Consider the following 72089-nt stretch of genomic DNA (forward strand, 5'->3'; position numbering starts at 1 on the left):
TCCATCGATTCTTTTTCATCTTCGTCACTCTGGGATGTTGGGGGACTCTCTTTTGACTCAACCACAACCTTTGTCTTTACATTCCTTGGATAAACCTTGGACTTTTTTTACCCACATTTTCTCCCTCAACTTACTTTAAATGATCACCAAGAGTCTTACTACTCCTAGTGACTATTTCCAATACTTGAGCTTTATATTTTGGGTTTATAATAATATCACTAGGAAGGACCCCTTTTGGTCTAGCATTCAATTGAGTGGAGATTTGCCTGATTTGCATTTCCAATTATTTGATAGAAGCGGAGTGGGACACAATTTTTTGGTTGAGTTGCGATAAATCTCCTTTCAATTCATGAATTATTTTGTCTGTTCCCTCTACGTTAATTAAAATTTTTGTTAAATCAACTTTGATTTTATATTTATCAGGGTCGATAATGCTAACTTTTTTCTTCTTTGCACAGTCATAAGGAGGCATATAACAATCATAGTCACGGTACTTATCCCTATAATCATGGTCATGATCTCTATCTCTTTAACTCCAACCTTAATTCCCACCTTGCCTATGATAGGAGAGGTGGGAACCCCCTAAATAATTTTCCAAATACTGAATCTCCTCATCAAGCTTCTTGGATTGTTCATTATCATTAGTATGGATGCCACAGTATTCACCACTTTGTGGGTAGACCCATCACATGTTTTGTCAAAATCTCTAATTGAGTCATTATTTTTGCCATATTATCCTCTCTCTTCTGATCCCTCTTTTATTGTTCCTGATCAATAACGTAGGTAGAGGTTATCCTATTTGTACCTCAGCATCACAAGTGTGCTACCCTCAATTTTTCTTGGTAATTTCCTCAAGCAAATTTATGGCCACTTGATAAGACAACTTCATTGTCTACAATAATTTTTTTTAGCGGATCAAGAGCCCGATAGAACATTTGGAGAAACATCTTCTATGGGAACTCAAGGTTTGTACAATCCATGAGTTTTCCATTCAATCTCTCCTATACCTCGTACAAGGGTTCCCTATTTAATTGTCTAAATTTCATGATCTCATTACATAATTGGAGCATATTGGATAGTTGGAAATACCGATGAAGGAAGACCAGGGTGAGTTTTTCCTATGAAGTGATTGATCCAACTGGAAGAGATGATACGAGTTCTAAAAGCTCACCCAAAACCACACTTTCAAGGATAGTTTGAGCTTTCAAGAATTTGGGACTTTCACCCAAAAACCTATTTTATGGTATTTGAGGCTTTCACCCACAAATCCTAATTATTTAACCGAGCAATAGAAAAAACCATCACCAATAAACTAGCATATAAATAAATACATCACGACCCATATATAATTTCACCTTAGTTCAACATAATCCTAAGACAATGAAATTTTAGCTACTTGTGAAGAAAAGAGAGAGAAAAATGCCGTAAGGATTATTCAATGCATCCATTCTTCAATTATGCTAAATTTAAAGTCTCCAAATCAAAATACAAAATATTACCCAAATTAGGGTATAAACTTCAAATTCAAAAGGTTTCAAAGGTGTAGAATGTCCAAAAGAGAAAGGGTTTTAACCTTTAAAAGGAATTAGGTTCGACTGCATAAATTTATAAAACTGCCCCTGAGTATATTCCTCGCTTAGCTGCGATCACTGAGGCTTGTCTGAGATCGCGGCTACCATGACTGGGTAAGGACACCACAATCGTAACTTTTGACCTACTTGATTAGCTGGAATTTTAGCCTGCAGAGAGCGATTGTGGTAGCTGATGCTTGTTTTTGCCTCAGGTCTTCCAGTTGTAGTTCTTTCTCCTTTTTGGTCTTCTTTTGCTCAAATCCACATTTTTCCTTCTCCTAACCTGTATGCCTGCAAAATGTTTAAATAAGTACATTTAATCATCAATTTGTCTCACTTATATATTTAAATCATAGTAGTGTGCACGATTATTGAGTGTAATTAAGTGGTAAATTCACCAGTCATCACCTATCACTAATATGCACTAATATCTATAAAATTTATAAGGGGTTTCTTAGGTATTGGTGATAAGTATGGCATGTGTATTTCTAGTGTTGAGTGGACCTTCTAGACCTATGGCGGTATGGGTTTATGAAGGGCTCGATTAGGTATTGTTTGTCAGGGCTAGTCGGGTTACTTTATATGGCCGTTGTTATTATTGTTAGTTCATGACAAGTTGATTATTGGACAGGTATAGAGAATTGAGATGTGATTCTGGCTCTCTTATCTTAAGGTTATACTATTATACATTATTATTGTAATACCCCAAAAATCCAAACCAATGCTAGCATCATATTTAAAGCTCACGCATAGTACACTATGGTTCTTTGGTATACTTAGGAGATAGTTTTATGTTTTATTAATGTCTCAAATAACTCCCCACTATTAGACGAATCAAAATATCCCAAACTGATTGAGTTTTCAAGAAAAATATTTCTTTAATCATTTTCTAACTAGCACAATTTTCGCTCTACTCAAAAATTTCCAGGTCAAGAACCACAAAATTGTAAGAAATTGAATAAACTTTCTAACGATATAAATTTTTCCTAAAATCGATAGTCGGGTGAGAAGGTATGGAACTTTTAGTGAAAGCAATAGCTCAATACGAGCAGCACCGCATTGTGGTGACCCCAAGAATGGATTCATCATTTTCCAGTGAATCACCATGATAGTACTACTTCCCAGTGAAGTTTCAATTCCCAATTGGCATTTTCCAGAGAAATATCGCGATAGGCATCGCATCACGGTGGAGTGCCATTTTGCACTCATCAATTTACAAAGACACAACACGATCCCTCTGCGTCATGCCAAAGTGCATTTTTGCACTTGTCTGTGGAGTACACTTTTAGCCAAATTCCAGTGGATCACCATGTTGGCACCGCGTCGTAGTGAAGCCCAAAATTGGGATTTTAGTGACAAAAATTAAATTTTTTCTAGGGTTTTTACATGACCCTAATCAGTTCAAAATACGAGATTAATGCCCTAATAGACTAAATAGTCATTATTTTATTCAAATTCCCTCAAATCAAGAATATTATCTCTCAAATAAAAAACTCTAGCCTTCAAGATTCAAGATCAATTCCCAAAAAAAATTTCAAGAAACTTCAAGAATCCAACTACTTAGGTATGTTTGGTGTTCATCCTTGGTTTTTCTTCTACCCTTGAAGTTCAAGAACCCCTTCACAAGATCTAAATTATGATTTATATTCTTAAATTGAATTATGTTCATTCATGTGTTGATTTTATGGGTTTTAAACTAAGAGAAATAAGAATTTCAAGTAAATAAACTAGTATGTCTGTTGATTTATGTACTCCTTATGTCATAACCCATTAATTGTTAATTAAATTTGTAATCATGATAGTACCATGTTATTTTCCTCATGTTCAAGAACCATGCTCCCAAAGTGTTTGAAAAAATGCCTATGTGAATGTTTTGTGCATGACATCCTAATTGTAATGCTTTAAACTTGTGATATGGTTCCTTTAATTATGCAATACAAAAATTAGCTACTTAATTAGTTTCCATTCGTACTAAAATATTCCCATGGCATCCCGAACAGTCACGTTTGGTTAGTTAACAGAATAAGCATAAGTTCAATCAAGCTTAGTATAGTCTAGGGATTAGTGTCGCTTTAGTTGAGAGTAGGATTCATCACTGAGCGAACCCATGGATGGGGGCATTCCTTCTAGTATAGGGTTTTACCCTTAGTACTAATCCCTGAGTTATAGAACTATGTAGCTAGCGTAGGGTAAGACATCCTACTAACAAACTAGGTTTGATGCAATCATATATATATTTCATGAATCTTCCTACCAAAGTAGGGTTGACACAACATTGTTAGTATCCCATGGCAAGGTGCTAACACCCTTCCAACAGGGGTCATAGGCTGGACAATCTATATCAGGGTATGTCTGTTAGATGAACACTCCCACAATTATAGTTTCAATCTCAGTAATAAACGGAGAACTCAGTCATTTCTACAGAACCATGGCTAACAGTTATCAATTACTCAATTATTATAATTCAGTATTCAGATTTAGTATAATCTCAGATACACAATGTTTACCTATATACACAGTATTGCATGTTCAGTAAGTTCAGTAGTTGCAATTTTGCATGTACTCTTATCCAGTTACTTTATGATGTCCATTCAGTTAGTTATCATCTCATGCATTTGAACCCACACATATCAGCCTAACCTTACCAAGCATACCAGTATATTCAAAGTACTTACACATACTTTCACTTTGCACTATGATGCTTATATCATAGGTTTGGACACTTAGGTTCTTGACTCTGCTTAGCCAAATCAGTCTATCAGTCGTAGCTATAGTAGTGACTCCTCATCCATCGAGTATGTAATATTTATTTAGCCATTATATTATTTTAGTATTTTAGTTATTTGAGATAGTAGTTGTGAGTTAGTTGGGGGCTGTCCCATCAACTCTTTTATTTCAGATGTTTAGGGAATTTTTAGATGTTATTAGTTAGCAGTTATTCTACAGATGTATTTAGTTTGGATTCTGTATTATGAACCTTATGGAATTATTAGTTTTACTTTTGCATATGTTTCATGATAACTATTCAGTACTCACAGCATGTACCAGTTAGAGGATAGCTTATTATTCTTTAGGGTCCTAAGCACCATGTGACCCCTAAGGTGTGAGGCATTACAAATTTAGTTTTAAAGCCTATGGTTCTAAATTTTCATAGGGAATCTTTAATCCGCATCGAGTAGAGTCTTGTGCATGGGTATGTAGTGCTTAACACTTATGGGAAAGAGGCTATGAGGAGTTTAATAAATTTTTCCCTTCTTTCAGTGTTCATATCGTGTGAGTGATCATGAGCTCAAGTTAAAATCTCTATCTAATCCAACTTTTCCTTCTATTTATAGAACATGCCTTCCAGAAAGACTAATGAAAAAAGAATTGGGAACTAGCGAACAACTCTGCCCATATAGGAAGATCCCCTGAATGAGCATGTTTTTCATATAGAATTAAGATTGGCATTCACCTCTCTAGCCTATTTTGTGGCATCTTATAATGTTCGACCAGCTCCTATTCAGGCCAACCTAGTGGCCAATAATGCTACAACTAGAATTCAGGACTTCACCCGAATGAACCCTCCTTCATTTTAAGGGTCTAACTCTGAGAAGGACCTATAGAAATTCCTTGACATGCTGTAGAAGGTAACAAACATTATAGGGGTGACTGCTAGTGAGAGTACTGAGTTAGCTACCTATTAGTTACAAGATATAGCTCATACATGGTTTAAGCAATGAAAGGTAAAGAGAGGCGCAGATGCAGGAAAATAGAATGGAAGGAATTTACAACTGCATTCTTATATAGGTTCTTTTTGTTTGAGTTGACAGAGGCTAATGTGTTAGGATTTATCAACCTAAGGTAGGGTAACATGAGTATGAAAGAATATTCCCTCAAGTTTACTTAGTTGGCTAGGTATGCTCCTTATGTGGTAGCTGACAATAGGTCTAAGATGAGTAAGTTTGCATCAGTGTATATAACAATATGGTCAAGAAGTGTAGGACCGCAATACTAATTAATGGGATGGACTTGTCTAGGTTGATGTTAATGCTCAATAAATTGAGGAACAGAATACTAAAGAGAAAGAGAGAGGTACCAAGAGGGCTAGAATAGGTAGTTTTAGTTTCGCTCAGCCAAAGTCAAAAAGAGGTAATCATCCTCAATTCTACCAAAGATCTTTAGGCCTAACTCTATCTTTAACTAGTATGATGATGCCTAAGTTTAGAAATGATAATAAGGAAAGGGCACCAGGCTCTAAAACTCAGAGTAGTGTAAATAGTGCTCGAATAAATCCTCTTTGTTAAAAATATGGTAGAAACCATCAAGGTGTCTGTAGGGATGACAATTATTTTGTGGTTTAGTTATGGAAAGACAGGATATAGAATCAGGGAGTGTCCTTAGGAGGGTTCACAAAGTCAATATAATCATGCCCCAATTCAGTCTGGTTTCCCATCTCAATAGGGTATAGTTTCCAGTACCACCAGTAGGTAGCGCCTATACAGGCTCTATGCATTTTAGTCCCAACAGGATTAGGAGAGTTCTCCTAATATTGTTACTAGTACGTTGCAAATATATCATTTATATATTTATGCTTTGTTAGATCCTTGAGATTCTATATATTTTATAACTCCTTACATAGCTGTCAACTTTGGAGTTAGTCCCAAAATCTTAGTAGAGCCTTTCTTAGTCTCTACCCTAGTGGGTAAGTCTATCATAGATCGATGAGTATACAAGAACTGTTCGATTATGGTATCCAAGAAAGTTATGTCAGCAGACCTTGTAGAGATAGAGATAACAGATTTTGACGTCATTCTCAGCATGGATTGGCTCCATTCATACTATGCTTTAGTTGATTGTAGAAATAGAGTAGTTCATTATTAGTTTCCAAATGAACCAGTCTTTGAATGGAGGGGAAGTACCACAGTACTTAAAGGTCAACTTGTTTCGTACCTTAGTGCAAGAAGGATGATATCCAAGGGGTGTATTTAATATCTTGTTTGAGTCAAAGACTCAAATTTTGAGACTCCTAATCTTGAGTTAGTTTCAGTAGTGAGGGAATTTCCAACTATGTTCCCTGAAGATCTTCTTGGAATTACTCCCAAAAGGGAAATTGACTTTGAAATAGACCTTCTTCTAGATACTCTGCGTCTCTCTATTCCACCATAAAGAATAGTTCCCACTGAACTCAAAAAATTAAAGAAACAATTGAAAGATGTCCTATATAAGGGATTCATCAGGCTTAGTATTTCCCTGTGGGGTGCACCAGTTCTATTCATATGAAAGAAAGTCGGTTATCCTAGGAAATGTATCGACTATCATCAGTTGAACAGTTATAATAAGAAACAAATATACACTTCCAAGAATTGATGACTTGTTCAACAAACTTTAGGGTGCCGTTATTTCTCTAAGATAGACCTCAAATCCAGCTATTATCACCTTAGAGTCAGAGAATGTGACATTCTAAAAACAGCTATCAGAACTCAGTATGGTCACTTTGAGTTTCAAGTCATGTCCTTTGGTCTCACCAATGCGCCATCAGCCTTCATGGACTTAATGAACCAAGTGTTCAAGAAGTACTTGGAAATATTTTCCTAGTCTTTATTGATGACATTATTGTCTACTCTCGTAATGAATATAATTATGCAAACCACCTTAGAATAGTATTACAAAATCTTAGAGCCCATCAGTTGTTCTTTAAATTTAGTAAGTGCAAATTTTGGCTAAGATCAGTAGCTTTTCTTGGCATATTATCTACGATGGTGGCATTAGAGTAGATTATCAAAAGACTAAGGTGGTGAGAAACTATACTAGACCCTTCTCTCCATAAGATATCAGGAGTTTTTTGGGTTTCGCTGGCTATTACCGGTAGTTTGTTGAAGGGTTTTCATCTATTAGATCCCTATGTCAAGATTGACTCAGAAGAAAGTTATGTTTTAGTGGTCAGATTCTTATGAGAAGAGTTTTCAAGAATTGAAGACTCAACAAACCACAACTCTAATTTTAACATTGCCAGATAGTTCAGATGGATTTGATGTATACTATGATGCTTTTAGAGTTGGTTTAGGATCTGTTTTGATGACGAAGGGTAAGGTTATGGCATATACTCTAGACAACTTAATCCCCATGAGAAGAATTACGCTACTCCTGATCTTACTTTAGCAGCTACTATGTTTGCCTTAAAGATTTGGAGGCATTATTTGTATGGGGTTCATGTCAATGTGTTCACCGATCACAAAAACTTAAAGTATGTGTTTTTTAAAAAGATTTAAATCTATTTTAGAGGAGATGGTTAGAATTGTTAAAAGATTATGAGATGAGCATTTTATACCATTCAGGAAAGGCCAATGTAGTGGTAGATGCTCTTAGTAGATTTTCTATAGGTAGTGTTGCTCATGTTGAAGATGATAGGAAAAAGTTAGTTAGGGATGTCCATTATCTTGCCAGATTAGGTGTTCATTTGGTTGATTTAGCTGAAGTGAGTGTATGGATTTAGAATAGTTTAAAATCTTCTATGGTTGCCAAAGTGAAAGAAAGCAAGATAGGGATCCTAGCCTAGTAAAACTGAAGAAGTCAATCAGAGATCAGAAAGTAGAGGTTTCCTCCCAGCAGGGAGATGGTGTATTGCATTTCAAGGATAGACAGTATTTAAAGATATCTCCCATGAAGGAAGTGAAGAGGTTTCATAAGAAGGGGAAGATTATTCCCCGATATGTCGGTCCTTATAGTATTTTGAGTCATTTTAGAATGGTGGATTATGAGCTTGATTTGCCCGCAGACTTACCCTCAGTGCACCCAATATTCCAATTTTCTTATTAAAGAAGTGTATTGACGACCCAGCTATAGTTGTTCCCTTAGAAAGCATAAATGTTCAGAACAACCATTCTTACAAAGAAATGCCCATCAAAATCCTTGATAGACAAATTCATAGCCTTAAGAACAAAGAAGTTCTCCTAGCCTAAGTTCTTTGGAAGAATCAGTCCATTTAGGGAGCTACTTGGGAAGCAGAAGCAGAAATGAGGATCAAGTATCCTCACCTTTTTTTCGAAAACTCAGACTCAGCCATGCATTCATGAAAACAGTCCAGTCATGTGTCATGTCAAGATTCGGTCATGTTATCACGTATACTAAACATGCAATCTCAGTCCCTTAGTGCTTCGAGCTTAACCAGTTTCATTCGAGGATGAACGTTCCCAAGGGAGAGATACTATAATACCCCAAAAATCCAAATCAATGCTAGTGTCATGTTTCAAGCTTACGCATAGTACACTATGGTTCTTTGGTATCTTTAGGAGTTGGTTTGATGTATACTTAAGGTCTCAAATAACTCCTCACTATTGGATGAATCAAAATATCCCATACCGATTGAGTTTTAGATAAGAATGTTGCTTTAGTCAACTTTAAATGAGCACAATTTTTTCTCTACTCAAAATTTTCCTGATGAAGGCCCATCAAACTGTAGGAAACTAAAAACGCTTTCCAACTATCAATTTCTCCCAAATCAGATACTCAGGTGAGAAGTTGTAGCACTGTTAGTTAAAGTAATAGCTCAATACGTGCAGCACCACATTGCGATGACCCCAAGAATAAGACTCATCATTTCCCAGTGAATTACCATGATAGTACTGCGTCGTGGTGAAATTCCAGTTCCCAATTGTCATATTCCATAGAAGCACAACGATAGGTATCGCATCGCGGTGGAGTGTCATTTCATACTCATCAATTTCAAGAGAAACAATGCGATTCCTCCGTGTCGTACCAAAGTCCATTTTCACACTTGTCCATGGAGTAGACTCCCATCCTAATTCTAGTGGCTCATCGCGATGGCACCACATCATGGTGAAGCCCAAAATTAGGATTCGAGTAAATTTTTACAGGGGTAGTTGGGTCTTTTACCTTAACCCTAATTAGTCTAAAACATGAGATTAATGCCCTAATAACCTAATTAGTTATTATTTTATTCAAATTCCCTCATATCAAGAACATTCTCTCTAAAAAGAAAACCCTAGCCTTCAAGATTCAATATCAATTCCCAAGAAAATTTCCATGAAACTTCAAGAATTCAGCTACTGAGGTATGTTTGGTGTTCATCGTTGGGTTTCCGTCTACCCTTGGAGTTAAAGAACCCTTTGCAAAATCTAACTTATGATTTATATTCTTAAATTTAATTATGTTCATGCATGTGTTATTTTATGAGTTTTAAACCGAAAGGATTATGAATTTTAAGTAAATAAACTAGTACGTGTGTTGATTTATGTATGCCTAATCTCATAACCCATGAATTATGATTTAAATGTACTATTAATGATAATCCCATGTTATTTTCCTCATGTTCAAGAACTATGCTCCCCAAGTGTTTGAGGGAATAATTTATTGATAAGTGTTATTCATATAGAATGTCATGCCTATGTGAATGATTTATGCATGACATCCTAATTGTAATGCTTTAAACTTGTGATGTGGTTCCTTTAATTATGCTATCAAGTCTTGGGGGTATTGTATACCAATAATAGATGCTTATTTAGTTTCCAGTCATACTAGAATGATTCTGTGGTATCCCAAATAATCATATTTAGGCAATTAACAAAAGCAGCGTGATTTTAGTCAAGCTTAGTAAAGTCTAGGAATCAGTGTCGGTTTAGTTGGTAGTAGGATTCAGCATCGACCAAACCCAGGGAGGGGCATTCCTGCCATTATAGGGTTTGACCCTTAGTAGCAATCCCTGAGTAATAGAACTATGTATCCAGCATAAGGTAAGATGTCCTTTTACAAGACTAGGGTTGACGTAATCATATATATTTTTCCTAATTCTTCCTGTTAGATTAGGATTGACACAACATTATTAGTATCCCATGGCAAAGTGCTAACGCCCTTCCAATTGGGTCATAGCTTGGACTCCAAATCAGTCTATATTAGGTTATGTCGGTTAGATAAACACTCCCACAGTTATAGTTTCAGTCTCAGTATTCAGTTGTGAACTCAATCAGTTCTACAAAACCATGGCAAACAGTTATTAGTTACTCAGCCATCAGAATTTAGTTCTCAGATTCAGTATAATCTTAGATACATCATGTATACATATATGCGTAGTATGGCATGTTTAGTATGTTCAGTAGTTTTAGTTTTGCATGAACTCTCATCCAGTTACTTCATGATATTCATTCAATCAGTTATCATCTCATGCATATGAACCTATGCATATTAGCCTAACCTTACCTAGCATACCCGAACATTCAAAGTACTAATGCATACTCTCTCTTTGTGTGATGATATCTCATATCATAGGTTTGGATGCTCAAGTTCCTGACCATACTTAGCCAAATCAGTCTATCAATCACAACTACAGTGGTAAGTCCTCATCCATTGAGGATGCGATATTTATTTAGCCATTATATTATTTTAGTTATTTCAGATAATAGTAGTGAGTTAGTTGGGGCCTGCCCATCGACGCTTTTATTTTAGATTTTTAGAGGCTTTTCAAACATTATCAATTAGCAATTATTCAATAGATTTATTCAATTTTGATTCAGTATTATGAATCTTATGGCATTATTAGTTTTACTTCCGTATATGTATAATTATTGCTATTCAGTGCTCACAACAGGTACCAGTAATGGGTTAGCTTATGGTCCTTTGGTGTTGTAAGCACCGTGTAATGCCCAAGGTGTAGTCTTAGGGCATTACAAACTTGGTATCAGAGCCTAAGGTTCTAAAGTGTCCTAGGGAGTCTTAAAGCTGCATCAAGTAGAGTCTTGTGCATGGGTGTATAGTCTCGGGGCGTTATAATTATCCATTGGTTAGGCAATATGGTGTTTAGGCCCTAATACTTTGATTTCTTTCTTCAAGATATCTTTATTATGGCAATTATTTAATGTTTAGATGACTTGATAAGAGAACCTAATTATTTTGGCACTAGTGCCTATGATGATTTGAAGGCCTAGAGAAGCTAGTGGAGTGACTTAGGTTGTACCTTGGGTTAGATTCGTTTAAGTATATGTACCTATCTAAAGTAGTTGTATTATCGTATATCTCTCTATTCTTTCATTTTTTCATGTTTTATATCCATTCTTTGGCCTTGAATACACACACATATATATATCCTTCTTTTTTTCTTTTCTTATATATTGGTCATTAATATATGGAACAGTGCTTAGATTCCTAACTATGGATAGAATAGGATAGTTCATCCTTATTGTCTCCTTAGCTTACTATGTGGTATCCTTTATATTTGGGTGTATTTTACATTTTTGTTGCACGTTAATTATATTTATACTATATTTGTAGCTCACTCGACAGTTTCCCACTGAGTACCACATGTTGGTACTCATACTACACTTCTACAGCCTGTAGATCATAGTATGGGTTATCGCCATTTTTGTGTATATTGTGTAGAGCAGGTATGGTTTGTAGATGTAGATTGAGCTCCTAGAGTTTAGTGTATTACTTTTCTCCTCTTATGTATTGGACTAATCTCTATATTGTATTCAGAGATAGGTTGTATCTATATATACTCATTTAGTACTTCATTTTGTTTCCTTATTACATTAGAAGCTCTTGTATTAGTTCCATTATGTTTAGGGATAATCTAATGTATTTTTTCTTTTTACAACATTTAATCTGTATTATTCCTCCTTCTCTCTTGGTAGTTTATCACTAGTAGTTCCAAACTATGGGTTGGCTTGCTTTCTGGTGGGTTATAGTAGATGCCATTGAGAAATTAGGTTTGCTATTTTGGCCCTTAATCAATGCAGTACGTCTGTTGTAGCCTACTATGCTATGTGTATTGCCTTGTTCCATTATTTTACTTAGTTGTTTGGTACTGAAGAGCGGTGGATTTTGCTTTTTGTCCAATGTTTAAACATTGACATGGGTTTTGGCAATATATATGACTTCTACTAGAAAGACCTCTAATGAAATGGTTGATTATGTGAAGAAGGTAAAATATGCCAAATACGATGGCCAAGACAAAATAATAGCAATAAATCCCAAAATACGAGTAACTTGTGTGGTTCTTACTCTCGGGGTTATAGTAATAAGGCTTATCCAGCTCGCTTTATTCAATTAACTTTGCTATTATATACAATAAGTCTATCAGGGAACACTCAGTAGTCCTCTATTGTGAGAATCCAAGGGGATTTTTATTCTTCTACTTGCAAGACTTCCCTATATCAAGGTTGTTATACTTGTCGAGTGGTGGAGCACTTTAAGAGAAAATGTCCTCATAGATAGATGGGTTTTAATGGGCAGCAGCAAACTAAAGTTATGTTCCCACTATTAGAGGTGGTGAATATAATAGTAGAAGCATCCACATGGTGGGAAAGGTAATTATAAAGGAAATCATAGTTGTGGTAATACATGGAAAGATATGTGCAGCCCACAAGAAAAGGTGATTAGAATAATGATAGAGGTTATTGACATGCCTCCCAGGAAAATGTGAGGTAGAGAATTCAAAAGCTATAATTGCAAGTACAATTCTTATCTATGAATAGATGGTTACAGTCTTATTAGATCTGACTTCTACTAATACTTATGTATCTGTTAAATTTATCTTTGGAATAGACATGGTTTATGATATTCTTAACTTTGTTATTTATGTATCTACTTCAATTGGATATTGTTGTAATGACCTAAGTGTTTTGTACTTATTTTGTTATGTATAAGGGCTTTTAGACTTGGGCAGATTTTATAGTTTAGGATATGCTTGATTTTGATATCATCTTGGGCTTGACTTGGCTTTCTCTATATCATGTTATTCTGGACCATAATGTTAAGAGTGTGACCTTAGGGATGTCTAGGATAATAGTTAGAATGGGAATGAGTGTATAAGTCTAGACCTATGTAAATTATATCTTTTATTTAAGCTAAAAATCTAGTAGGTAAGGTGTGTTTGGCCTTTATTGCACATCTTTAGGATTTTAGTGTAGAGGTCCCCTATATTGAGTCAATTCCTATAGTATCAGGGTTTCATGAGGCATTCCTTACTGAATTTCTTTGTACGCATTCGATTTGGGACAATAACTTTTGCATTGATTTAGAGCTGAGAACTCACCTAATTTCTATTCCTCCCTATCGAATTGCTACGACAGAGTTGAGAGAACTCAAGAATCAGTTGTATGAGTTACTTGATACAGGATTCATTTATCCCAGTGCTTTTTCTAAGGGTGCTTCATTAAAAAAAACGATAGTAGCAAGAGAATATGTATTGACTACAGGTATTTGAATAAGCTTACCAATAGGAATATGTATCCTTTGCCCCAAATAGATGATCTTTTTGACCAGTTGTAGGGTGCTTCATTTTTCTCTAAGATAGAGTTGACGTCAGGGTATCACCAGTGAAAGATTCATCCTGAGGATATACCCATGACAACTTTTAAGACTTAATATAGGCATTATGAGTTCTTAGTGATGCCCTTTCGGTTAACCAATGTAGTGATTGTGTTCACGAGTTTTGTGAATGTATTTTCAAGTCTTTTTTGGATCTATTTATGATTTTTTTATTTATGACATTTTAGTTTACTCAAGGAGTAAGTAGGAAGATGCAGGCTACCTTAGCATAGTCTTGGGGCTTTTAAAAGAGAAGTAGTCGTATGCTAAATTCCTTAAATATGTATTTTTTATGTCTTATACATACTTTTTGAGGCATGTGGTTTTACATGATTGGATGATGGTAGATTCACAAAAGATTTAGGTTTTTATGAGGTGGGTTTGTCCTAGCTCTTTGATTGAGGTATAAAGTTTTATGGGTCTTTCTAGCTATTATCATAGAGAGAATTCTGCTTCCATTGCTACTCATTTGATAAGAACGACTGAAATGGAGGCATTATTTGTTTGGTCTTACAAGTGTGAAGAGAGATTCAAAAATCTCAAGTCTCTTTTGACCATTGCTCTAATCCTTGGTTTGATGGTTGAAGGTAAGGATTTCATTATGTTTTATGATGCTTCACACTCTAGATTATGTGTTATGTTGAGGTAGGATAGTAATGTGATCGCTTACGCTTTGAGGTAGTTGAATCCTCTTGAGAAGAATTACATAAGTCATGACTTAGAGTTGGAAGCAATAGTTTTTGCACATAAGATATGGAGACACTACCAGTATGGTGTCAGGTGTGAGGTATTTACCAACCATTGCAGTTTATAATAGGTCTTCACTCAAAAGGATTTAAATCTTAGAAGTTGCAGTAGATGGAGTTTTTAAAGGATTATGATGTGATCATCCAATACTATCTCAGCAAGGCCAATATAGTGGTTGAAGCATTAAGCAAAAATATATAAGTATGGGTAGTTTGTCTTGTTTGAGAGTATCAAGGTGGTCCTTGAATAGAGAAATTCAAACTCTAGTAATGTAGTTCATGTAGTTTGGTGTGTAAAAAATTGGTGAAGTATTGACTAATGTGAAGGTAAGATCAATGTTCCTTGGTCAATCAAGGCAAGATAATTTGAGGATGTAAAATTTAACAAGGTTCAAAATAAGGTGGCATGTGGTAATGCTTTGAATGCCACATTTGATGCATGTGGACTGTTAAGAATGAGAGGACATATGTGTGCGCCTCTTGTTGGTGATATGATTATAAATTTACTCGTAAAAGCTCATATATCTTGATACTTTATTCTTCTGGGTGAAACAAAGATTTATCGTGACTTGAGACTACTTTATTGGTGTCCCCAAATTAACAGAGATATAGTTAAGTGTGTTGAAAATTATCATAACTATCTGCATATGAAGTACGAACATTAATGGCCAGTGGCTTTGATTTAGAGAATGCTCATTCTCGAGTGGAAATGGGAAAGGAATGCTATGTATTTTGTTGCAGGTCTTCCTAAGATATTGGGGTAGGATGACTCGATTTGGGTCATCATGGACAGGTGTAACGCCCCGAGTCTATACCGCAGACGCTACACGGTGCTCATAATCCCGAGGAACCACAAGCGAACCCATGACTTGTACCTACTGCAATAACTAAATAATCATATCATAATTATATAAAATTTTGTTGGAAATCTTCCATAAGGTTCAAATCTGTAATTAAATACTGAGTACAGTACATCAATACCAAAACTGAACATCTATTTATAAATACTCTAGTCTGAAAAGCCTCAACTGTCTAAACAAAGAGTTGATGGGAAAATTTCCCAACTATCTTCGACTACTGAAATAACTAAGTACTGAAATACTGGAATAATAAATCTGTCTTCAAACATTAAGGACTCACCACTAGTCTGCTACTGATGGATCGGGCAATTAAGTTTGTTCGGGAGCCCGTGAGTCTGAACCTATGATATAAGACATCATAGCACAAAAGAAAGGTATAAGTCAGTACTTTGAATGTACTGGTATGATAAGTGAGGTAGGCTGAGATGCATGGGTTCATATGCATGAACAATACTAACTGAATAACATGAGTATAACTGAATAAGAGTACCTACATGAGATACGTAAACTGTAACTGGGGTCATGGTAATACTAGATACTGTATTCAGAATCACTGGTTTATTGATTTCTATGTTTACTAATACCATATTACTGTTAACAGAGTGACTTTATCTGATAATTCTAATTCTGTGGAACTATTTTGAGTTCCATAATGAACTGGGTGAATGTGTCAGACAATCTTGATTTTTGTAGAACTAGACTGAGTTCTAATCTGATGACTGAAACTGAAACTGTGGGAGGTAATCATCTAACCAACATGCCCCTTTATAAATAGATTTGGGTCCAACTTGTAACCCCAGTTGGAAGGGTGTCAGTACAATGCCACAGGTAAAGACAAGCTATGAGTTAACCCTCTAGCAAAAAGCTATTTCGTCAACCCTTGCTGGCAGGAAAACTCGTACCAGATATATCAACCCTAATCTGGAAGGAGGATATCTCAACCAATGCTGGCTACATAATTCTATAACTTAAGGATTACTACTAAGGGAAACCCTCTGCTGGCAGGAATGCCCCCATCCCTAGGTTCACTCGGTGCTAAATCCTACTCCCAACTAAATAGATACTGAACTGATTCCTAGTTCATACTAAACTTGAATGAATTGTTACTGATTATACTATCTAACTAAACTGAACTGAGTTCACTGAGTTTCGTTGACTGATGGAATACTACTGAATTCTATTAATTGACTAAATTCACTAAGGTCTGAAAAAAATACTAAATGGGACAGGACTGACACTAAGTCTATTGAGTTTTTCCTGAGTTCTGTAACTGACTGATAGTACTATTGATCATGACATGACTGAGATTATTCTATAACTGACACTGTCTCTAGGTATACAGCTAAATTGTTGGGTGTTCAATACCCCCAGGACTCCATAGCATAAAAAGTAAAGCAACATATGACCTTGCATAGCATAGAAATGCACACTTGTTCATAATGCATCTATAGAGGTATTTCATAAACACTTGAATGGCATGAACTAGTATACATGCTAACATGATATAATCTCACTATTAAATTCACATGAATAACTCATCAAACACTTGAAACGCATTGTATATGCCTAAAGTACTAATCAACACATGAGCATCACAATTTCAAGGATTTAACATGAATTCACAAAATACTACATACATAATAATTGTTTTAAAATAAATTTTGCACTTAATTATGGAATAGAAACCCAATCAACATTATAATCATTAATACACTTAAATCCAAATCATGGAAATCATTAAATAACTTTACTTAAAGTTTAAAAGAGTTTATTGGACTCCAAGAGTGGAAAGAACCCTTGGATGAACTCATGACATATCTTAAAGCTTTAATTTTGAAAGATTGATGAATTTTCTTGGAACTTGGATTCGTGAAAGTGATGAACTAGAGTTTGTTCTAGAAAAATTCAAGAGAGAATGAGTAAATTTTGCCTTTTGGATGGCTTAATTACATGTTTTGAGGGATGATATAAGATGGAAAAAGACCCATTTACCCCTCAGGATGCGGGTTTTAATTATTGAAAAATGGACTAGCAACATGGAGACTGACGCGCTGCATCATTGGCATCGATGTGATGGCCAACACTCCACGTTAAGTTTGCATCAGTTCACTAGAATTTCCACTAGGAGATGGAGGAAAATATTAATCAATGTGATGGGCACCGCACCGCATTGAGATCGCGTTGATCCACTAGTTTGAGCTTTCAAATATTGTTTCAAATAAACTCCGAAAAAATAAAAACTTTTCCAGGAACACCAACTGACATTCCTGATCATGATTCAACCTAAAAATCATTACTTTAAGGCTAAAATAACACTAAGTGTGACTACTTGGCTAAAATTTTCTAAGTCTGGGACCCCTTAATATGCTTTAAAAGATTGAGTCAAGCTTAGGATTTTGTGGGGTCTTACAATATCTCCCCCTTAGGAACATTCATCCTCGAATGAGGCTGACTAAGCCAAGAATACTGATAGATTGGATTTAGAAATAGGACATGCACAACTGTTACATGATTTCATGACTGACAATACTAATATGCTGAAATTTCGTACTAAACATGCATATCTGATGCATGAGTACTTGGTTGAGCGTAATTCCAAAATACATGACTGGAATTACTGATAAGCTGAGTTTCTCATATTGAACATACATATCTGATGCATGAGTACATTATTGAAAAATGTAATGGTAACTGATACTAAGTCTATAAGGAAAATCTGAGCATGGAATTTACTAAGTTCAAGGGGAAAATGTTACCTTGGGCTAAATCTGAGTCTGCTGAGAAGAGGTGAGGATACTTTGTCCGCATATCTTCTTCTACTTCCCAAGTAGCTCCCTCAACAGACTGGTTCCACCAAATAACTTTGACTAGATTGACCTCTTTGTTCCTCAATCTGTGAAATTTGATAATTAAGAGTTTCAACTTGAATCTCCTCAAAAGAGAAGTTGTTCTAGACGTCTATACCCCCTATAGGGAAGACAAATGTAGGGTCACCTATGCATTTCTTTAGCAAGGAGACATGGAACACTGGAAGGATTGAAGCTAAATCTAAAGGCAACTCAACTTAATAAGCAACCTTTCTGAAATGGCTGAGAATTCGATAAGGATTCACATATCGAGAACTGAGTTTCCCCTTCTTGCTAAACCTCTTTATTCCTTTCATAGGAGAGATTTTAAAATGCACATAATCACCAATCTCGAACTTGAGATCCTTTCTCCGCACATCTGCGTATGATGTCTTTCGGCTCTGGGCTGTCTTAAGCCTTTCCCTGATCAACTGAACCTTCTCTAAGGTGTCAAACACCAAGTCAGGCCTTATCACTGCAGCCTCTCCCACTTCAATCCAACCAATGAGAGACCTATATATCCTCCCATAGAGAGCCTTAAATAGAGCCATCTAAATACTTGAATGATAGCCATTGTTATATACAAACTCAATCAAATGTAATAGGTCATCCCAACTACCTTTAAAGTCTATCACACACGTTCTCAGGATATCCTCTAAAGTTTGAATGGTCCTTTCTACTTAACCATTAGTCTGAAGGTGGAAAGCTATACTAAGGTAGACTTGGGTACCAAGACCCTTTTGGAAGGCTTCCCAGAAATGTGAGGTAAATTATGTACATCTATCTGAGATAATATACAACAAAACTCCATGTAATCTAACCAACTCTCTGACATAGAGCTTAGAATAGTCCTCAGCTAAATAAGAGGTATGGACTGGTAGAAAATGGGTTGATTTGGTCATCCTATCTATAATGACCCAAACTGAATCGTGTTGACGACGAGTATGATGCAAACCCATTAGAAAATCCATGTTTACCTCTTCCCACTTCTAAGTGGGAATACTGAACTTCTACATAGACCCACTAGGTTTCTGGTGCTCAACATTAACATGCTGATATATTGAGTACTTAGCTATAAACTCTGTAATGTCTCTGTTCATCACACTCTACCAATAGATCTCCCGCAGATCATAATACATAATAGTGGACCCTAGATGAATTGAGTAATGCGCACCATGTGCTTATTCAAAAATGTGTTGTCTTATGTCATCTACACCTGGCACACATAGCCGACCCTGACAACATAATACACTATCTCGCCCTTAGGAGAAAACCTCTAACTTCTAATCTCTGACAGATTATTTTAACTTAACTAGGTTGGGACCCCTATCCTGCTTTTCCTTTACCTCAAAAACCAGAGATGATTCTAAACTACTTTGCACCCATACATTACCTTCCACTGAATCAACTAAGCTAACACTTAGTCGGACAAGATGATGAACTTTCTGAGATAACTTCTTCCTACTATCATCCACGTGAGCAATACTACCCATAGAAATCCTACTAAAAGCATCATCCACTACATTGGCCTTGCTCGGATGATACAAAAACACTTATGTCATAATCCTTTAATAACTCCAACAACCTTCTGTGATAGAGGTTTAGGTATTTTTGAGAGAATACATACTGTAGTCTCTTATGGTCAGTGAACATATTGACGTGCACACCATAGAAGTAGTACCTCCAAATATTTAAGCCAAATACTACTGCTGTTAACTCAATATGATGAAGTGGATAGTTCTTTTCATGGGGATTAAGATGTCTAGAGGAATTGGCTATGACCTTACCTCTCTTCATCAAAATGTACCCCAAACCAAGCCTGAAAGAATCACAATATACCACAAATCCATCTGAACTATCTGATAGAGTCAAAACTGGGGTTATAGTGAGTCGAGTCTTGAACTCCAAAAACCCCTTCTCACAAGAATCTGACCACTGAAATTTGACTTTCTTCTGAGTCAATTTGGACATAGGGGATGCAATATATAAAAATACCTCAACAAACTGTTGGTAATAGCCAGCCAAACCCAAGTAACTCTAGATATCTGATAAAGAGATGTGTCTGGGCTAGTTTCTTACTACTTTGGTCTTTTAGGGATCAACTCCAATGCCATCACCGAAAAGGATATGGCTAAGGAAAATTACTGACCTTATCCAAAATTCACACTTACTGAATTTGATGAATAGTTAATGGTTTTTGAGAGTCTACAATACTATTCTGAGATTGTCTGCGTGATCATGCTCACTACGGGAGTAATAAGAATTCATCTGTGAAGACTATAACGAACAGGTATAAGTACTGTTTGAACATGTGGTTCATCAAGTCCATCAATAAGAATTCAAAGTGACCATACCGAGTTCTAAAGTCTATTTTTGGAATTTCACATTCTCTAGCTCTGAGCTGATGATAGCCTGTTATGAGGTCTATCTTAGAAAAGTAATTGGCACCCTGAAGTTGGTAAAACAAGTCATCGGTTCTGGGAAGTGAATACTTGTTCTTGAATGTGACTTTATTTAGCTGATGGTAGTCTATACACATTCTGAGAGAACAATATTTCTTATGCGGTATAACCCATGGGGACAAACTAGGTTTGATGAATCCCTTATCTAGGAGATCTTTCAGCTATTGTTTTGATTCTTTGAGTTCAGCGAGATCCATTCTGTATGGTGAAATAGATATGGGTTGAGTATCTAGAAGAAGGTCTATTCCGAAGTTGATTTCCCTTTTGAAAGGGACTCCAGAAAGATCTTTGAGAAACACATCAGGGAATTCAGATGCTACTAACACTGATTCAAGATTATGGGTATCTGAGTTAGAGTTTTGGACTCAAATTAGATGGTAGACAGATCCTTTACATATCATTTTCCTTTCCCTAAGGTGGGAAACAAGCTGACCCCTAAGTGCTGAAGTACTACCCCTCTACTCTAGGATGGGCTCATTCAAGAACTAAAATTGGACAATTCTGTTTCTGCAGTCGACTGAGGCGTAGCAGGAATAAAGCCAATCCATGCTGAGAATGACATCAAAATCAGTCATCTCTAATTTGACTAAGTCTGCTGAAGTGACTTTTGAGATACCATAACTGGACAGTTCCTGTATACCTGCTAGGATATAATAGATTTATCCACTGGGGTAAATACTAAGAAAGGGTTTGCTAGAATTTTGGGACTAACTCTAAAGTCAACATCTATATAAAGAGTTAGAAAGAACAAAGAAGCTCTTAGATCAAGCAAATCATAAACATGTACATTATAAACTTGTAATGTACTAGTGACCACATCAGGAGAACTTTCCTGATCCTGTCGGGACTGAAGTGCATAGTGTCTATTTGTGCATTTCCTACTGGTGGCACTGAAAGTGGCACCTTGCTAATTCAGGTAACCAAATTGAGATGAGGGATGGTTATGCTGACTCTGCGAACCTACCTGAGGACACTATTTGACTATATAAACTGGCTTGCCACATCCAAAACATACGTCACTTCCAGCTCTGTAGATACCCTGATAGTTTTTGCCATACTTCTGGCAGAGAGGATTTGTTTAGAAACTACTAACACTACCCTGGGTTTTAGGGCCTAACACCCTATCTGTAGTGCCATCTCTGAATTTCAACATGAGAGCACTTGCTGAGGACAAAGCTAGAACTAAAGATTTTGGACAGAACTGAGAATGATTATCCCCTTCTGACTTAGGCTGGGTGAATTTGAAGCTACCTATTCTAGAACTCTTATTCTCCCTCTTTTTCTCTTTATATTTTGCCTCTTCTATCTGCTGAGCATGAACCATGAGACTTGATATGTCCGTCTACTTAATCAACATTGTGGTCCTACACTTCTTGACCACACTATTAGACATGCCAGACATAAACTTAATCATCTTAGATCTGCTATTTGCTACCACATGAGGAGTATATCTGGCTAATTGAGTAAACTTGAGAGAATACTCTTATACTATCATGTTGCCCTGCTCCAAAATTTTAAATTCTAGAACCTTTACTTCCCTTAACTCTGGTAGAAAAAACCTATCCAGAAAAGCCATAGCAAACTCCTCCCATTCTATGGGCCCTGCATCTGTGGCCCTCTCTACTCTTCACTATTTGAACCATAAGTAAGCCACATCCTGTAACTGTATACAGCTAACTTGGCACTCTGACTAGCTGTCACTCCTATAAAATCTGTAACCTTTTGCACCTTACCAAGAAATTCTTGTGGGTCCTTATTTAACATTGACCCGGTAAAAGATGGAGGGTTCATTCGAGTGAAGTCCTAAATCCTGGCTATAATAGTATTGGCCACTGGGTTGGTTGGAATGGTAGATGTATGTTCATTCTAGGCTACCATGGAAACTAGGGTGGTGAAAGCTATTCTGAATTCAGTGTAGGAGATATGTTTTTCCAGAGGATCTTCCTGAATGGGCTGAGGTGCTAATTGATTTCCGGATATTCTTTTGTTAGTCTTTTTGAGAGGCATGCTCTGTAAATGAAAAGGAGAAAATGGATTAGATTGAGATTTTAAATCAAGCTCATGCTCACTCGCACAACATGAATACTGAAAGAAGGGAAATTTTTCCTAAAACATCTAATATCCTCTTGTACATAAGTGTGATATGCTATACACCCATGCACAAGACTCTGCTAGATGCGGCTTTTAGACTCCTTAGGAATCTATTGAAACTTAGGTTCTAATACAAAGTTTGTAATGCCCTAAGTCTATACCCTGGTGCTACAAATTGTTCATAATCTTGAGGGATCATAAGCTAACCCATGAATGTAATTACTGCAATAACTGAATAATAATACTGTAATTATGTAGAATTTAGGCTGAAATTTGCCATAAGGTTCAAAACAATAAGTAAATATTGAGTACGGTACATCCATACTAAAACTGAACATCTGCCTATAAATACTCGAGTTTGAAAAGTCTCTACTTTTTTGTAATACCCCAAAGTTTTCTAACTAATTTTGTCCCCAAAAAGTCAAGTATTAGCTTCTAAATTGAATGATTTTTATTCCATGGGTAATTTTCAAGTTTTTTAATTTTCGTTATTTGGGAAATTCAATAAGCTTTCCGTCAATATAAGATTTGCCTAAATCCGATAATCGAGCAAGAAGTTATGACTATTTCAAGTTCTCATTGTAAAATAGAGCCATATTAGTTAGTGGCACACCGCGACATAAGAGAAAATAGCAACTGTCAAATTACAGTAGGGGTCCGCGATAGTGTTATGTCGCACCAAACTTCTAGGTCACAAATAAAGTGGCAACACGATGGCTCCGCGTCGCGCCATCCCTCAATTTCCCAGTCGTCAAATTCCAGTGACACGGCGCTATAGCACCATGTCGCGCCAGGGGTCCAATTCGGGAAAATTTCACTGAAATTAAAAGATGGGTCTAGGGTAAAAATGGTCAGTTTCCTACCTCTATTTAAGCCCTTTAACATGAGATTCAACTATTTGGAACCCAAAATAAACTAGTTTCTCTCAATTTTCTCTCAAGAACAAGCTAGGGTTTCAATTGGGGATTCTAATTCAAGAAAGTCTCTCCGTCAATCTTCACTAAATCAAGAGCTAAGGTATGTCATGCTTTTACCCATGAAGCTCAAGAATCTCTTTCCAAAATCCATGATTTGTGTATTTATGAATGTTTATGATTTAAATAGAATTGAAATTTATGTTCATGATGATGTGTGGTGTTGATTCATGTTTTAAATTACATATTTCAATGATTGAACCTAGTATATGAAGAATTCCATTAAAATTATGATAAACCCCTTTCAAATTACAAGTTGATTGATGTATCTATGTTATTAGATGTGTTGATGATGGTAAAACCAAAGCATGCTCCCCAAGTGTTTGATTAAAGGCCTATGTGAAAGAAAAGTGTCATACTAGTATGATAATATGAAATCCCCATTCATGTTCAAGTTATATATATCAAGTGTTTGATGAAATGTCTTAGACAATGGATTATGTATTGTTGATGTTGGTCCTATACTCAAGAAAGTCATGCTTTGTCAGTTTTCTTCTATCGAGTCCTGGGGGTACTTGTACCCCAAAAATATAGTTGTGTGCCTAGAGTCTATGATGTTTTCATGATAACCTCAGTCAATCCATGATCCATAAAACTCAGTCAGTCATATGACTCAGGAAACCTCAGTAATTTAGTAATCTCAGTACTATTCCATCAGTCAACAGAAACTCAGGTAATTCAGTCCAGTTCAGTTCAGTAATCTATTATCAGTTTCTATTTAGATGGGAGTTAGAATTAGCACCGAGTGAACCCAAGGATGGGAACACACACTATCATATGAGGGTGTGATTCTTAGAAGTCGTCCTTGCATTCCAGAACTATGTAGCCAGCATAGGTTGATACATCAACACTGTTAGATGAAGGTTGATGAGATGGATAAGCATTGTCAGATGGGGGCCCCACCATTCTCTTTTGAGGACACTGTCAGATAAAAGTCACTCACAACTTGTCCTTACCAGTTGCACAAGATTGATACCTTCTAATTAGGGTTACAGATTGGACACCAAATCGACCATAATGGCATATTAGGGGCATGCAGGTTATATAACTACTTCCCACAGTTTCAGTTACAAAATCAGGACTGTTAGATACCGTCATTCAGTCTAAGTAATAGAACTTAGATAGTTCTTCAGAATACAGGACTGTCAAATACAGTCAACTCAAAATAGTATAGAACTCAGCTATTTCCATTAGATTCAGGACTGTCAGATATAGTCACACATGTTATCAGTTATATCATTCATTAGAATTTAATTATCTATCATGTTAGTTATCAGTAAATTCATGTTATCACGACCTTAGATATAGTTACAACATATTCATGCATGTATTCTCACATTCATATTAGTCGACTAGCCATTATTGTTCATGCATACGAACCCCATGCATTCAGCTTACCTTCCATGAATACTAGTACATTCAAAGTACTAACACATTTACGTTATGGTATATTATACCATAGGTTCAGAAGCATGAGCTCCAGAGCATTAGTAGCATTCCAGTCTCAGCAGTTAGAGTTAGCAGTGAGTCCTTATCTCTCGAGGACAAGATCATTTATTTATTATCTCATTAAGTAATTTATTAGTAGGAGTTTGTTGGGGACATGTCCCAGCAACTCATCATTCAGATAATTCAGTCAGTTAGAGGCTTTCCAGTCTATCATGTCCAAACTATCATATTATTTCAGTTTTGTTTTGGGTATTTTATACCTCATTCAAATGTTATATCTTTATCAGTTATGTTATAGTCTTGAACCTTATGGCCTTTCAGTTCATGTTTCCACATTATACAGTATATCATGCAGTATACAGGTACATATATCAGTCATGGGTTAGCTTGTGGCCCTTCGGGGTCATTAGCATCATGTATCATTCCGAGTACTATATTTGGGGTGTTACAACTTGGCATTAGACTCTTAAGGTTTAATAGATTCCTAGGAAGTTTGAAAGCCGCATCTAGTAGAGTCTTGTACATAGATGTGTTACATGCCTCATTTAAGTGCAGGAGGCTACGAGATGCTTAGGAACAGTTTCCCTTCTTTCAATATTCATATTGTGCTAGTGAGCATAATCTTAAGTCAATCTCTTAGTCTAATCTGTTTCTCCCTTTCTTCTACATAACATGACTCCTAAAAGAAGAAATAGGAATCTGTCAGGCCCTCAACTCGAAGAACCTTTGGGCGAATATGTTTCTCATGCAGAGTTTAAAGTTGTATTCACTACTCTTGCTTAGCCAGTTATTTCTCAAAATGAACGACCAGTTATCTTTGAGGCCAACCCAGTGGCCAATTCAGCTATAGCCAGGATTTAGGACTTCACTCGAATGAATCATCCATCCTTTCTAGAGTCTAAATCAGATGAGGACCCTAAGAAATTCATCGATCAGGTTTAGAAGATTATAGACATTATGGAGGTATTAGATCTTGAGAGTGCTGAGCTAGCAGTATATCAGTTGCAGGATATTGCTCACACTTGGTACAAGAAGTGGAAGTCAGAAAGCCCAGATAATGCAGCGCCTATAAAGTGGAAGGAGTTTGTCACCGCATTCCTACATAGGTTCTTTCCCTAAAAGTTGTGAGAAGCTAAGGTGTTAGAATTCATCAACCTTAGGCAGGGCAACATAAAGGTGAAAGAGTATTCTTTTAAGTTTACTCAACTATCCAGATATACCCCTCATGTGGTTGCAGATAATAGGGCTAAGATGAGTAAGTTTGTTTCAAGGGTAAATGATAGTGTGGTGAATAAGTGAAGGTCTGCGATGTTGAATAGTGACAATAATTTAGCTAGGCTTATGATGCATGCTCAATAGATATAAGAGAAAAAGATTAAGATGAGGGAGAAGCAGAATAAGAGAGCAAGGACAGGTAGTTTCAACTTTGCTCAGCCTAAGTCAGAAGGAGGAAACTGTTTTGACTTTCGTCCTAAGTCATCAGTTCCTGCTCCTTCTTTATCTAGTGATCCAGCTCCTAAGTTCAGGGATAGAAATAGAGATAAAGTGCCAGAATCTAAGTCTTAGGGTAGTGTCAGCAATGCTCGAACTAATATCCTTTGTCAGACTTATGGTAAGAACCACAAGGGTGCTTGTAGATCTGGTAGTGATATCTATTTCTGATTTGTCAAGTTAGGCCACAGAGTCAGAGGTTATCCCTAGTCAGGTTACCAGGGTCAGCAGGACCCTTCCTCAGCTCAATTTGGTCACCCAAACTAGCAGGGTGCCACCTCCAGTGCTTCTAGTGGGAAACGCCCAAATAGAATTTATGCTCTCCAGTCCAGATAAGTTAAGAAAAATTCTCCTGATATAGTTATTGGTATGTTACTGATCTTTTATGTGAATCTCTATTCTATGCTAGATCTACGAGCCTCCTTGTTTTTTTACTCCATATATAGCAGGCAATTTCGAAACTAGTCCCAAAATTCTAGCAGAGCCCTTTTCAGTCTCTACCGTAGTACGTAAACCCATCATAGCCTGGTAGGTATACAAGAACTGCCTAGTTATAATATTTTAGAAAGTCACTTCAGCAACCTTGGCTTCATTCCTGCTATGCAACAATAGATTGTAGAAATAGAATAGTCTAGTTTCAATTTCTAAATAAACTCATACTAGAGTGGAAGGGTAGTGTATCCACTTTTAGAGGTCATCTTATCTCCTACCTTCGAGCACAAAACATGATATCTAAAGGATGTATCTATCATATTGTTTGAGTTAAGGACACTAGTTTAGAAACTCCCAATCTTGAATCAGTTCGAGTAGTGAATAAATATTCAGCTGTCTTTCCCGAAGATCTTCCAGGAATTTCTCCCAAAAGGGAAATAGACTTCGGCATTGATCTTATTCCAGATATTCAGCCTATATCTATTCTGCTATAAATAATGGCTCTAATCTTATTCGTGCGTAAGAAAGACATTTCTCTCAGGATGTGCATTGATTCCGTCAGCTTAATAATATCAGGATCTATTTCTCTAAGATAGAACTTAGATCCAGCTATCATCAGCTCAGAGTCAAAGAAAGTGACATTCCAAAGATAGCCTTTCATACTCGGTATGGTCATTTAAAAATTCTTAGTCATGTCCTTTGGTCTTACCAATGCCCCAGTAGATTTCATAGACTTGACGAACCGTGTGTTCAAGCAGTACTTGAACGTATTCATCATGGTCTTTATAGATGCTTTTTTGGTTGATTCCCGCAGTAAGCATGATTATGCGGACCATCTCCGAATAGTACTTTAGACTCTCAAAAATCATTAGTTGTTCACCAAATTCAGTAAGTGGGAATTTTGGCAAAGGTTAGTAGAATTCCTTGGCCATATTATTTCTAGGGGTGGCATTAGAGTAGATCCCCAAAAGACCAAAGCAGTAAAAAATTAGCATAGACCTGTCTCTCCATTAGACATCAGGAGTTTCTTGGGTTTCGCTAGCTATTACAGACTTGTTAAAGGATTTTCTTCTATTGCAACCCCTATGTCTAGATTTACTCAAAATAAAGTTAAGCTTTAGTGGTCATATCCTTGCGAGAAGATTTTTTAGAAGTTGAAGACTCGACTCACCTCTGCCCCAGTCTTAGCTCTTCCAGATGGTTCAGATAGTTTCGTAGTGTATTTTGATCCATCCAGACTAGGTTTGGGTTATGTCCTCATGCAGCATGGTAAGTTCATAGCCTACGCCTCTAGACAGCTTAAACTCTATGAGAAGAATTATCCTACTCATGATCTTGAGTTAGTAGTCGTCGCTTTTTCCTTAAAGATTTGGAGGCATTATTTATATGGTGTTCATGTAGATGTATTAATCTCATAAGAGCCTTCAGAAAATTTTTTCAGACCTAAAGGTCACCATACAAGTACATCAAAATAGTATCTAAAGCCAAGTCTAAAATTATTATCACAAAATACTAAGAAAAGAAGTGTTTTAGTCTAAAATTAAAGGACATAGAGATATAAGAATGATCCAATATCTATCTAAATATACCTCTCCCTCATGCATCAATGTCTAAAATCATAGACAAAAGCCAAGGTCTCATGTCAAATGCTAGAAAATGTTATATACTGTAAAAAAATAGAGTATACGTAGCATTAATATTTCAACTAAGTACGAATCATCATTAACTGACTCGACTTATCACCATATAAATATGCAAGTTAAATATAATTACATCAATCAAAATACAAATTATAATCAATTAAAAACAAATAAGTTCATACATTTTATCTCATAAGGAATACAAGTATAAAAGTACATTTAGTTACACTTTGGCAGATTTTTCAACAATAGCACCACAACACATACATATGTTCAAATGAAATGCCACATACTATATTTAGCTAGGACTCTTAAATATGAGCAACAATGGATGAACTCAGCCTATGTACTAGTATTGGCATTGTATCCAATCCAATAAAAGTGTTGGCATAACATTTGATAATAGTGCCAGTGAAATACTCGATCAATATAACATCTTAATACCATCTTAAAACCATATGTTCAATGCATGATATAGAAAATAATCACAAGTAATGCCCAAAATCAAATAACAAACACCTAAACCATATATAAACATATATATTTAAGATAGACTTTACTATAATTAAACCATAACTTACCTTGATTCCTTGCTTATAATCAATATATGGCCACAAATTTTCCTTTTCTTGCAATCTCAACCTACTCTTGATGTATAAACAATAATTACACAACTCTTAACATAATATTTCATTATTCCTAAATATTTGGGTCTCATATTTATCAATTTAACTAAAGATTTTTACTTAGTTCATCATCATAGGGTTTTCTACCCTTTTAAACTCTTGAATTCTACATTTTGTTGACATTACAACCAAGAGTTCTATCTTAGGAAGTATTTTCTATCACCTTGTGGTCAACAACAACTATAAAAATAAATAAAACCCCACTATTTCATTATTTAGAGTTGTAATTACCATTGATTTTATTTCTTTAATTTGTATTTCTTTTTAACATTTCGAGCTTTCCCACAGTAGCTACGGGTCATTTATGACTTATCAGAATTTTCGGCTTGGTGATCGGAAAGTTTTTTTGGATTTTCAGCTTATTTCCCTATTTTGGAGATTTTGTTTCTTAAGATTTGGTCTCAGACTAAAAATCCTAGTAGATGACTTTGGATGAGAATTTTGACAATGCCATCAGCTCTAGAATATTGATTTTAGGCTAGGTGGACTTTTAGTTTGGTCCTTAAACTCCTGATCTTATTTAGATCTATCTCAGAAAATTAAGAAAATAAAGTATGGGTATAGGACCCACATTTTGTCAAAACAACCTTTAATGGAAATTTCAACTACACAATTGAGTTTGGAACATAGAATTTATTGTGGTAATATAATTCATTTGTATGTCCAGGATTCTAGATGAGTCCCGAGGGCTTGGCAGATTTTCTAAGTTTCAGCGGTCATCTGGTGTAGCTGCTATCACAAGCCAAGGGCTGCGATCACTGTACCCTTGGCAGGAAGATTGTGTGATCCTAATAAGAGGTGTTACAATGATACACCTTGTGTAGTCATCAAGTGGTACGATCGCGGGTCATAGGGTATGATTATGACTCATATGTTTAACCTTAAGAAGCTGTGATCACAAATCTTGGGCCACGATAGTGGGACCTAAAACCTAATATGGGTATAATAGACCCTTATGTCGCAAATTCAATCATTTTCACCCATTTCTTAAGATCTTAAATCCTAGAAAGTGAGATTAAGTACGATTGAAACTTATGGATAATTAGGGAGCTTGGTTATCCATTATTTTGTGATTTCCCTTCAAATTCATGGAAAGATTCCTTAGATTTCTTATTAAATTCTTATGAATTAGGTCTTTGAATTCCTAACTCTTAGAGTTGATTTGAGACCCGATTTGAGTTTCATTTGTGACTCGAACCAAAATTGGACATTATCGTATGGTCATCTTAAGCACAAAATAAGCCAAAGATCTCTTCGTCAAACCAACCTAACCATCACATCAATCCACAAGTGTCGGATGAACTACGACCGTAAATCAAGATAGCATAGACAAAACTAATGTCATAACTTAGGAAATGTCTAAAAATTTCATTTACATCAACATACTAACAAATGTACCCAAGTCCACAGTCATCCACAATGCCTTTACACAAATCCAATGTCTATATATGTCGGGATAAGCCAATGATAATTTCCAAACCATGTCTAAATAAGTCTATGACCAAAGATAAGAGACTATGAAATGTATGCCTTCCAAAGAATGGAAGCTCACCACTTCATTGTCAACACACGAACTGCCAGAACATTTTTCACTGTGCAGGAAGAGAAGAAGAAGGGATGTAGCATCCGGAGACAGTTAGCGGTTGGAATGCTATCTTTTAACTCAAGGATAATGATAAAATAGAGTCATTATTCAAAATCCATTTGAATCATCACATTCAACCACATGCATATTCATATTCATACATGTAGATATATATATTTAACATTTTCATAATGTTCAAAAGGAAACAACACTTAACAAGCATTCTTGGTACATTCATTCATGATTCATAAAGTGGAGAACTCTGACCTTTCATACTTATAGATTCATACGTTTCTTATTAGACAAGGGACTTGAACCGCAATCCATTTAATTAGGCAAGGGACTTGATCCACAAGCTATTTCATTGGGCAAGGGACTTGAAGCATAGGGTATTTTATTGGGAAAGGGATTTGAACTACAAACCATTCCATTGAGTAATGGACTTAAACCACAAGCCATTTCATTGGGAAATGGGACTTGAACTGTAAGACATTTAATTGGGAAAGGTACTTGAACTATAATCCATTTCATTAGGAAAGGGACTTGAACAACAAACCATTTTATTCCTCATTAGAAATCTTATACCCCACTTGGTTCAACCACATATCAATTTCATGTTTAGGGACTTTGGCCCCCTTCTAGCCATCAAACCATCAAGCTCACCCATAAACTAATTTCATGACTAAAAATACCCTTATAATACCATTTACCAACCACTCATACTTATTGGTCCATTTCCTAGTTCAAAATACTGTCAACATGTTACTAGATATTTTTCTTAGACATTTTTACAAACACCTTGTGGGCATGCCCTTACCAAGGCCAAAATTAAAGTAAAAATCATCATTATTAGGTTTTCTCAAGACCCTTTTGTTAAACCACAAAAAACTAGCTCCCACAAGTGCAAATCACAAACAATATCATCTAAAAACACAATTTTAAGCAAGAGCAAACATTACTCATCATTAGGCAACAAAAATCTTATCATTTGCTTTAAAAATCATCATTTACAAATACTAATCCATGTTTAAAATAAATTTTTCTTTTTTCTAACAAGGGAAAAAGTTAGATGCCTTAAATAAGATGATCCACCAAGAAACATGACTCCTCTTTGCCTCTAGATGAACACCCCTTAGAATCCTATCTTCCAATCTTGTTTTGAGAAATGCAAAATATGTTTTTGTAATGTTTTTATCTTCAAAATAAATGTTTAGGTGGCCACAATACATTATATATTAAGGGGATTTAAGGGTGTTGGGGTGGAAAATTTCCATAAAGCCCTTGGCTTAAAAGCTGAAAACTGACTTCAAAGGTGGGTACGACTCACTTACTCAATCATAGCCTAGGGCATGAGTGGTATCCTAACTGATACCCTAGGCCTTCACACGGACCCTTAAACTAACTAAGGTATGATCACACACCCTTGACTCTTGCTGAAACACCCTGGTTTCTAAAACTTAGAAAATTTCCTGGAATTCTAGTCTGGACCCAATATGAATCATAGGTATGAGCTATATATTGGGGTACAAATGGTATGGTCTATTCGTATGCTGATCAATGTTAGTTAGTGCAATTGATTTTTGTCTCTATAATTAGTACGATATGGTGGTATGAGCAGTATGGTTGGATATGGATCATTTTGTTCTTTCACTAACCTTTCACTTTGTAACTTAAGTTTGATGTGAGTATGAGTTGCATACCATGTGTTATAATCTAAGGTATGAGTTGCACCTAGGAATCATATGGTTGTCAGTGTTCAAACCTTATATGATTCTATCTTGCCAGGGATACGTATGAAGGGTACAGATTGTATGCAATCAATATGACTTAGAAAGGATGACTCGTACACTGGACAATATTGGGTGCAAGGGTTAACACTTAAGATATGAGTAGTGGCTACCACCCGTATCAAAAGGTAAGACTTGTGAGGGGCAGTCGTACCGCTATGATGGGATTTTTCTGCAACTTAAATAAGGGTATTCTAGACATTCCCCCACTAACCCTAATATGGTCCCACGACTTCTAACTCTCTTGGGAGGATATTAAACTTATTATTCTATTCATTAACACTTATAAACTCTTCCAAAACACTCTATAAGACTCTCCAAAAGTTTTTGGGCAAAAAAGCTAGAGTTTCAACTAGAGGACTAATTTGGGGATCTTATTGGTGGTTTTTCTTTATCTACTTTGTCAATTATGGCATGTTCTCTTCCCTTATTGTTAGTTTCAATTAAATTCATGGTTTTATATAATGTTTTTATGATTTTATTGTTGTATGATTTTGGGTTTTTAATTATGGTTTAGGGGTTTTGGTTATAAATTCTTGGTGATGGTTTTCACATATTTTAATTATAATTTTATGTGCATTAATGGTGGTTTTGGATAACTGGTTGCATGGGACTGACTCTTTTGTAATGGACTTTGGTTTTGGAAGTTCTATGCCCCCAATGTGTTTGATAAAATGCCAATAACAATGTTTTCACTATAATATTGGTTTTTCAATAGAACTTATGCATGGTATGAACTTGGTAATGGAATCCTAAATGGTATTAATGGTCTGAATGGTTTTAAATGGATTGGAAAGACCATGGTAGCCATGGTTTTTGGTTGATTGAAAATCATGAAGGATACATGGAATCGCTTAAACCTATATATGGTTGGCTATGGACAAAACTTGTAAGTATAGTCGGTATGACGATAACACTACTAATGGCCTTAGTTAATAAATTGTAAATACATTGCTTGGTTGCTTGGCAATGCTTTTAATTGGGAAATAATGGTGGGGTGTGTAGCAAAGCCATGGAAGGTAGAGGTCCCGGGGGGACCAAAACTAAAAACTTATATTTTCCTATGTGAGGTTTAGTCTTGGTGAGCGTGTGCATGATGTCACACTTTATATTTGGGGGATGTACTAGTCATCTCATATTTTATTCCTCTGTCGTGCGGCTTCAAGCACCGGGGCCCTTTCAGTAGGGGGATCAGAACCCATATATCCCATTGGTGGTTTAGGGTGGCAAAGCTATACAGCCTAGGTAAATATTTTAATGGCATGCTAACCCAGTCACCTTTCCCGACATGGCTATATATATGTGTGTGTGTGTATGGTTTTGTGCATATGAATGGTTTTACATGGTCTTATAAATGGCATTATTTTATCCTTATCCTGAGTGCATGATAGCGATCACTCACTAACCCATCTTCAGGAGGCTGTATTGACATGACCTAAAATTGGGCCATGTCGTATGGGAACCTAAAGCCTACATGAATAGGTTGCCCCAATAACCCAACATAATTACACATCTATCACAAGGGTCAGGTGAATCCCAACAATATAATGAGATAACGGAAAACATACTACACATCATAGCTTAAATATGCCTAAACACTTCATTAGATTCATCAACGAACCAATATACCAAATGCAACAGTCATCCATTATACCTGCATAAAAATTAAAGTTTAGAAATATATATGTTGGGACAAGACCTCGACAGTAGCCAAACCAAGTCTGAATAAGACTAAGTCTAAAGATAGGAGACAAAGAAGGAATGTCTTTTGAAGTAACTAAACTCACCACTCCTAAGTCAATGCACGAACTTCTTCAATTTCCTAATCACTCTGGAGGAAAATAAGACGATGCTCCATCCCTTATATCGCGTGGGGACATAGCCTCCGGAGAGGCTAAATGGTTTGAATGCTAGCATGTAACTCAAGGATAAGGATAAAATAGTACCATCATTCAACAAAAAGTCAATATATCATATTCAATCACATTCATAACCTTATCCATGCATGTAGACAGATCACATGCTAACCAAGGGGCAAGTCTTACCAATATTTTGGAGCATTCATTCATCATACATGCAACGGGGGACTCAAACCTTCAATAGTTATAGATTCAATCGTTTCTCATTAGGCATAGGACTTTAACCATATTCACATATCATCAAGTAAAGGATTCTAACTATATATACATCCAGTTAAGTGAGGGACTCTAACAACATATACATCCATTCAAGTGCGGGGCTCTAACCACATACACATTCATTCAAGTGAGGGACTCTAACCACTCACACACATTCATATAAGTGATGGACTCTAAAACACTCACACACATTCATTCAAGAAAAGGACACTAACCATATTCTGACATATTTGGCAAGGGAATCTAACCACATTCCATATTATATAGGGCACTCGAACCCCAAGTGTAATGACCTAGGACTATCCCCTAGTTGTCAAATGGTGCTTACGACTCCAAAGGACCATTAGCTAACCCATTAACAATATTTGTTGTGATCACTGAATAATAATATTGTAATTAATATGGAAAAATAGGTTGAAATTTCATAAAGTTCAAAACATCTGAAATACTGATAAAATATAACATTTGAAAAGCTGAATACTATCTGAAAAATGAGCTACTGCTAAACTAAAATACTAAAATAAAAAAGCATATCCTTGATAGATGAGAACTCACTGCTAAATTTACTACTGCTGGCTAAATCTAGCTAAGCGCAGTCAGGAACCTAAGTATCCAAACCTATAATATGAAACATCATAGAGCATGAAACGGGTATGCGGTCAGTACGTGGGAATGTATTTGTATGCTAGATGAGGTAAGGCTGAATGCAAGGGTTCATATGCATGGACAATAATTGACTAAATAATATAGAGTAATTGAATATAAGACTACGTGTATACTATAACTAAGTTTTTCTAAAGCTAAGTACTGAGTTTTGATAATCTGAGATTTACGGATAACTGAGTTATTGATACTAATTGACTGTAGCTGACAGTCCTGATACTTTAGAACTTAACTGAGTTCTAAACTAAAGACTGAAACTAAAGCTATGGGACCTAATCATTTGAGTGATATGCCCTAAATAAGATAAGATAACTGAGTTGGGTTGCAATCTGTAACCCCAATTGGAAGGGTGTCAGTACCATGCCACGGGTAAATAAAACTATTGTGGAGTTAGTCCTAACTAGCGGGTTACCCCTAAGATCAGTCCTAAACTAGTGGGTGATCCCCGAGTATATCGGTCCTATCTAACGAGTGACATCTCATAACCTACGCTGCTATGTAGTTTAGGAACTTAGGGATTGCTTCTAGGGACCCAGTCCTAGCTAACGGGTGAGACCCCATCGCTAGGATCAATAGTGCTGAATCTTACTCCTAACTAAAAGAGATTGATATTATCTTAGTAAACTGAACTGGACTGATATAGAGTTTATTGGTTTTTCCTAATTCTGTAACTGACTGAGAGTACTACTAATCATGACATAAATGATACTATCCTGTCATTGACACTGGCTCTAGGTAAATTGTTGGGTATTAAATACCCCCAGAACTCAATAGCATGAAAAGTAAAGCAAAGCATCATCTTGAATAACATAATAATGTTCACTTGGTCATAATTCATTCATAGATACATTTCATCAAAAACTTATAAAGCATTAACTTGTACATGGATGGGGAATAGATGTTAGCATGCTATAATGACATTATTTCATTCTCATAGACAATTTATCAAACACATAAGAAGCATACTTAGTTCATTAAATCATAAACACTTAGAGTTAACATGGTTACAACAATCAACTTACCAATTGAAGGGTTTATCATGAATATCATATAATTCAACACATGCTTGAATCAATTCTTTGAACTTGTAATCTAAATCATGGATTAAAACTCAAACAACACCATGAATATAAATTCAATGTAATTCAAACATGGAAGTCATAAATCTTGTATTTTGAAAAAGGATTCTTAGGCTCCATTGAAGGTAAGGATCCATGGATGAAAATCTAACATACCTTAATTTGAGAGTTTCTTGGAGTTCTTGGAGAAATTCTTGGGATTGACCTTGATTATTGAGAGTTAGGGTTTTTTTCTTGATAAAGAAATATCTTTTGATTTTGGATTAAAGTGAACAATGAAGGGTTTAAACATTTTTAGGGCTTAAATCCCATGTCTGGATGAATTAAAATCATGGGAAAAAACTGTTTTAACCTAGGGCACAACTTTACATTTTTGTGAAATTTTTTCGATTTGGACCTCTGACGCGACGCGCCACCATCGCGCCAAGCCAGTAAAAAATGACAACTGGGAAATCGCATGGTGGTGCAATGCGGTGGAATCACGTTTCCACCTTGGTTGCAACCTGGAAGTTCACCGCGATTCGGTGGTATTGCATTGGAACATTGGAAAACGGACAATTCTAAAATTGAGCCTTGGTGCAAAGCGCCAATATTGTGGAGGCTCACTGGTTTTTGACAACTCCCATTTTGGCTGGCTTCGCGATGAACTGATGGCTTAGGTGGTACATTGTCTTACTAAAATGGCCATAACTCTTAGCCTTGCTATTGCATTTGGGCTAATTTTATATCGATGGAAAGCTTATTCAATTTCCCACACAATGAAAAGTCTATCTTGAAAATTCCACATATATAATAGTCTATTCATCCTTAAAGAAAGTCTTTGATATTGTTGGGATGAATTTAAGCTAGGTAAAAGTACGGGGTGTTAGATTAAGCCTAGTCATTTGGCGATGCACTTTGACCTCATGAGATCTCATTATGCAAGGGACTTTAACCACAAACGATTTCATTAGGCAAGAGACTTTAACCTCAATGCATCAAGACTATTATTAGTCAAAATTGGGACTCTAAACCTTTGTCCATGCATCCACATACACTCAATTCCACACATAACGACCTTATCCTATTTTGCCAATTCAACACCATACATGACCACATGGTCCTAATGGGAGACTTCATTGCTCAACCACTTTAATAGGCCATTGCATTAATTAAACTCATCATACTATTCAAACTATGGTCCTCAAGACCATTACGAGTCATTCACACTTCATTAGCAATTCTATAAAACAATTTAGTTCAACACACAATTCAAGTTCATTTTCATGTTAGGGACTTTAACCCCCTTCTTATTCTTTAAACCATCGAGGTCATCAATTAAACATTAAATGTTTTATTTTAACTTAATAGTATCATTTATCAATCATTCATACATATTGGGCCATTTCCCTAGTCAAAACATCATCACTTAACTTGACATCTCACTTAGACATTTTCACAAATACCTTGTGTACAAGGCTTTACCAAGGCCAATTTGTTGGTAGAAATCATCAAGACTAGGGTTACTCAAGACCCACAAGATAGACCAATCACATGTATAAACTACCATCAATGACATGTATAAATATAAGTCTAAGCAAGAATCATCATTATTCATTATTATGCAACAAAACCCTTTTAATTTGATTTTTAAACCATTATTTACACTTACTAATACAAGTGTGAAATACATGGTTTTTGAGTTATTTAGCAAGGGGAAGAGTTACACGCCTTAAACAATTTTAATCACCAAGAATATTGAATTCACTTTGCCTCTTCAAAAATGAGCTTGAGAGAGTATTTAGGGTGTTTGATCTATCAAAAATAGATGTTTAGGAGGATACACACACTTTTATAGTGAGAGGACGCAGGCTTTTAGACATGGAAAATGACCACAAGGCCCTTAGTTAAAAGTTGAAAATTAAACACGTCCAGGGGTACCACTCACTTAAGTAGTTGTACCCTAGGATACGAATGGTACCCTAAATCGTACCCTAGGCTTATCTAGGTCACATGCACTATTAAGGATATGACCATACACCATTTAGTTATAGTCAAAGGGTACGACTCAACCCTACTACATATCCATCAATCGTACCAAAATAGTCCACTTTTGATTGAGGCATCACTCTATATGATTGGTCTTGGTAAGACTCGTACCTTAAGGTATGATTGGTTAGAGACTCACTCATAACTAGGATAGCGACTGACCCTTACCAAACATCCTACAGTACGATAAGGGGTAAACAACTCATATCCAAAGGGTACGAGTGGTACCCTTAGTCGTACCAAGACCAAAGACATCAAATGAAGGATTTTTTTTCAATGGTTCTAAGTCTAGGTGTTTCAATTCTCCCCCACTTGGATAATTCGTCCATGAATAATAGGTAGGTGAAGCAATAAACACAAGTTAACACATCATCACATATCAAACCAACTCTTGAACAAGTTATAACAAACATACAACAAGGATACGACGTAATGCATATCATGATCATTATCAATAAATCACTATCTTCATCGACTTTGGGACTTAAATTCATTATTTATCAAAGACACTTGATCATTTTAAATCTTAGGGAATTAAACCCCTTACTTATCAATACTGCTCATTTCACAAATTAGGGACTTCAACCCATTAACTTATGAAGGATACTTACCCAATTTAAGGATTAGGGACTCGAACCCATCATTTACCAAAGACATGAATCAACTTAAGATACTAGGGACTTAAACCCATCACAACAAAACATGCATAATTTCAAAACATTAGGGACTTTAACCCATGATCAAACATGACACAAATCACTAAGCACATTGGGGACTTTAACCCATTGTCTATCAAAGACATAAATCAAAGAAAAGAGATTAACATATACCTCCATCCTATGTTTTCGTAATAGGAAACAAATATGGATAATTGAACTTCATGTAATCTTCTACTTTCGAAGTGGCTTCTTCAAACTTTGGGTTCCTCCATAGAACTTTCACCGAAGCTACCACTTTCATCTGCAACCAGCGAACTTGTCGATCCAAGACCCTCTCTGGAATCTCCTCAAAGGCCAAAAAGTAAAAAATACCAACATACTTCAAGGGAATAACCAATGAAGGATCACCCACACACTTCCACAACATAGAGACATGGAAAACTGGGTGAATTGTGTTTATACTAGAATGCAACTCCAACTCATAGGAAACATTTCCAACCCTCTATATAATCAATTAGGGACTAACGTACCGGGGACTAAGCTTTCATTTTTTACCAAACTACATTACTCCCTGCATGGGAGATACTTTCAAGAATACCCAATCGCCAACACTAAACTCTAAGTCCCTATGCCTCACATTCACATTGCAATTTTGGAAACTTTGAGAGCATTTCAATCTATAGTGAATCACCTTTACCTTCTCTAATGCTTGGTGGACTAAAAGGGGACAAGCAATTTACCCTCGCCAAATTCATACCACCTAATAGGAGATCGACATCTCCTACCATACAATGCCTCAAAAGGGACCATGGCAATACTAGAGTGGTAACTATTATTATAGGCAAACTCAATCAAAGGCAAGTGGTCATGCCAACTACCACCAAAATCAATCACATAAGTCCGCAACATATCGTTCAATGTTTGGATAGTCCTTTATGATTGCCCATTCATTTGCGGGTTGAAAGCAGTACTAAGGCATACTCTAGTTCCCAAACCCTTTTGAAACGACTTCCAAAAGTAGGATCAAAATAGAAGACCATGATCTGAGATGATCAAAATCAGAGCACCATACAACATCACGATCTTGGCAAGATAAAACTTAGCATAATATTCCATTGAATAATTAGTCCTCATGGGAAAGAAGTGAGAGGACTTGGTCGTTCTATAAAAAATGACCCAAATAGAATCACATTGATTTAGAGATTTAAGGAGACCAGTAACAAAATCCTTATTAACTGTCTCCCACTTCCATTTGGGCAATATAATTTCTTGGTATAACCTGTTGGCCTCATGTGCTCAACTTTTACTTGTTGACATACCATACACTTGTCCACATAGCTAGCCACATCACTTTTCACATTGCTTCACCAATAAAACTCTCTAAGATCATGAAACATCTTGGTGGAACTAGGATTTATAGCATACCTAGATTCCTTATCCTTTTCCATGATCCTTTTCCTTAATACATCTATATTGGGAACATATATCCTACCTTGGTACCTCAAGATACCATTACCACCAATCACAAAGTCTGCAACTTTTGTTGAACCATATTGCTCTTTATCTTCATCAATTAGGGTTCCAATGCTTGCTTCTTCTTTATCTCAACAATAAGATATAGCTGAGATAATAGAAGCAAAATACACCACCATTCTCAAAGTCTGCAAGTCAAACTCCAAATTAGCAAAACGGTGAATTTCCTTCAACAATTCCTTCTTATCATCATCTATATTGGCCAAACTCATCATAGACAATCTATTAAAAGCATCGCGAATACATTCGCCTTATCAGAGTGGTAATGAAGACTCATATCATAGTTTTTCAACAACTCGAGCCACCTTCTTTGCCAGAGATTTAACTTATTTTGTGTAAATACATATTGGAGACTCTTATGATTGGAAAATATATTGATATGGACACCATAAGAATAATGCTGCCAAATCCTTAATGCAAAAACCACGACTAACAACTCTAGGTCATGAGTAGGTTAGTTCTTCTCATGAACTTTTAATTATCAAGAAGCATAGGCCATCACCCTACCATGTTGCATCAATACCAATTGAGACTGATATGAGAAACATCACAATATACCATGAAACCATCTCTACCCTTGGGCAAAGGTCAAAATCGGAGCCAAAGTTAACATATCTTTCAACTTCTTAAAACTACCCTCACACATATTGGACCATAAGAACTCGACCTTATTTTGGGTCAATTTTGTCAATGGGGAAGCTATAGTAGATAAACTCTCCACAAACCTTCTATAGTAATTGGCTAGACCCAATAAGCTCCTAATACCGTTTGAGTCGTAGGTCTAGACCACTTCATAACTGCTGCAACCTTTTAGGGATCTACCATGATCCCTTCACTAGATATGACATAACCAAAAAAAGCTACAGCTTTCAACAAAAACTTAAACTTGGAGAACTTGGAAAACAAACAATGATCTTTCAAAGTTTACAACATGAAACGGAGGTGATCGACATGATCGACCTCGCTCTGAGAATATACTAAGATATCATTGATGAAGACAATAAAAAACATGTCCAAAATAGATGGAAGATCCTATACATCAAATCCATGAATACCATCGAAGTATTGGTCAACACAAAAGACAAGACAAGAAACATATAGTGACCATACCAGGCTCTAAAGGTCTTCTTAGGGATATCTGCATCCCTAATCTTTAGCTGGTGATAACACAATCTAAGATTAATCTTAGATAAACACGTTGCACCCAGAAGTTGATCAAATAAATCATCAATCCTAGGAAGTGGATATTTATTCATTACGATCACTATGTTCAATAGAAGATAATCAATGCATATACGAAGGAAACCATCCTTCGTGTGCATGAATAACACAAGAGAACCCCATGGAGACATATTAGGGCAGATAAAACCTTTATCTAAGAGGTCTTTAAATCATTCCATAAGCTCTTTTAGCTCCACCGGAGCCATTCTACATAGAGGGATAGAAATCGGATGAGTTTCCAGAACAAGATCAATCCAAAAATCAATTTACCTATCAGGAGAAACACCAAAAATTTCATCGAGAAATACCTCGGAAAGCATATAAACCACGGAAATAGATTCTAGAGAAGGCTCTTTTAAGTTTGAATCTCAAACTTAGACCAACTGATACAAACACCCCTTTGAAATCAAATTTTGGGCCTTTAGATAATAAATGAACCTTCCCTTAGGCACTAGGGAATCACCTTCCCATACAATGACCAGCTCATTAGGGAATTTGAACATGACCCTATGGGTTCAATATTCTAAAGAAGCATAGGTAGAGTGTAACTAATCCATCCCCAGAATGACATCAAAATCTACCATGTCCAACTCTATCTAGTCTACAGAGTTTCCTTACCACCAACTGATATCACACACCCCATATAGTCCCTTTTAACAATCACAGGGTCTCTGACCAGGGTAGAAATAAAAAAGAAATTAATAGACTCACGGGACTATAATCAATATGCACAGCCACATACAGGGGTCACATAAGAAAGAGTAGACCCTGCATCAAGAAAATAATACACATCATAGGAGAAAGGACTCAACATACCTATGACTACATTGGGAGATGCCTTAAAATCCTAGTGAGTAGCAAGTGCATACAAGAAGTTTCAGCCAGCCCTGGTGCTAGAAGTAGAAGAAGAGGTAGACATAGTACACTTTGGTATAGGAGTAGATGGTGCAGCAATGGAGGCCTTGTTCTCTAAATAAACTGCTAGGAAAGGGCACTGACACTGTATTTCCCCAACCTGACCATAATGGAAGCATCTATTTCTCCCCTTCTCATACTAACCATAATGACTTTGACCATAGAATCTACAATGAGGGTGGGGTGGATCCAGCAGAGCACCACTAGCCTAGAATTAGGTACCCTGTTCCTAGGACCCACCACTAAACTGAATTTAATGATCACCTAAAATATTCAGGTAAGGAGAGCGAACACTAGTCGAGAAGAAAAAACTCAAACTCCCCCACTTCTTCCATGGCTACTTTCTACCATCATCACCACTATGGTCGGAAAGCCTAAATTTCTTTCCTTGCCTCTCACTGAGCTCAACTCGCTTCTTTTTCTCTTTTTCCACCTGTTACATATAATAATCAACCTAGAAATATCCAAATTCTCAATCAGCAAGGTTGCCTTGCTCTCAATGACTAACACATGGGAAAATCTCAAGACAAACTTATGCATTCTATCCTTTATGCTAGAAACCATCTCGAGATCATACCTTTAGAATTGATGGAATCTCAAGGCATACTCTTGAACGGACATCCTCTTTTGCTTTAAGTTCACAAACTCTTCTACCTTTTCCTCCCTCAACTCTTGAGGAAAAAATAGTCTAAGAAAGCCTCAGAAAAGTTCCCCCATATGGTGGTAATAGCATCAACACCCCTAGACAACTCCCACTCCTTGTGCCGTTGGTATGCTATATATTTTAATTAGTAGGAAGAAAACTCAACGACATCAATCTATGAGGTGTGCATGATTTGGAAGATCTTCACTATTTCATCAATGAAGCATTGAGGATCCTCCTCAACCTTTGCACCAGAGAACATAAGAGGGATCTACCTTATAAATTAACCAATTCTTGTGGCCTCAGAAGAAATTACAGATGGAACACAATGCTCTGCTTGAGATGCTACTAATTGAGTTAAGAGGTTGATAGAGCAACAAAACTTGGTATTTGTAGCATTCTTTTAAGGTGATGGAATAGAAGGGTCACTCTCATCGTCGAGGTTAGTAGGGACAGGTGGAACCCTATAAATGTGGTCGAATTTCATAGCTCTAGCCTAGGTCAAACTCCAGTTATTAGATAAGCTTTGTCCATATGGCCATCAGAAGGGTTTTCCTGAGTCTCAAATCTTCTTGGAGGCATGATTTAAAAGATATCAAATAGATATTAGAGTAATCCAAGACCTTAGACTCTATATCTTGAGATTGAATCAAAAGAAAGGGAAATATTTCCTAAAATGTCTTATTGCTCCTCTTTTATAAGTATGCATGCTTCACACCCATAATAGAGATTCTACTAGACATGATATTATGGACACTCAATTGAACATAAACCTAGGTTGTGATACTAGCTTGACATGCTAAGAAACTAGAAATATAGTATTGGCACCTCATGCAACATGAATCGAAGGTTTCTCTAATAACCCAACATAATCATCACATCAATCACAAGGGTCGGGTGAATCCCGACCATATAATGACATAGCAAAAAACATACTACACGTCACAGGTTAAACATGTCTAAACACTTTATTAGATTCATCAACTAAATAATATGCCCAAGACCATAGTCATCCACAATACCTTTATAAAAAATGAATGTTAGGAATGTATGTGTTGGGACAAGCTCCCGACAATAGCCAAACTAAGTCCAAATAAGACTAGGTCTAAAGATAGGAGACCAAGAAAGATTATCTTCCAAAGTAAGAAAGCTTTCCACTCCCAAGTCAATGCACAAACTGCTTCCATTTCCTAATTACTGCACAGGAAAAGAAGAAGATACTCCTGACCCTATATCGCAGGGGGATATTGCATCTAGAGACGGTTAGTGGTAGGAATGCTAGCACATAACTGAAGGTAAGGATAAAATAGCATTATCATTCAACAACAAGTCAATAAATCATATTCAATCATATTCATAACCTTATCCATACATGTAGACATATCACATACTAACCAAGGGGCAAGTCTTATCAACACTATGGAAGCACTCATTCATCATACATGCAATGAAGGACTCCAACCCTCCACACTTATAGATTCAAAAATTTCTTATTATGCATTAGACTTTAAAAATATTCATATATCATCAAGTAAAGGACTCTAACCACATACACATCCATTTAAGTGAGGAAATCTAACCACATATACATCCATTAAAGTAAGAGACAACTACTCATACACATTCATAAAAGTAATGGACTTTAACCACTCATACACATTTATTCAAGCAAGGGAATCTATCCACATGGTCACACATTTGTCAAGGGACTCTAATGTTATGCCATATTAGATAGGGGACTCTAACCCTAACCCGATTCATTTGGCGAGGCACTTTGACCTCATCAAATTTTATTATACAAAGAAATTTTACCCAAAAGAAATTTTATTTGGCAAGGACTTTAACCTAAAGCCATCACAGTATAAATTTCGTTATCCATTTAATTCAACAAATTAGGACTTTAACAAATTTAGCCAATTCAACACCATACATGACCACATGGTCCTCATGGGAGCCTTTATTGCTCAACCATTTAAATAGTCTGATTACCTAATTTAACTCATGATGAAATTCAATCTATGGTCCTAAAAACCATTATTCAAACTTCATTGGCAACTCTATGCCTCAATTTAGTTCAATACACATATCAAGTTCATTTTCACATTAGGGACTTTAAACCCCTTCTTATTCATCAAAACATCAAGGTCATTAATTACACAATACAAAGCTCATTTTAAATTTACCATTTCATTTGTCAAGCATTCATACATATTGGGTGATTTTCCTAGTTCAAAACATCATCATCATGTAACTAGATATCTCACTTAGACATTTTCACAAACTCCTTGCGTACAAGCCTTTACCAAGGCCAATTTCATGGAATAAATTTTCATGACTAGGGTTACTGAAGACCCATATGTTATACCAAAACCAACAAGCATTCACGTCTATAAACTACATTCAATGACATTTATAAAGATAAGTCTAAGAAAGAATCATCATTATTAATCATTAGGCAACAAAACCCTTTTTATTTGATTTCAAAACCACCATGTACAATTACTAATCCAAGTGTGAATTACATGGTTTTAGAGTTATTTAGAAAGGGGAAAATTTACATCCCTTAGACAAATTAAATCACCAAAAATATTAACTTCACTTTGCCTCTGGAAGATCACCCTTGAAACCCTTGCCTTCAATCCTTCCAAAATAAGCTTAATAGGGTATTTAAAGTGTTTGATCCATCAAAAAATGGATGTCTAGAAGGCAACACAAAATTATTTAGTGAGAGGGCTTAGATTTTTAGATATAGAAAATGACCATATAGCCCTTAGTTACAAGCTGAAAACTAAACCTATTTAGGGGTACGACATGTCATATGACTCACTTAAGTAGTCGTAACCTAGGGTACGAGTGGTACCCTTACTCATACCCTAGGCTTCTTCTAGGTCACACACGTTGTTAAGGATACTACCATACACCCTTGATTCATATCCAAAGGGTACGACTACATCCTAACATGTGTCTATCAACCATACCAAAAATTATCCTCTTTTGATTGAGGCATCACTTTATATGATTGGTCTTGATATGACTTGTACCTTAAGATACAATTGGTTGGATTCTCACTTATACCAAGGACAGTGAGTAACCCTTACCACACTGCGTAGGGTATGATAGAGGGTCACCAACTCATGTCCAATGGGTATGAATGGTACCCTTAGTCATACCAAGAACTATTATTGTATTAAAGTTGTAAGCTTCCATCTTTACTATGGGTTGGAATGGGTGGGATCAGTATTGGTGTGGGTAAAAATATTAGCAATGGAATCAGGAATGACATCATTGGACATAATTTCTCACTATTCCATTATATTTTATTTTGGGATTAATTACATTATATTTTGGATCTCATTTGGTTTCATCCTGGTTTATGTCCCTTGTTTTGGTATTGGTTTGGCTTGGTGGTTTAGTTGGTATGGTTGGTATGGTTTGGTGTGATAGGATGACTTAGTAGGGTTGGTTTAGTAATAGACCTATCCTAAAGTCAGTCCTTATCTACTTATGCTATGTTGCTATTTGTTTGGTATTCAACCAACTCAAGGTATGTTGTTAGTGGTTGGGTTGGGTAACATGAGGTGGTCCCCAATCTTTGTTGGAGTTAGCCCCCGGTCGGGTCATATTAGTTTAGTATCAGAGCTTTTGGTTTATGGTTAATTAGGAGTCCATAAGGACATATTTAGTAGAGTTTCTTTTAGGGGTAGATAGTACGCCACACTTATAAGAAAGAGGATACAAAGCATTTAGGAATGTTTCACTTTCTTGGTATTCTATTTTCAAGCTTGAAGTTTAAGTCCTAGAATTCTTCTCTAATCCTTTGTTGTTCACTTTCCATATCATGCCTCAATGATCTGGAACATAAGTAAACTCTTTAGTCCAATCCAGGGACAATGTTAATAGGGTATGTCCTACATCAGGAGTTCATCTTTGATCTCAGGTTCCTGCCCCTGATAGTTCTGAAGTTCCTTCGGTTGCTACTAGTCCTCCATAGGGTGAGGTAACTAATGCAGAATTTTGCCAGTCTATTCATACTATTGCTAAGTTGGTTGCTGCTCAGGCTGAGCGGGATGCGTCCAGTGGGTTTTCTACTGAGGCTACAAGGATTAGTCTATTTATGAATCTGAATCCTCCAACTTTTATTGGTGTAAAGGTGGAAAAGGATACTTAGCATTTCTTGGATTAAATGGAGAAGATATTCATGGTAATGTAGGCCACTAATGTGAAAGATGTAAACTTTGCAGCTTATTAGCTCAAGGATGTTGTGTACCAATAGTATAAACTGTGGGATAGGGATAGAGGAGATATGAAGGAGTCTTTCTTATGGGATGTTTTTTTTGGAGATTTTTTGGATCATTTCTTTTCACAAGAGCTGATGAAAGAGAAGATAGAGGATTTTGTGAATCTTAAGCAAGGGAGAATGTTTGTTAAGGAATATGCCTTAAAGTTTTATCAAGGTATTTTGATGATTTAGTAGTTGACATGATAGCAAGGATGAAAAAGTTCTCTTTTAGGTTGAATTGACATTTGATCTTAGTAAGCAAGGCTGTGTTGCTGATTAAAGATATGGACATTTCTAGGTTGATTGTTCATATGAAATAGGTAAAGGATGAGAAGAGAAAATAGGTAGATTTTGGAGATTGACAGGGTAAGAGAAAAAGGTTTTTTGATCGAAGAGATGCTCAGTCATAGGGTGAGTATGGAAGTAAACAGCAGAAAAAAAAGTGAGGGAGTTCTGAATCCTTCTCTACTGCTAGTGCTCCTTACCCAAAAAAGTTGGGTGACAGGAGTCACCAGGGTGGTGATAACTTTTGGGCATAGGGTTTCTATTCTAAGAAGAAAAGGGGTTAGTTAGTTTCTTCATAACCTCTTTGTTGGTTCTGTGGTAATCCTTATTAGGATAATTATAATGAAAGGTGGGATAAATGCTTTAAGTATGACTAGAAAGGCCATCGGCTCAGGCATTATCCAATTAATAAGGTTGCTACAAGAGCAAATAAGGTACCAATTGATTCATCTTCTTCTCATGTACATGGTGGTGCTGCATCTACTTCTATTACTACTTCTGGTTCTAGTGTTGGCCAGAACAAGTTATATGCTTTGGCATCCCAATAGTAATCTGAGGCACCACCTGATGTCATTACTGTTACATTAAAACTCTTTTCTTGTAATGTCTATTGTCTGCTTGATCTAGGGCCCACTCTTTCTTATATGACCATATTTGTGGTTGTATGAATTGGTTTTAATCCTGAGGTTGTTTTGGATCCTTTTTCTATTTCTACCTCATAGGGGACTCGATTATTACCAAGAGAGTCTATAGAGGGTATATGGTATCTATTGGTGGTAGGCAAACTTTGGTGCATTTTTTGAACTTCATATAGTGGATTTTTATCTTATTCTGAGGATGGATTGGTTATACTTTTGTTATGCATCCTTGTATTAATCAATTCGTAAGGTTGTCTTTAGGTTCCCTGGTGAATCGGTTATAGAGTAGGTAGGTGGTTCCCTAGCTCCAAGGGGGAGATTTATTTCTTATCTTGGAGCACAGAGGTTAATCTCAAAGGGTTCTCTTTATCACTTAGTTCGAGTTAAATGTTCTAACTTGGAAGGTTCTTCTTAACAGTCACTCCTAGTTGTAAATGAGTTCCCTGAGGTCTTTTCGGATGATCTTCCTGGTATTCCTCCAGATAGGGAAATAGAGGTTGGTATTGATTTAGTTTTGGACACTATTCAAATATCTATTCCTCTTTATAGAATGGCTCTGGCTAAGTTGAGAAAACTCAAAGAGCAACTTAAGGACCTCCTGGATAAAAGTTTTATTCATCCTTGTGTATCCCCGTGGGTGCGCCTGTGTTGTTCGACCATAAGAAGGATGGTTCCCTTTGGAAATGCATTGACTACAGGCTATTAAGTAAAGTGATGGTCAAGAATAAGTATCCTCTACCAAGGATAGATGACTTATTTGATCAGTTACAAGGCGCTAAGTTATTTTCTACCCACATACCTTGGATTATAATTTTGGAGATGTAGAAACTTGTTTGGAACTTATTCCGTACACTTTTGAGCTAAGAACCTTGTTTCCTTGGACTAGGGGAGCTCAATTCTTGGACAACTTGGAGAAATCTATGGAATATCCTTGAATTTCTTGGAAGGAGTTTTGATTTTTGGGTTGAGATAAAAACCTAATTTTCTAGAAAATTCTTGCAGAAATAGGAGAATATGATCTTTTCTTTACTATTTTGATTATATATAAGGTAACAAGGAGCGGAAATGGCCAAAATTCCCTTTTAAAAAAGCTAAAATTCACTGATCAGGGCCTGTGATGGTCGATCTGACGGTCCGTCAAGTCTCCTAATGGTCCACCAGATCGTCCGTTACTCAAGTGCCAAAACTGGAACATTCTGCCTCGACATAACGGTTCTTCAGGAAACTAATGGTCCACCAAGTCGTTCATCACTCGAGTTCTAAATCTAGGCCATTGTGCCTCGATGTGATGATCGAAGTGATGGTCCGTCAGGAAAATGATGGACAACCAAGTCCTCCATCACTCGAAAGCCAGAAACGAGATATTCTGTCTTGACCTAACAGGCCCCTTGACGGTCCTTCAACTTTTTAACGGTCCACCATCTTGGCCGCCACACGGTGACCAGGAAGAGGGGTCACTGCCTTGGCTTGACAGGACACTAGACGGTCTACCAAGGACCTAACGGTCCGCCAGGTCAACCGTCAGACCCGGGTGATTAAATATCACTGAGTAAAACAACTATAACTCCCTCGTCCAAAGTTGGATTTTGATGAAATTGGTATTGATGGAAAGCTTATTCAATGCTCTACATGACAAAAAGTAGAAATTAGAGAAATACTATACGATATAAACATCGATCACTTTGGAAGCCATACATATCCATTCAAATGACGGATTTAGGCTTAAGAAATGATCGGGGTATTACAATATCTCCCCCTTGGACACATTCATCCTCGAATATTGCCAAATAGGCCAAGTATAAGAGAAAATAAGGATGCCAAGATAGAATGACTCACATTAAAGGGCTCACTATACTCTCAACTTTTGAGTACTTCACCAAATGCACGAATCATAGAGGGAATAACCATATAGCTAAATAAGGAGGAAACTAAATTAGGGGAATAGTATCTTCAGCTTGATTTGGACTCACAGAGAAAAGATGAGGGTAACTAGCTCACATATCTGTTTCTGTTTCCCAAGTGGCACCCTCTACTGATTGATTTCGCCACAAAACTTTAACCAAGGAAACTTCTTTGTTCCTTAGTCTATTGACTTGATAATCTTGAATTTCAACTGGGATTTCATCATACAAAAGGCTATCCTTAACATCACAACCTTCTGACGGATCAACAACAACAGAGTCTCCAATTTGCTTCTTAAGCATAGAAACATGAAACACAGGATGGACAGCTGATATTTCTGCAGGAAACTCAACCTCATAAGCTGCTTTCCCAACATGATTCAAAACTCAATAAGGGCCAACGTATCGGTGACTAAGCTTCCCTTTATTTCCAAATCTTTTCAACCCTTTTATCGGTGAAATTTTCAAGTACACCATATCACCAACTTTAAACTTAAGAGCTCTTCTTATCATATCTGTGTACGACTTCTGACAACTCTGGGTTGTCTTCAACCTCTCTCGAATTAACTTAATTGTGTTCATAGCCTCTAACACAGGATCAGGTCCAATCACAGTAGCTTCACCCACTTCGAACCAACCTATGGGCGATATACATATTCTCTCATACAAAGCTTCAAATGGAGCCATTCCAATACTAGCATAAAAACTATTGTTGTAAGAAAATTCAATCAACAGCAAATGTTCATCCCAAATTCCTTTGAAATCAAGAACACATGTCCTCAACATATCCTCCAAAGTCTGGATAGTCCTCTCAGCCTGACCATCTATCTGCAGATAAAAAGCAGAGCTACGATAAACTTGGGTGCCAAGACCCTTCTAAAAGGCTCTCCAAAACTAAGAAGTAAACTGAATACCTCTATCAGAGATGATAGGCAACGAAACTTCATGCAACCTGACTAACTCTCAAATATACAGCTTAGCATAGTCCTTCGCAATGAAAAAGGAATGTACTGGTAAAAAATATGTTGACTTAGTTAACCTATCTACAACAACCCAAATAGAATCATGATGATGATGAGAGAGAGGTAAACTGGTCACGAAATCTATGTTCAATACTTCCCACTTCTAAGTAGGAATGTTAAATTCTTGCATCACACCACCGGGTCTCTGGTGCTCTATCTTTACTTGCTGGAAAGTTGCACACTTTTCTACAAACTTCACTATATCCTTTTTCATACCATTCCACTAATAAATTTCCCGCAAATCGTGGTACATCTTGGTAGTACCGGGATGAATAGAATACCGCGCGCCATGCGCCTCAGGCATAAGTCTCTACCTCAGATCATCAACATTAGGCACACATAATTTATTCTGAAATCTCAATACACCATCTCCCCCTTTGGAAAAAACCTCCATCTTTTGTTCTTTGACAGACGCTTTTAATTCAGCCAAATAAGAATCCATATCTTGCTTCTCCTTCACTTCCAAAACTAGGGAAGATTTGGAACTACTCTGAATCCAAATATTACCCTCAGCTGAGTCGAGCAATCTAACACCCAACCTAGCTAAATGGTGTACTTCATGAGCTAACGTCTTTTTATCTTTCTCTACATATGCTACACTACCCATGGACGATCTACTAAGGGTATCTACTACTACATTGGCCTTGCCTGGGTGATACAATACACTCATATCATAGTCCTTCAGCAATTCTAACTATCACCTCTACCAAAGATTCAACTCTCTCTAAGTAAACACATACTGCAAACTCTTGTGATACATAAAGACATCAATATAAACACCGTACAGGTAGTGCCTCTAAATTTTTAAGGCAAAAACCACTACAGCTAACTCGAGGTGATGAGTCTAGTAATTTTTCTCATGAGGTTTCAATTGTCCAGAGGCATAGGCTATAACCTTAACCTTCTACATCAACACACAACCCAAACCAATTCTGGAAGCATCACAATATACCACAAATTCATCTACACCATTAAGCAGGGTCATTACAGGGGATGAAGTGATTCGAGGCTTCAACTCCTGAAAACTCTTCTCACAAGAATCTAACCACTGGAATTTAACCTTTTTTTGGGTCAACTGGGTCAAAGGAACAGCAATAGAAGAGAAACCTTCAATAAAACGATGGTAGTAACCATCTAGGCCCAAGAAACTCCTAATATCAGATGGGGAAATAGTCTAGGACAATTCTTTACATCTTCTACCATTTGAGGATCAACTTGAATACCTTCAAAAAAGATAATATGACCCAAAAAGGCAACTGATCGAAGCCAAAATTCATACTTGCTAAATTTAGCAAACAACTGCTGATCTCTAAGGGTTTGCAAGACAATTTGGAGATGATCTGCATGGTTATTTTCACCTCGAGAGTACACAAGAATATCATCTATGAACACAATAACAAACATATCTAGGTAATTTTTGAACACCCGATTCATAAGGTCCATAAAAGCTGCTGGAGCATTAGTTAACCCAAAGGACATAACCAGGAACTCAAAATAACCATAACGGGTGCAGAAAGCTATCTTTGGAATATCATACTCTTTGAATTTAAGTTGGTGATAAATGTATCTCAAATCTATTTTTGAAAAATAACTGGCACCTTGCAGTTGATCAAATAGGTCATTAATTCAAGGGAGAGGGTATTTGTTCTTAACCGTGACCTAGTTGAGCTAACGATAGTCAATGCACATGCGCAATGAACCATCTTTATTTTGCACGAATAGAAGGGGTGCACCCCAGGGAGACACACTGGGCCTTATAAAACCCTTATCAAAGAAGATCTTTGAGTTGCTCTTTCAACTCCTTAAGTTTTGCAGAGGCTATACGATATGGAGGAATTGAAATAGGTTGTGTATTAGGGAGAAGATCAATTCTGAATTCTATCTCTCCATCAGGAGGTACCCCTAGGAGATCTTCTAGGAAAACATCAGGAAACTCATTAACAACACTAAGAGACTGAATAGTTGGATTCTCAAACTTAGTGTCCTTAACTTGGACTAAATGATAGATACAACCATTGGATATCAATGTCCTAGCTTTAAGATAGGATATGGAATGAATCTTAGGAGATACAGAATTTTTGGACCACTCAAAGACTGGCTCTTTGGGAAACTGAAACTTGACTACCCGGGTACGATAGTCTATAGACGTATAATAAGAGTGAAGCCAATCCATACCCAGAATAATATCAAAATCAACCATGTCTAGCTTAATCAAATCTGCAAACATAACTCTATTAACAACAGATTCACACACTGATGTAGAGACTAGAAAAGGCTAAAAAAAATTCAGCACTAATTTCAAAATTCACAGCCACCAATAGAGTCATATAAGAAAGACTTGACCCAGGGTCCATCAACACATACACATCGAAATGAAATCCACGAAGCGTACCAATAATAATATCTGGTGAATCCTCCTGCTCCTGGTAGGGTTGTATAGCATAAAAGTGATTCTAGCGCTAACCACCTGCAGTACTAGATGAGGCACCCTGAGGAGGAGTAGGATGAACTACAGGGGTTGGAGCACTAATAGTCTGACTCTGAGGACGAACATTGCAACTCCCCTATCTAGCATATGGGCAATCTCTGAACTTGTGGCCCAACTTACCGCAACCAACACAACCCCTCTGACCGACTAAGCACTCACCAGGATGGTCTCTACCGCACTTTAGACATGGCGGAGGATGAGGTCTGTTACTTACACTGTCCTGGAACCTGGACATAGTAGGCCTATTACCCTGCTCTGGCCTAATTCTAAATGCAGGAGTACTAGCTGATGAAGGTGCTGGCATAAGAGAACGACTCTGGAACTGAGGGCAGATCCCTCCAGAAAATCTAGTCTGACTATACCCCTGCTGCTCTAATCTAACTCTCTTATTCCCTCTCACTTTCTCTCTCTCCTTAACTTTGTCCACTTCAATCTACTGAGCATAAATCATTAGTCTTGAAAGGTCCATGTCCCTATTAAACATAGCAGATCTACACTTTTTCACAACATAACCAGATACACCAGCCAAGAACTTACTCATACTAATTCTAGAATCATCCATCATACCAGAAGCATACTTAGATAACTGGTTAAACTTATGGGAATACTCCTTAGCTGTCAGGGGCCCAATCTCAAGTTCATAAATTCTTCTATTTTTTCTTCTCTCAGCTTTGGGGGGAAGAATCTATCTAAGAAGACATCCTGGAATAATTGCCAAGTCACAGGAGCATCATTCTCCCTTCTACTTTTCCTCCACATCTGCATCCAATCATAAACAACATCTTTCATTCGATAGGCAGCCAATTCAACACTCTTCTCCTTAGTCATGTGCATAATTTGAGTGATCTTTCTCACTTTATCTAAATATATTTGCGGGTCTTCACCTACTTTTTACCCAAAGAACTCAGGTGGATTCATTCGCATAAAGTCACAAACCTGGGATGCAGCAGAATTATTCCCTTGTAGAGGTTGAATAGTAGCTTGGGTTTTGCTTGGGCATTGGCGGTGACCACCTGGCTAGCGCTTGGAAAGATGCTAGAAATTTGGCATAGGACACCGTCTCACCTAAAGGATCAACAAGTTGAGGTCGTTCATTATTTCTACGAGCTCTACGAAGAGGCATTTTCTATCATAAAAGAGCACGAATTAACAGAAGAGAGAAACAGTTATAGGCATGATATACTCTTGAAAGAAAGAAACAACTTTTCCTAATACGTCCAATAGCCTCTTGCTCATAGATATGGTGCACTACACAGCGATGATCAAGACTCCATATAACGCGGCTTGTCAGACTCCCTAGGACCCCTTGAACCTTAGGCTCTGATACCTTGTAACACCCCAAGAACCTATCACGAGATGTCACATGGTGCTCAAGGCCACGCATGACCTCAAGCTATCCCTCTAAGCCTTCCATCACTTTCAGAACTCATTTGAGTACAAATCATGCTAATATAAAGAGGAATAACCATGTCATGAACATACTAAAATACGAAGTAATGCTGCCCTATACAAACAAAATACTAAAATCTCTGTACACGCTGGTACACTAGTCTAAAAAAGCCTTTACTACATAGGACTAAGGATCCATTGAGACAGATCCCCAACTGACTCGTACTGAAATAAAAGTAAATAACCATCTATTAATAAGATAAAATCAAAGACACAGGTCCTCGAACCATAAGGACTCACCAACCACAGAAATGTAGATGAAGGTACTCAAAGATCACTGTTGTTGCTGAGACTAAGCACCTGAACCTATATCATGAGGAAATATCAAATACAAAAGAGTATGAAAGTAAGTACTTGGGAATGTACTAAGTATGTGGGGGTGGATGCAACATTTTGAATAATATCATAAATGTATAACAAAATCATACATGGTAACAATAATAACTCTCTTCGCTTGAATTATCTAAAACATTATTTTCGTAAGTCATCAGTAATAACATATTCTTCATAAATCTCATAAATCATTTAACATAACTTAAACTCTTTGACTCATAACTTAGAGTGACTCGGAAATTCATGGTACTTAAATCATTATGGAGGTGGGAGTTTCTTATAACTAACATAACTACACCATGTGAGTCGCATGGAGTCCAACATTTTTCCCTCCTAAGGAGAGAACGTCACATTGGCAGGGGTGTCGTACTCTTGCCAGGGAGTACAACATTAATTTCATTATCACAATCCCATACTCGTCCTTTGGCCCATAATTGTCAACATCAATCCTACGGTGGCATGTAGTTTCGGGGAAATACCATATGTCCTGCTTAGTGCTAAAAACTCCTCCCAGACTCAGCTCAGCTCAAAACGCGTTTGAAAATCCACCTTAATCAATATCAACTGATGGGTCTATCATAGAGGCCAAAACATAAATATATCTCATCTGTAAATTATGAACAACTGTGGATTCCTAACTCGACTCAAAATCAAAATAATCTTTCTCAACATCAAGTACATTTGCTTATCAAATTATTTAAATATCAAAAGCTTCAAGGAAACTTCATAAAATTCATTCTTGCCTTTCAAGCTAAATATCAATATATATATTCAATAGTCAAACTTCTCAGGGAAAGGCACAACTCATGACACTTGTCTTAAATTGCTTAGAAATAATCAATACATAATGACAATATATAACTCATGGAATAAATTCTCAATATAAGAAACATGATAGTGGAATAATCATAAATATCAAACTTATTCAAATTATATCTCATAAATCATTAATAGAGAAATTTCGGTACAATCCCACTTTGTAAGTTCATGTAAATCAATACTAGAAATTAAATCTTTAGGCACAAGAACGAAAGGGGTGTTCTTGTTCAAACCTCACATACCTTGGATTATGATTTTGGAGATGTAGAAACTTGTTTGGAACTTCTTCCTTACACTTTTGAGCTAATACCCTTGATGCCTTTGACTAGGGGAGCTCAAAATTCTTGGACAACTTGGAGAAATCTATGGAAGATCCTTGAATTTCGTAGAAGGAGTTTTGATTTATGAGTTGAGAGAAAACCCTAGTTTTCTAGAAAATTCTTGGAGTAATTGAAGAGAAATAGGAGAAAATGATCTTCTCTTTACTACTTTGAGGTATATATAAGGCAACAAGGAGAGGAAATAACCAAAATGCCCTTTTGTAAAAGCTGAAATTCGCTGATCGGGGCCTGTGACGGTCGATCTGACAGTCCGTCAAGTCTCCTGATGGTCCACCAGATCATCCGTCACTCAAGTGCCAAATCTGGAATGTTCTTCCTCGACATAACAGTTGAAGCGATGGTCCGTTAGGAAACTGACGTTCCACCAAGTCGTCCGTCACTCGAGTGCCAGAAATGAGACATTCTATCTCGACCTGACGGACCCCTTGATGGTCCATCAACTTTTTGATGGTCCACCATCTTGGTCGCCGAACGGTGACCAGGAAGAGGGGTCACTGCCTTGGCTTGACGGTCCACCAAGGACCTGACGGTCTGCCAGGTCGACCGTCAGACCTGGGCAATTCGATATCATTGAGTAAACAGCTATAACTCCCTCGTTCGATGTTGGATTTTGATGAAATTGGTATCGATGAAAAGCTTATTCAATTCTATGCATGACAAAAAGTAGAAATTAGAGAAATAATACATGATATAAACATTGATCACTTTGGAAGCCATACATATCCACTTAAAAGATAGATTTAGGCTTAAGAAACGATCTAGGTATTGCACGATATAACCTTACTAACTTCTTGAGGTACAATCTAACATACTCTTCAGCTAAATAGGAAGTATGGACTAGTAAGAAATGGTTTGAGTTAGTCATTATGTCCAAAATAACCAAAATAGTATCATGCAGACAATGTGTATGGGGTAATCCTGTAACAAAACCCACATTTACCACTTCCTACTTCTAAATGGGGATATCAAACTCCTAAAGTTTACCACTAGGAATTTGATGCTCAACCTTAACTTGCTGATAATTCGGACACTTAGCCATAAATTTCTAATATCCTTCTTTATACCATTCCACAAATAGATTTCTCGTAAGTTGTGGTACATTTTAGAGGCTCTGGTGAATAGAATATCGCAAAACATGCACTTCTGCTAATATTATCTATCTCAAACCGTCTATATTCAGAACTTATAATCTTCCCTTACAACCAAGCACATGATCTCCCCCTTGGGAGAAAACCTCAACCTTCTGATCTCAAATAGATTCCTTCAACTTAACCAAAATAGGATCCTTGTCTAGCTTTTCCTTAACCTCGGACTCCAAACCATCCTAACCCAAATACTACCTTTGGCTAAATCAACCAACCTAACTCCTAATATGGAAAGCTAATGAACTTTAACGAACTAACTTCTTCTTACCCTTCTCAACATAAGCAACGATCCCCATAGACAACCTGCTAAGGGAATCAATAACATTAGCCTTACCCGAGTGTTTCAACACACTCATATCATAGTTTTTCAACTATTCAATCAACTTTCTATGACAAAGATTCAAGTCTTTCTACGTGAACATATACTATAGACACTTATGGTACGTAAACACATTAACATGAGCCCCATAAAGTAAATGCCTCAAAATTTTATAGGCAAACACAACTCAGCTAACTTAAGATCATGGGTCGGGTAATTCTTCTCATAGGGTTTAAGTTGTCCAGAGGCATAGGCTGTAATCTTACCTCACTGCATCAATACACAACCAAGACCAACTGTAGAAGTCTCACAATATATAACCAAGACCAACTGTAGAAGTATCACAATACACTATGAATCTATCTGAACTAGTAGAGATAATACTAGAATGGAGGTGAGTCGAGTCTTCAACTCCTAAAAACTCTTCTCGCAAGAATCTAACAACTGAAATTTGACTTTATTCTGAGTAAATCTAGACATGGGAGAGGCAACAAAAGAAAATCTTTTAGTGAACTGCCTATAGTAACTAGCTAAACCCAAAAAACTCCTAATATCTAATGGAGAGATGAGCCTAGGCCAGTTTTTTACTACTTTAGCCTTTTAAGAATCAACTTTAATGCCAGCACCATAGATTATGTGACCAAGGAAAGCTACTTATATCAACCAAAATTCACACTTTCTGAACTTAGGGAATAGCTGGTGATCCTTAAGGGACTGTAAAATGATCCTCAAATGGTTTACATAATATCCTCCACTGTGGGAATATATGAGGATGTCATCTATGAGCACTATGATGGACATGTCTAAGTACTACTTAAACATCCTGTTCATCAAGTCTATGAAAGCTGTAGGGGAATTTGTTAGTCCAAAAGACATAACTACAAAGTTGAAATGACCATATCGAGTTATGAAGGCTATTTTTGGTATGTCACATTCTCAGACTCTAAGCTAATAATAGCAAGATTTGATATTTATCTTAGAGAAATATTTAGCACCATGAAGTTGGTCAAACAAGTCATCAATCCTGGTAAAAGGGTACTTGTTCCTGATTGTGACTTTGTTCAACTGACGGTAGTCGATGCATATTCTGAGAGACTTGTCTTTATTGCACATGAAGAGAACTGGAGCACCCCATAGGGGAACACTTGGCCTGATGAAAACTTTATCTAGAAGATCTTTCAACTGTTCTTTCAATTTATTAAGCTTATCTAGAGCCATTCTATAAGGTGGAATTAAGATAAGCGAGTATCTTGAAGATCTATTGCAAAGTTGATTTCCCTCTTGGGAGAAACTTTGGGAATATCTTCTGGAATTACTTTTGGGAATTCATTTACTTCTAGAACTTAATCAAGACTTAAATTTTTAGAACTTGAGTCCTTTAATCGAATAAGGTGATAGATACATCCCTTGGAAATCATTTTTCTCCCCTTGAGGAATGAAACAAACCGACCAATAGGGATAGAGGTACTACCCTTTCATTCTAGAACTGATTCATTAGGAAACTAAAAGTGAACTATCCTATTTCTATAATAAATTAAGGCATAATGGGAGTGGATCCATTCCATTCCAAGAATGACATCAAAATCAGTCATCCCTAACTCTACAAGGTTTATTGAGGTGACTTTTGGAGTAAGTGTGACCGGGCAATTTCTATGTACCTATCTAGCTATAATAGAATTACCACTTAGAGTAGTCATTGAGAAGGATTTTGCTAATATGTTGAGATTGATACCAAAGTCTATGGCTATATAGTGAGTCACAAAATAAAGTGAAGCTCCGGGATCTAATAATCTATAAACATGAAGGTGGAAGACTTGTAATGTACCAGTAACCATATCAGGATAAACTTCCTAATCTTTTTAAGTCTGGAGAGCATAGAGTTGATTCTATCATTGCCCACTAGTGGCATCGAAAGTTTCACCCTACTAAATTGGATGACCTACTGGAGATGATGAGAAGTTAGACTAACCTTGTTGATAAAAATCCTTTCCCTTATAGGAAACCACTGGGCAATCCCTAATCCTGTGGCTTGACTTGCCACACCTAGAACATGCATCACTGCCTTCCCTGCACTCACCTTAGTAGTTCTTACCACACCTTTTGCAGACTGAACTTATATGATCATTGTTCATACTACCACAAGATTTAGAGACTGGCGCTCTATCCTAATTGTCCCACCTGAACTTAGGAACTAGAGCACTGGTAGAAGATGTACTGGGCTAAATATTTCTAGAGAAATTGGGAATGATTACCACTTTTTGACTTCGGCTAAGAAAAGTTAAAGCTACCATTTTATTCTCCCTTTTATTTTTTTTGAGATTCTCTTCATCAACCTGATGAGCATAAACCATCAGTTTAGAACGATCTATCTCCTTAATAAACATAGCAGTTTTGCACTCCTTTACCATATCCTCTAAAACTCCAAATAAAAACTCATTTTTGCCTTAGAATAAGCCACTATAGAAGGGGCATACCTCGCCAACTGGGTAAACTTGAGTGAATACTCTTTCACACTCATGTTACCCTGCTTCAAGTTAATAAACTCTTGAAATTTGGCCTCTCTCAACTTGAGCTGGAAGAACCTATCCATGAAAATAATAGCAAATTCATCCCACTCTACAGCCTCAGCATCAACACCTTTGTCCTCCTTCCATTGCTTAATCCAAGTATGAGCCACTCCTTTCAATTGGTAAGCATTTAAGTCCGCACTCTCAATGGTAGTAACACCCATTATATCCATCACTTTTTGTACACAATTGAGAAACTTTTATGGATCCCTCTCAGACTTAGATCTTGTCATGTTTGCTACTGACTTGGCTAGGGCAACATCCTACTATTTAGTCTAGGTAGCCATAGTTTGGGCCAAAATTTTTAAAGTAGTCCTGAATTTAGCATAGGAGACATATTCCTTCAGAGGGTCTTCCTGAATAGGCGGGAGTGCGGGCTATCCTTATTTCTTCTTTCGTTAATCCTTTTGGGAGACATTTTATTTAAATGGATAAAGGATGATTTTGAAAAGGAAATTTAATAGATCACACGCTCCATCGCACGACATGAATACTAGAATAAGGCAAACTTTCTTAAAATATCTCATAGCCTCTCGCACATAAGTTTGGCGTGAGTCGCACCATATACAAGACTCTACTTAATGCATCTTTTAGAAACCCTAGGATACTTTAAAACCTTAGGCTCTGAGACTAAGTTTTTCATGACTCGAGACTACCCTCTAGTCATAACATGGTCCTTAAGACCTCAAGTGTCCCCAAGCTATCCCATGAACTGGCACAAGCTGTGAACATTGAAAGAACATAACAAAATACTGTGCCAAAGTCATTTATTAAAAGCTCTGAGTAATAAAACAAGGTCAAGTGTACTAAAATCTTTAATGAAAATATAACTATTTGTCTGACTATTTGAAAGCCTCTAAACATGATGAGTTGTTGGTACATGTCCCTAACTAACTCTTAGTACTGAAATAACATGAAATGAGGTACTAAAAAAATGACTAATAATTTGTCTAGCCCTTGATGTATGAGGAATCACCAATGTTGCAGCTGAGTGGTAAAGGAATGGACTAAGTGTGGTATAGGAATCGAGCGTCCAAACCTATGTTATATGACAACATAGCACAAAAGAATGTATGCAATCAGTACTTTAAATGTACTGGTATGCAAGATAAGGACTAGCTAACATGTATATGTAAATGGTACTGAACATGAATGCATAAACATGTAAATTAAGTGCAAGAGAAAGTAAAGCATATGCTGAAATAATTTGTAATACTGAATAATTGAATAATTGATAAACTGAACACTTGGTCGTACAAACCTGAGCTGATGTGCTTTGAATAATAAATTGAGAATATGGATTGATAATTTAACCAGCATGCCCCAATTTAAGCTAATCAGGGTTAAACCTGGCAACCCTAGTGGGAAGGGTATCAGTAGCTTACCATGGGTACCAACACTGGCTGTGTGGATCCACTAATTTGATGTTCCTAAGGAATAGGGTATCAGTCCTTTACTAGTGGGTGACCCCTAAGAGAGTGTCAATGCTATAGTGGTGGGTGGCATCTCATAAACCTATGTTGTCTACGTAGCTCTAGAACTTATGGAATTCTACTAAAGGTCTCAGTCCTCTACTAGCAGATGACTCTTCATCCCTAGGTTTGCTCGGTGCGAAGTCGTACTCCCAACTAAAATGACACGAGAATAAACTAGTGCATGTACTGATAACTGATATGCTTAAATTAGTGAGTGCTCTTTATGAAAATGTTAAAAACTTTATGGTACAAAAATGGTATGAATTACTTGGAATCTTGAACACTATAGCATGCATGATAATCTAGGTATCGGGAGTTCATAACCCACCAGCATTAAAAAGAATACTATTAAATATGATAATTTCAAAGTAATGATATGAAAAGAAATTTCATGGCTTAAACTAAAGAATCCAACGATTTCATCAATGTACCAAATTATCTTGATTAAACTACGAAAGAATGTTTGAATTTATGAGAAAACACTTGTTCATGGTTGAATTCAAGAATTACATAGAGGAATATGGGATTTGTACTTTTCATAGAAACATAAATCAAAAAGCAAAATAAACTTTAGAATTGGGCAAACTTTGGGACACAATAGGTGAAAGGATCCTATTGATGAATTTCCCACATACTGGAATTTCATGACTTCTTATACGGAACTTGGATTTGGGACCACGAGAGGGTAAATTCTTAGAAGAAACCCTTTGATTTTGTTCTTGAGAATGGGAGACAAATCGATGTTGCTAACTGGTTGAAAAGGGGGAAAATAATGCCTGTTTTGTGTTTTAAGTCATGGATTGGGAGTTTAAAGAGGAGAAAAAGAAAAAAAATTCCTTTTTACCCTTAAGTGACTACACAACTTTTACACAGCAGTGTAGCATGTTGCCTATCTCTAAGGCCAGCCTCTGCATCACACTGATATTGTAGAGGATAGACTCTATGATAGGATGATATTGCGGAGGAACTCTACCTACATACCACACCAATATCGCAGAGCGTAACCTCTGTGACACGGCAAAAATATGGAGGCTCAATGCCTCAACGGTCCAAAATCACTCCAAACCACTTCTAATAATTTCAAAACTCTCCCATATGACCCCTATAACATTCTCAAACATATTACTACCCTATAACATTCTCAAACATATTACTAGTCAAAAAATGATGTTTCAAACATAGAAAGGCCAAAAATAAAATGCTTGAAGGATTTGAGGTTGTCACAATAGTTAAGGCACTTATCCCTTAAGTGGAATAATCACATTGGGGCCTTTAAACCTGCGACGAATAGTCAGAAACTTGTGTAGGATCTCATGGGGTATTACACGTCAATGGGTCTCCTTTCACCTATTAAGTCCCAAAGTTGACCTAATTCACTAATTTAATTTCTTTTTCACAATTTACGGTTTGTGTATATTGGTAAATTTATTGATATTCCAGTCCTTTGGTATCATTGAGTTGTAATCCCCACTTTAGCATGAATTTCAGTGTTATTTCTTGACAATGAACTCAAACCCTAACTACATTGTAAAATCTATAATAATTGGACCTAAGTTATTGAATTTTATAAATTGATTTAGTTTACAAAATTGACATAAATATTCTGTAGAGATGACTGGTGATGAACACTTGATGACCTAGGATTTTATGCATATTTTTTGGATAGTATACTCTCCAGTTTATATGCTTTGACTGCTTTTAGATAAGGCATTTATTTTAGTCTTCAGATTATTATTATTATTATTATTGAGCATTGCAATTATTAGTGTCATTCAGTTGAGAGTAGTACTTAGCACCAAGCGAACACATGGATGAAGGCTCATCCACAGTTAGTTTGAGACCTTTTCTAGAATTACCTAAGTCCTAAAACTATGGCACTATCATAGTTTCTACAGAGTGGCCCATTAGACCATGCTTGACACGGTTTCTTTGGATATCAGTTTAGTGGATCCGTGTTAGTCAGTGCTTATATCCTTAGCAAGGCACTGAACACCCTTCCAGCAAGGGTTACATGTTTGACCCTAATTAGCTCAAATTAGGGTATGTCAGTTATTAGTAGCTCCCACATTCCATAGTTGATAGCTCAGATCCAGATTCTTCCATGACCTTGAGTTAAGTTTTTTAATTATTATGCAACACATGTTCATTACTTGGTATTTCATTATTTTATCATGTTATATGTACCATGTTCAACTTATATCAGTTATTTTCCTATCTCACATACTCAATACATTCAAAGTACTGATCGGACGCTTTCTTTGTGCTATACTGTCTGATAATATAGGTTTTAATGCTCAACATTTGAATCACTCCTATTATGATCTTTTAGAGTATCAACAATAGCATTTTTGGTGAGTCCTTATCATCCAACGGCCAGAGTCAATATTTTATTTCATTTTATCTTTGTCATTCCCAGTTTTTTAATGGTTAGAGTTAGCTAGGGGTTTGTCCCTGGCAACTAATCTTAGTAGAGGCATTTTAGACATATATTTAGATGTTTAGTTTATGATCTCAGACTTGATTATTGATGATTGGATTTCTTATAATATTTATTTCATTATTTCATGTAGTTTCGGCTTAAGTATTTTTATCAGTTATTATCAATATTCTTAGTATTTTACTAGGCCAAGGGTTAGGTAGGGGTCATATAGTTTTAAGCATCATGTTACAACTAGGGTTAGCCTTCGGTCATAATAAACGTTGCATCAGAGCTATTTTTAAAGTTTCCTAGAGAGTCTAAAAGTTACGTCGAATAGAGTCTTATTCATATATGGAAAGCACGCCATACTTATAAGTGAGAGGCTATGAGATATTCTAGGAAAAATTTCATTTCATTCATTTTCATTTTGTGTGATAGTGTGTGAGGTCTATTAAAACCTTCTTCTAACTCATTCTCTACATGTTTATAGAATATGTCTCCAAAAATAACTATGGAAGGAGAAGTGTAAATGAAAGTGGGGTTGAGAATAAACAAGTGCCACCAACTCAAAAAAACCCTCTGAATGAACAAACCTCAAGAGCCCATTTCAGGCCTATATAGCCTTAGCCTATCTATGACCACCTAAAATAACCAATCTATTGTGGCACCTGCCAACCCAGCAATGAATGAGACAGCAGCCAAAGTTCGAAACTACACTGGGATAAACCCTCTAGTGTTCTTTGGATCCATGTATGAGGAGTATCCACATGATTTCATAGATAGTACTTAGAAGGTTACAAATATTATGGGTATTACCACAACTAAAAGTGTTGAGTTAGTCGTCTATCAACTATAAGGAGTAGCTCACACCTAGTATAAGCAATGGAAGGAGGATAGGCATGCAGACACAAAACTAGTAGAATAGGAGGATTTTGTAAATACATTGTTGGACAAGTTATTCCTACTTGAGTTAAGGGAGGCCAAGGTGTAAGAGTTCATATATCTAAAGCACGGTAACATGAGTGTGAAGGATTATTTAAAATCCCTCAACCCATATTCAAAACTAATAATTAAATCCACATGGACAATATTTAAACACATGCTTTTATGAAAATCAATTTAGGAAAAAGATACATGCCTGAGAATACCAATAATTTGGAGAGGAAACAACAATTGAACCCTAGGTGCTTAATCTTTAGAAACTCTAGCTTTTCTTGAATTTGAAGTTTTGAAGGATTAGAGTTCTGTTTGATATTTATAGACTGATGATAAGAGGGCTAAATGAGTGTTTAAATCATGGAAAGTAGTGGGATGGATAGAAAAGACCATAATGCCCTTAAAGAAAATGAGCAAGAAAATATAACTCTCAGTCATTACTGGCCAGGTAATAACTAGTGATGACTAGTTACGAGTCATCACCATGACTCGTAGCCTGGGTAGTAACTCAGGATCACCTCTTGGGCAACCTTACTGGTTAAGCAATGATTAGCATAATACAACTCATGACGAGTGCTAATAACTCGTTTTATGAATCGTTACCTGTGTGGTGATGCAAAAAATCCAAAAAATTTTAGAGGCCAAATACTTGGTGCATTACATCAGATCAGGCTATCATCAGCTCAAAATCAAGGAATATGACATTTCAAAGACAATCTTCCAAACTCGATATAGTTATTTTGATATTTATAGTTTGGTATTTTGGACTAACCAATGCTCTTGCAGCTTCTATAGACTTGATGAATAGGGTGTTCAAATGGTACTTGGACTTGTTCATTATAGTCTTCATAGATGACATCCTGTTTTATTCTCAGAGTGAGGATAAACACGCAAATCATCTTAGTATTGTCTTGTAGACTATTAAAGATTGCCATCTATTCACTAAATTCAGCAAGCGTGAATTTTGGTTGAAAACAGTAAAATTCCTTGATCATATTATTTGCAATAAAGGCATTCGAGTTTATCCTTAAAAGGCCGAGGCAACAAGAAACAGGTCTAGACCCATTTCTCCAGTAGATATCAGTAGTTTCTGTTAGCCTCCTAAAACTACATTTTAATAATGACAAACTAATAAGTCTATCTTTACAGGACACTAAAGACTGCTAATATTGGAAGGACAAAGGAAGCTGGCTCCAGGAATATAAGGACATCAGGAATGGAAGTACATCCTTGGTATCCAAGTACTATCAATCACAATAAGAACAAGTGGAAGGAGAATCTCATCCCCAAATATTACAGAAAATTAAATCAAGATATTGGAAGATAGAAGAGTATCTCGCCAAAGATATGGAGAAGCACGGCATTCAAATACTATGGCAAGAAAATCAATCAAATATCACGGAAATAAAGGATAGATCACAATCTTAGAACCACGGCAGACCAAATCAATCAAGAGGAAGAAGATCATGAGCACATTTGGAAAGGCATCAATCTATAGGAAACCAAAAAGAAAAATAGATCATGGATATATTATATATGGACATGATCCAAATCCATAAATGGACATATCATACGTCTACATTCCACAATCAAGGAATCAATTTACATCCTTGATTGAAAATAAATCTCTTGGGTATCCTTATGAAAAGTAGTATCCAAAGACTATAAAAGAAAAAGACCGAATACCGAAACTTTTTCATGCAACTTCAAGGAGAAAATTCAAAGTCTCTCATTCTTAGTCTTACAAGGCTTTGTAACTTTTAGTTTACAATTGTTATATAAAGAGTAGGATTGAGTCAACTTTTTAACTTCAACTGAAACTGTGCCCCAAAATTTGAAGAGCAAAATAAGTATTTAAAACTTGTTTCCTATCATTGTACTCGAGCCCAATATTCAATGATCTAAGGAAACTTTGAAATCCAGGGGGACTGGAAGTAGGCACCACATTGGTGTTTCAAACCAGGATAAATTTTTGTCTTATTACTTTATGCTTTTTTAGCTACGTACTTAACTATTTTAAATCTAATCTATTTGTGAAGTACACTAATCTACAGGCGAGTTGACTGTGAGGAGTCGACTCATAGAAAAATTTTAATTCACCCCCCTCCCCTCTTGGATTTCAATTGGTATCAGAGAAGGTCTCACTAACTACATTGCTTAACTATAAGTTAGCATAGATCAGATGGACTAGTATCAAATTCCTGGTGCTCTTCTTCAAGATGGTCACTCCTCTACAAGACTACCATAGTTTAATGGACAGCATTACTCTTACTAGAAGAATAGGTTCAGAATCTTTGTCTAGTCAAATAATTTCCAAGTGTGGGTTGTGATCAAGAAAGGTCCAAAGCCAATTCCAGGACTCAAGGAACAACAAAAGGACAAGTATCAAGAATCCAACAGTATCAACATAGAAGGCCTTGAAATTTTTTAGGTTACCAAAGAACAATAAGAGGCAATTCAAACTAATGCACAGGCTGTAAGTTTGCTTTTGTGTGCAGTTAGCAGAGAAGAATACGACAAGGTATCAACTTATGAAACCACAAAAGCAATATGGGATAAATTGGAGGTAACCTATGAAGGAACCTCCAAAGTAAAGAAGTCAGGGATTGATGCCTTGGTCAATGAATACGAGTTGCTCAAAATGACAGAGATTCAGAACATCAAAACAATGTTTGCCAGATTTAGAAAGATCATGTGTGAACTAAAATCACTAGGGTGATCTATCCACACAGCCTGCAAGTCCAAAAGTTGGTCTGAGGTCTTCCAAAGATATGGGAAACCAAGGCCACCATTTTAGAGCATTGAGACCTACAAATATGACATATGATGAACTACGAGGTAACCTTATTGCATATGAAAGAAATTATATCAATAGGTACCACAAGGATTGAAAAAAAGAAACCAGTAGTCTTCAACACTGCTCCAACTATAAAGGAGGACATTCTCAAAGATGCTAATAGTGAAGGAATAGTCCTCATAAATTATGAGGTAAGGCAGAACATGAGATAAAGGCAGCAAAGATCCCAAGGAGGCAAAAATAATGATCCACAAGAAACGATGATCTCTATTACTACTGTGGAAGGCCTGGATATTTCAAGAAAAATTATCCAAAATTAAGATGATGATCATCTAGAAAGAATCAAAACTTTAGAGACTGGAGTGATAAAGATGAAACTAAAGAGGATGTAGAGACTAAAGTATGTGCTTTATGGCAACAGGAGAACCTAGCAAGGTAAGACCATATGATTATCATAACTGTAATACTCTTGAATCTAATTTGGATATGATAACCGATGAGCTCCAAAAATTTATAGGTGACTATAATAATCTCGCTCAAGAGAAAAAACCTTGTGAAGCATAATTTAAACAAAAAGTTGAAAAGGAACAATGAAATTGGCAAATTGAAATCAAAGCATGTCAAATTGAAATTGACTTACTTCATGAAGAGCTTGGTGATGTAAAAATAGAATTAAACAGTTTTAAGAAATCACCAAGCCACAGTTTCATAGGAGAAAACTTTTTTAAAAGGAATCCAAGTTCCTAATCAAGGTTGTTTAAATCAGCTAAGACTCCCTTTTTTTCTCGAGGACCCGTCTGCTTTATTTGTGAACAGAGAAGGAACAAAACCTACAGCTGTAGGAATAAGCCTAAAAGTGTGTGGGTTTAGAATCCCAAAGAAAGCACATCTAACCCACAAGGAACCAAGACCACTTGTATACCTAAACAAAATTAATTTTCTTATTTTGCAGAAATAGATCCGCAAGAGCTATAAAAAGGTAATGTGGGTCATTGACAGTGGATTCTCTAGACATATGACTGGAAATAAGGAGTAATTTTCCTCCCTAAAGAAACTAGATAGAGGATCAATCAAATTCGATGATAATGCTAGGGGCAACGTCATTAGAGTCGGCTCAGTGAGACTCAGTTCATTATGTGATTTCACTGAACTATACCTAGTAGACAGTCTCAAACACAATCTGCTCAGCATTAGCAAACTATGTGACATTGGATTTAGAGTTCTCTTCAAAGCTAAAAATTTCTCTTTCAAACATGACAAAAGAGATATCTCTCTTATCGGTGAATGCATTGATAATATTTATGTATGAAATCATCCTAATTTTGCTACCTTAACCTGCCTCATTGTGTAAACCAATGATATTTGGTTATGGCACAGAAAGATCGGTCATGCTAGTATGTATACCATTGATAAATTATCTAGATCTTGAATTGGTGAAAGGTTTTCCAATACATAGACAAACTGTGATGCTTGCCAATTGAGTAAACAGACCTGAACATCTTTCAAATTCAAAGTCATTGTCTCTACTACCAAGCCTCTTCAAATAATCCACATGGATCTATTTGGCCCCACCAAGACTGCAAGCATTGTTGGAAAAAGATATGTTTTTTTTGTAGTTGATGATTACTCATGATTTACTTGGGTTATGTTTCTTGAACATAAACATGAGGCTTTCACAAATTTGAATTTTGTATAGAAAAGCGCAAAAAGTAGTTGGACACCACATCACTTACGTCCATAGTGATCATAGAGGAGAATTTGAAAATAAGGCATTTGAGGAGTATTGTGCTAAGAATTGATACTTTTAGAACTTCTCTTCACCACGATCTCCTTACCAAAATAGTATAGTAGAGAGAAAGAATCGGTTCCTCTAGAAAATTGCCAGGATAATGATGTTAGAACATAATCTCCTAAGTTACTTTTGGGCAAAAGCAGTCAGCACAGCATGTCACATCATCAACAGGTGCCTGATCATACCTATTTTAAAGAAAATGCCTTATGAACTCTGGAAAGGAAAGAAGCCAAATATTGGCAACTTTTATCCGTTTGGCTGTAAATGTTTTATTCATAACAATGGTAAGAATACCTTAGGAAAATTCGATCCACAAAGTGACAAAGGTATTTTTCTTGGGTACTCTCTCACTAGTCATGCTTATAGGACTTTTAATAATAGAACTTTATGTGTTGAGGAATCTATGCATATTTTTTTATGAATATTACCACTTCTCTATGCGTTTAAGTATTGATGAAAAATAGGTGAGTAATATACAGACTGGAGAAAATCACAGTACAACCTCGTAACCTTCACAAGATAAGTTGACTACACCCCCAATAGAGTAAACTCCCACAACATAAATAGTGAAATCAAATTTTCCAAAAGAATGGAATTATTATGCTAGCCATCCAAATGAACTCATCATCCAAAATCCATAAAATAGAGTGCAAACCAAAGTGTCATTGAAGAGACAAGCATCAGTTGCCCTTGTGTCCCAATTCAAACCAAAGAAAGCTGATGAAGCTCTCAATGATTAATCATGGGTTGAAGCTATGAAGGAAGAACTGGGCCAGTTTGAACAAAATTAAGTTTGGACTCTAGTTGAAAGACCAAGAAACTGCTTAGTAATTAGAACGAGATAGGTCTACAATATTAAATTAAATTAACTAAAGAAGGTAAAGTCATTAGAAATAAACCCATACTTGTAGCTCAAGGCTACTATCAGCAGGACGGTATTGATTATGATGAGTTGGAGTCAATACAAATTATATTAGCTTTTGCCGCATTCAGATATTTTAAGTTGTTTTAAATGGACGTAGAAAGTGTTTTATTAAATGGCTTTATTCATAAGGAAGTCTTTGTAAAATAACCCCCCAAATTTGAAGATCCCTCATTTCCAAATCATGTTTTCAAGTTATCAAAAGCACTCTACAACCTCAAACAAGCTCCAAAAGCTTGGTATGAGATATTGACACAACTCTGCTCGTTAAAAAGCTTGATTTAAATCTTCTCACTGTCAAAATTTATGTGATGATATCATATTTTGTAGTTCTAACATTTCTATGTGTGAGAATTTTTC

The sequence above is a fragment of the Capsicum annuum genome, chromosome 10 (genome assembly GCF_002878395.1).
Source record: "Capsicum annuum cultivar UCD-10X-F1 chromosome 10, UCD10Xv1.1, whole genome shotgun sequence".
Lineage (NCBI taxonomy): Eukaryota > Viridiplantae > Streptophyta > Magnoliopsida > Solanales > Solanaceae > Capsicum > Capsicum annuum.